Source organism: Solea senegalensis, linkage group LG3 (genome assembly GCF_019176455.1).
Source record: "Solea senegalensis isolate Sse05_10M linkage group LG3, IFAPA_SoseM_1, whole genome shotgun sequence".
In the NCBI taxonomy this organism is placed as follows: Eukaryota; Metazoa; Chordata; class Actinopteri; order Pleuronectiformes; family Soleidae; genus Solea; species Solea senegalensis.
Window position 1 is genome coordinate 17,557,005 of NC_058023.1, and position 72,089 is coordinate 17,629,093.

General features: G+C 40.1%; 1 protein-coding gene and 1 non-coding gene across 2 annotated transcripts; one reads left to right on the forward strand and one right to left on the reverse strand.

Annotated features, from left to right (window-relative positions):
• The first annotated feature begins 28,831 nt into the window (after positions 1 to 28,831).
• Positions 28,832 to 56,765, forward strand: ache (acetylcholinesterase). The gene is made up of 9 exons (XM_044021429.1): positions 28,832 to 29,059; positions 45,024 to 45,548; positions 46,258 to 46,481; positions 47,383 to 47,643; positions 48,419 to 48,641; positions 48,952 to 49,197; positions 51,057 to 51,249; positions 51,448 to 51,626; positions 53,606 to 56,765. Exons 2-9 carry the CDS (start codon positions 45,101 to 45,103, stop codon positions 53,725 to 53,727), a joined length of 1,896 nt encoding a protein of 631 aa, XP_043877364.1. The 5' UTR covers positions 28,832 to 29,059; positions 45,024 to 45,100; the 3' UTR covers positions 53,728 to 56,765.
• Positions 56,766 to 70,407: 13,642 nt separating this feature from the next.
• On the reverse strand, positions 70,408 to 70,480 carry trnav-aac. Its single transcript has one exon. It is a non-coding gene; the product is annotated as a tRNA-Val (tRNA).
• Between the last annotated feature and the right edge of the window lie 1,609 nt (positions 70,481 to 72,089).

Below are 72,089 nucleotides of genomic sequence, written 5' to 3' on the forward strand. Positions count from 1 at the left end.
GTTATATGTGAAATTTCACAAGCTGCTTTGTTATTAAATATGTTTTGTGACAGCAGAGAAATGATATTTGGTGAAAGAGCAAACAAAATGGCTCTTCGGATCATAAAGGTTGCACACCTCCCTGCTGGAAGAAGGCCAACAATGGTTCGTTCTGCAGCAGGTTAATGATAAACCCCACCTCAGTTATACAATATTTTTTTTTTAAATATTCTCCTTAAGTTTGTTTCTTCTTTTATTAACTGGTGTATTTTGAAATGTATACATTTTATTTTAAGTCTATGTATATTCCACCAAAATCATTTACATATATTTATATATACACTTATACGCCCATCCCCCCGCTGATTACTCATAGTTGGTTTGATCCACACGTTGCGAGACTGCCTGGCAGCTACAGCAGATTACTCACCATCACCTGAGGCAGATGACAGCCACAGATAATTAATTAAGTGTCACTGTTGACTTTTGTAGAACATACTGACATCTTTTTAAAAAAATGTTTTGCTAAAGACATTAATTCATCGTGATTTGTATGGTATAGCCTTCTGCCTTGCTAGCTAAAGTTAAACTTGGTAAAATGTGTTGCATGCTGTTCAATACTGAAGTGAGGGCACAGCTGCATGAATTTCATAACAGAGAAAAATAGACAGACATTTTTATCAATATTATGTCAGAGGGAAAGGAGAGCAAAGACCATAGACCACTGACATACAGCGGCAGTTTATTCAGCTCGCCGCGCACTGCTGGCGATCAGCGGTGGCGATCAGTGGTGCTGTTCGTAAGTGTTACAGTTGGGCACTGTTCGGCTTGATCCTTATGTAGGAAGTCTCTTCCTGTGATGGCACTCTCGCTGTTTTCTGCGCACGCTGCCATGTTGATATTGTCAGAGAACTAGTGGAGGGAGGGGGAGACGAATGGAGTGGAGAGAACAGAAGCTGAGCGAGTGAGCGCTGTAAAGAGGACAAATCAGAAACCCCCTGGAAGAAGTGGGTGTGTGTTTGCTTGTGTCTCATTTGCATATAAAGGGACCATGCACGAAAACCGAGCGTTGTTAAAGGGGCGGGTTTAGCAGGGTTATTGAACTGCTATGGTGCTTCATCCATATGGTATTTTGACCAAGGCATGTCACTGACAACAGGGAACTATTTTAATGGGGGAAATGGGGTATAATATGTCTCCTTTAAGAGAAATCTAGGTATATTTACATATGTAAAAAAGTGTTTATCTTAAGTTATTTGGTTTTATTTTGGAGTTACCGCAGTCATTAAACTGGCTTACTTGTTTAATAGAACTTCATTATCACTGCACTCAGTGCCTCACATTGAATATGAAAGTGCAAATGGATATTTGGCCACTTTTGTGATTTTACTGCCCTCTAATGTAAAAAACAAAACAACAAAAGTGACACTGGTTTGGTTTAAATAACAGAACTGTAATTTGTATCAATTGTAATGTCAAGCAGAGACTACTACCAGAGACACCTCCCACCACCTCTAGTGGTGGTGGGTGGTGTTAAGTGTTCTCAAACACTTAAACGAGACATATTATACCCTATTTCCCCAATTAAAATAGTTCCCTGGTGTCAGAATAATCTGTGATTAATTTTGTAGCTGAGCAATAATCAAATAAACTGTTACAGACCTAATCTTAGTAATAGTATAATAGTTTTTCTCTATCCTGTACATCACACATTGATCCTGGGAGTCTCTCTCCCCACATGTTAGTTACAAAAGTGAAAATGTCAATAGTGACTACAACCACAAGAGCAGTGATTCATAGTCCTGGGAATGTAGTCATCATTGTGTGGTGGGATTTTTCAAGGGGTGGGACATGGTGTGATTTCAAAAGGGTAACGAGGAAGAAAAAAAAAACTTTTGCAAACTTCTGTGGTTACAGACACAATGAAAGAGCAATTCTTTTTTACTGTAGATATAAGGTGATGTAAAAGTAGAAGAAGACAAAGAAGAGGCTGGATTTACTTTGTAGCAAACATGCTTCCCCACAGCCTGCCGCAGGGCCGGTTTTTGCTATCGGCAATGTCGGCGACCGCCCAGGGCGCAATCTATGTGAGAAAACAAAAAAAAATTGCCAGTTTTCTAGACTATCGCTCATTTCAATGTAAAGTTAGCGGAGTGGGCGCTGGGGCGCCCTCATTGTCACATCAACTTGCTGCGGGGAGTCATACAGCTTGTGTCTACGTGACTCACGTGACTCCGGTTGATTGACGGGCGAACGGACGGTGTAGACGGTGTTGCACTCAGAATTGATTTGACCCTTCCAGTGACAGTAGCTGAAGCAGAGAGGAGTTTTTCCAAGCTGAAGCTTATTAAAACATACTTGAGGTCTACTATGTCACAGGAGCGTCTCTCTGGACTTGCCATCATCAGCATCAATTATACAGTTGCAAAACAGATTTCGTATGATGATGTAATTGATGATTTTGCATCAATGAAGGCTAAAAAAGTCAGTTTTAGATTGCACTTCACACCTGTTGTTAATGCCAGTTGTAAACAGGGTGAACAACCCAGGTTGCTACAGTGTGCTTCAGATTATGTTAATTATCTGCTGTTTCTCTATCTATGTACAAAACTGTTGTGTTTTCATAACTGGAACTGTTCAGGTGGTATTAGGATGATGCAAAACAAAACTTGTATGTAAAATACCGGCAGGAATCTTTTTTTTTTTTTTTTTTTTTTTTTTTTCTTTCTTCAGGGAATTTTCAAGCATGGTTATTAGATCCTGTGATGAAGGATTTGTGCAATTTACTTTGGTGTTTATATACTGTATTTAATTTATTTATCTAGTTTTTTTTCTCTGTTCTTGTTACCTTTTTGTATTTAAGATTATATATAATAAAATAATACAAATAATATAGGGTTTGGGGGTAAGTCTTTTTTTTGTGGGGGGCAAGGGATGTTTTGCCCAGGGCGTAAATCTAGCCAGATTGCCTCACACACGCAACATAAAAGTTATTTTCTCCCTCCACCATTGACTTTTCTCTTCATGTGAGTGAGCACAGCCATATTGACATCCTCACTGTAGTAACACACACACACGAATGCTACCAAATAAAACAGTAGTTGTACAACATGACAGGTCCGAGCGACGGCCGCTTTCTTTCTCACACACTGAGCTGCTCTCGCAGCTGTGTTTTCATTCCATCTAAAGTCTCAACTTAAATTCACAACATTTTGCTGCTTTTTTCCAAGGACACTGATATATATCATCACTCACACGCAAAAAAACAAAAAAAAAAAGATTTTGCTCTTGGGGGCCCCCTGGTGGTCACCAGGCCCTGTAATTCATACACTGCTCCTCACCTTATGGCTGGATAACATAACACATCATTGCATTATTTAAATCAAGTCTTCTTGATCAATCACCAGTAATAATAATGTTTGCATGACAACTTTGAAAGTAGTATTGCTGCCTTTGTCATGTGACCAGAGAGCAGCCACAAAAAAATGCAGAGGAAAAAAAATTGCAGAGAAAACTAAAAACCAAAGACTGTTGATAAAAATCATGAAAAAATATGCAGTGCATACAGAATCATGGCTGGTGGTGGTGTTACTAATATGTGTTACGATACATTCTTGCATGTTGCAGTAAAAGTATAATGTGCATGCAAATCCTAAAGGCATAGCAGATTGAGAAGATCTGGTTAAAAAAAGACAGATATATAAAATAAATGAGGGGGGAAAAAAAGCTCATACTGCATGTGCATATAAATATTATCTCAGTGATCAGTGAGCAATGGATAGAGGAAAAAACTAATTACACAATAGATATGGGAGGGAAAGAGACAGGAGAGGCATGGAGAGATTGATGTATTATGTCCAGTCTGTTGCTGCAGTAGCAATTAGATAATAGGCCTAGATCAGCAGTACACAGTCAGCTCAACACCATTAGAGATTAGCCTGAGAAAGCTATTTTACTGACTGCTTGATGTAGATCTGTTTTTTTTCCTGATCATGGCTTTTATCTGTACACCAGTACATTATGAACCTATAGATCAGACCTGGGCATTTTATGGCCCGTGAGCCACATATAGCCCTTTGGGCATCTCTGTCCGGCCCGCGGTATGTCAGTCATAAACACAGATGTATGTACAAGTATTTATGCTGCACAGACAATACAACTGTGTTGCTTTTATTTTGAAAAGCCTGATATGGACGCACGTATATGCGTCTGTCTGCACAGCGACAGGTGACGGTAGCCAATTTCCCCTGGCCCCCTAAAAATGTTGGCTCACGTTAAAAAAAAGAAAGGTTGAATCCAAATGTCGCATTTTCAACAAGACATGGATTGCTAAATATTTCTTTACAAAAGTCAGAGGTAAAGCCATGTGCTTAGTTTGTGGTACACAAGTCGCTGTGATTAAGGATAACAATCTGAATCACCACTACGTGACCAAACACAAAGAAAAATACAAGAACTTATCTGATGAAGAGCGTGCAAAAGAGTCAGAAGCAGCCTATATCAAAGACAACGTTAAGAACGATGTCCGTGGTATGTTTCTTCTGCAAGTGTCTTGGTTTAAGTTCAGGAGTTACACTGTAAAAAGGGATTTGGGCTTTTAGTCAGAAGGACTATTGTTGTCAAGCTGAGAGAACTCATTGCCCATTACAACAAAGTAACAAGAGTAACAACAACTTCAACTTGAAAAAAGCGTGGAAACTCATTAAAAACCCATAATAATCCGTTCAGTTATCTTCAGAAAATACAGCAAGATGGGCATTTCAACCAACACACATGCGCCCGCAATGTGACGCCACGCGCAATCTTGAACCCTGAAAATCTGAGCTGACCGCCATCTTTTTTCCTCGGAGCCGAGCAGTCCAACATTTATTTTAGCTTAGTTAGTTCATCTGTTGATAATGTGCATTGGTCTAATGTCTCTCTGTCTCAAATGATCTGTCAACATAACCTGGGATGAGTATTTCATGTTCGTTCGTTTTTGAAAATCATTAGCATGTAGCGCTAGCTGGCTAGGGGGCAGAGAGCAGGGCTCCACCCGGTCCTTAGAACAGAGTCACTTGGGTTTTTCCAGGGGCGAGGGAAAACAGCCCTTGGCGGGGACCAGAGGAGTAGAATTCCATTGTTTTCATCCAAAAATGTGAAACAATTACAGAGATACAGCCCGTTGAACTCGCCCTCACTTAGCCGAAAATAGGCGCTCATTTTGGGGCAGACAGCAGCGCTCTGCCTGGTCCTGAGAACCAGAGTCACTTGGCATCTCAGTTTAAACTTTTGACCTTTCGTTCGAACCCATGTTCAAATATTGAATAAAAACCGACAGCCTGAGATGGCACACACATCACTCATGAGAAGCTCTCTTTTCTTGCTGTTTTGTCAGTGCTGTGCCATGTGGCTTCTGTTTTTACAATGTAATCACTTACCATTCAAATGAGTGACATAGATTAGATTAGATTATACTTTATTCATCCCACAACAGGGAAATTATTTTGTTTCAGCAGCAAGGTTGTAATATACTCTACAGAAGTAAAATAGTAATGAAGTAATGTGCTGTTTGGGGCAACTGCCCCTCAACGATGGGGCCCTGCAAATGTTGCAATTTTTCCTCACCGAACCAACGCACACTAATTGTCCATTATAAATTGAAGCACTGTCATCAGGCAAGGAACTGTCCTCTTCTGTGTCTATGCAGATTGAGTGTGCTCCTTCAGGACAGAATCATCTCTGAAAAAACATTTAACTAGAGACCATAGTCAAGCCTATTCAAAGCAGGTGACTGCAAGGTTAAATTGTGAACTGTGCAATTTTTCAGAGACTTGTAGTGTGATACACGGTATTTTGTACATTTAAAAATACACATACACAATAAGGAAACTGTTAAATGCCCCTTTAAAGACTGTAGTTTTCAGTCCAGTGTGTACAGTACTTTTCGTGCACATAAGAGTAAGAAACATCACCTCTGTACCGTTGACAATTTTCGAGAAAACCTGTATCAAACTTTTATTTAAGGCACTTCAAACTCTGAAAGTACAGACTTAGAGACACATTCAGACGATCTAGACTTAACAGATGATTTCATAGAGGATCAAGACCTGCATGATTTACTTCAACACAAAGTTGCATCACTCTTACTGCGTATGCAAACAAATTTGCATGTGTCTAAAACAACAACTCAGGAAATAATAAATTAGCTTTGTAGTATTAGTTCAGCTCAGTTGTAGAAGAGTGCACACCAAAAATAATTGAACGTGTACTGATCAAGCATAATTGTACAGTAAACAGTGCAGTCACAAGAGCTTCTGGCTAGTGGACATTTTTCAGAAGAGACATTGGCATATTGGAGTGAAAAAGCTCAGATTACAGGTGCCTATTAAAAGAGGTGTTTCCTGATTTCCACCTCCTGCCCAAGCACCACTTCTTGGAACATTATCCCGAACTGATTCGGAGATTTGGTCCCCTGGTTGATTTCTGGACCATTAGATTTGAAGCTAAGCACAGTTTCTTTAAAAGGGTGGTGCATGATTCTCACAATTTTAAAAACATCTTGCTCACTCTATCAACAAAACACCAGCTTACTTTAGCTTACCACCTAGACTTGCCAAGTCTTTTCAGACCTGATCTGGAAGTTGGACACACTGCAGTTGTTTCACCTGATACACTCGAGCACTCCATGTGGCAGGCTGTAGAGCTGAAATATGGAAACATAAGTCTTGTAACCCATGTCTGCCTTTATGGCACCAAGTATTCAGAGGGTATGTTTCTGTCTGTGGGGCACATCTGGGGCCTTCCTGACTTTGGGAAGCTGGTTAAAATTGTAGTTGTGTCCAGCAAAGTGTCTTTCATCATAGAACCATATCATGCATGGTACATGGAGCACCTGCGGAGTTATGAGTTGATGAAAAAACAGTCTTTGTGGAATTACATGAGCTAAATGGATATCAAACCCTGTATCCATAAACCAAAGCAGGCAAACTGATGATGACACCAAAAAATGTTTTTGCTTCATTAAGGTATAGTTGAGCTGTTATTTTACTTTAAATGGTGTGTTCCTCTCCTTCCTCTGAGAAAAAATATGCAGTATGTCCATAAATGTAAAAACAAAAATAAAGAATAAAATGTACATGAATGTTCATGTTTATTAATGTTTCTTTATTGTTCATTTTGCCTTTCTTGTCTTTCTAAGACTTCTGTAACCTCACGTGTGTTGATGAGCTACCAAAGGAGAAAGTGACATTGCAAGTCATTTTCTGCCCTGTCTCTTCAGACTCAAGTTTGGACGCTTTTAGCTCTGCTTTACCATCTTCTCCGACAACATCCTCTTCCAAGGTACTTGTTGAAAAACACCCTTGCCTTACAGAACCTGGCTCCCCATCCCGATGGTATGGATGGAAACACAGCATAAAGTTCAAGATGGGCAATTATAGACAGAAATTGAAAGGTGTGGGCTGCCGAGAACTGGAGGTTAATTCTGAGAAAACAGGTGCTGGGGACACGCGAGGGAAGAGAAACAAAGTAAAGAAACCTAGACAGTCTGAAACAAATTTTCTTCCAGATCTCCCACAGGGAAGAGACAGCAGAGGTCTTGAAGAAGATAGAGAAAAGATGGTCCAGGAGATGAAAAAAACAACCTGGCCTACATCGATGATGCAATGAACGCCACATATTCAATTAAATTTATTTGTATAGCGGTAATTAGCTAAAATATCTGGGTCAAGGGTTGCTTTTTTTGAGAAGGGGTTTAATAACTGCTATTTTAAACATATGCTCTGAGAAGACAGGAGATTGTTGAAGAGGAGCCACCTGTGGCCAAACTGAGAGTCAGATGGCCTGCCCTTTTTACTGAAAGGTAAAATGTGTAAATTTTTTCTTAGTCATAGCAAAGTAGTAATTTTGTATTGTGTATATTGCAGGGCTCTATGCTAACATTCCTCCCATGGAGCACATGTGCTCATAAAGTGAAATATTTGGATGTAAAATTAAAAATTGTTTAAGTAAGACATGTAACGCTTAAATAATGTTAAGGGTCAAACGTGACCCATTTTTACATTTGATAACAGTAAATACACCCTCAGCAATTCACCTTATAGCTGTAATTTGATGACTTCTGATGTGACCCAGAATATATAAACATGGAAATATTTCATATTTTTTAATCAACAGGCGCAAGCAATAACTTACTCTATATTATCACTAACACAATATTTGACATATTAAACATCTTGTTTAATCTTTCCTGTAGGCCACTCCTATATATTATGATATTAAATAATGCTTGAACTGATATGAATTACATATTTCTATTTAACTACTTAAATCATAGTAGGACATACTGATTTGTTAAACTTACAGCCTTGTTACTTAGCATGTATGAATTATCATGACAGCATAACAAAGCACTGACATATCAGTCTGATGTAAACAATAAAACTCAGTAACCTGTCACATGAGCCAACTCCATGTTCCCCCTGTGTGATGGTCAAGGACAGGTCAGGACAGTCTGAAGACACAGATCATTGAGGTTGAAATTTATTTAGTAGTATTAATGAAATATGCACATTGAAACAGGTCTTGCTGTACGTCACATGTCTGACAAAATGTAAGTTGTAGTCTACTGAAATGTGAAAATTTGGGTGATTTTTAACTTGAACTAAAACTGTAATGTTACTTCTCCACATAGATCGTCAAGGAATTCACCAGGCTCATGTCAATGGACATCAATAAGTTCTCTGAGGGTCTGGACAGCCATCTGCATACTTCTTCAGTTATTCCTGTTGAATTGCTTTGAGGAATTTCATTACATTACATTACATGTCATTTATCCAAAGCGACTTACAATAAGTGCATTTAAACATTTGGGTACAAATAAGAGCTAGAAGTAAGTAAGAGCTTCAAGGAGGAGCGTCTTTAAGGGAATAGTGATTGGAATCCTTTTGGTCGTTGAAGATGTCAAGGAGCCCCTTCCATGTTGCCATCGTCATCGAGGAAAAGATTGTCATGCGTCATCTGGACGCACCCAACGCTTTTGTGAACCTGATGGGCTTGCTGTACATGCTGAATCTTGACTGACTTGAAATATACTTTTGAGGTGATTCAGCGCCTGTTCATGGGAATCTGGTCCGAGATGTGCACACCCAGGGTCCACTCTCTAAAGAATAAACTGCTCAGTTAGAGGGATGGCTCAGGAGGATGTTTCTGCATTTGGCCCTTAGGAAGTATTCTCATTTTTTTGGCATTTGTCCATTGCACTATGTAGTAAGAGGAAAAGAAATGTAAATCTGTTCTGTGGGTCACAACAGTTTTTTATGTTATCATGTTCTGACAGATCTCTATTGCTCTCTGTGTAGGAAATGTCTCTTGCAGACACTAATTTGTATTTGCACTAATTTTTTGCACTATTTGGTAAGAGGAGACTTGAGAGTAAGAAGAGTAAGAACCTCTGTGGGTCACACCACCTTGTTTTCATGTTCAGACTTATTTCTATTACTCTGTTTAGAGGAACACTAATCCATGTGATGTTAGAGAGAAATTGGACATTGGAGTGGACATTTCAGTAATGTCAGGAATGTTTTAATTTTCAACATTTTGAACAAGATTCTCAGAGATATGTATTTTTTTATGAATCTCTTTATGCAATTTACGGCAGCAACTCTGAACATTCACTCAGAATGGACTCAGTTGAACTCAGAGAGTTATTGTTTTTCAACAAAGGAAGGGTGCTCTTCTTTTTATGTATTATATTATTATTTATTTGTGGGACAGTGTAATTTCAGTTTGTGAGCAGCCCCAAGCAAAAGTTAGTTAGAGGGTCCCATGGAAGGTCTTTTTTGACGTCTCCACATCCATTGACACTTATTTTGAAGCAATGCTGATTGAAGTTAGACTTGTTGGGGTTTTAATAAAGGCCCTTATTGAATTGTCTTTTCAGCTATTTTTTCATACGTTAATATTTAAGTTTGACTGGCTAATTCTGATGTAGATTCTTTGTAGAAATTAGTTTGCTTAAATTTCTGTAAACTCAAGTAACTTGGCAATAAAGCATGATAAAAAAATAATAATCTTTTTTAGTTATCTTAAGTAATGTTTTCCAGTCCACATTACTTGATACAGAAAGCTGAGTCAGTGAATTGCAAGTTGTATCAGTTATGTATTCCATGTTGAGCCAACTTAATTCACAGTTGTAGGAACTTGATAAAATAAATTCAACCAACATCTCTTAAAGTTATCTCAAATAATATTTTCAAGTCCAAGTTACTTAATACAGGAAGTTGAGTCAACAGACTGCATGTTGCATCAACTCGTGTTTTGAAGTGTAATAAACTTGACACTAGAAGTTGACTCAAATTAACTCAGTCAAAGCAACAAGAGGAGTTGACTCAGTTAAGTTGAGTCAACTAATCTTTTTTTACAGTGTATCATTATCTCCCTCCCTGTTTATTATCTCATCATCCAGCCAGCCAAGCAACGTCACTCATATGTAAACTCGTCCGGTGAGATTGCCGCATTATAGTGTGTGCTTTGTGCAGGGGTCATGGTTGTGTCAGACAATATATTCACTGCACTACACCGCTGTAGTATAGACTTATAGTATTCATTATATAGTGTAGTAATTTGATATTTTCAATAGAGTTAGTTGTAGATGAATAAAATCTGCATTTTCCTTAATGTTGTTTATTGTGTGTGTGTATGCTACCCAATTTACACCAACACAATACAATTTACTTCTTTTTTATAAAGAGATAAAATTAATATTGAGCAGAATGAATTTAGCCCATTGGTCCGGCCCTCAACAATATACAACAAAAAGGCGGCGTCTACGTTCAGATGGGCTGAGATGTGTCCGACCAACCCGCATAGGTTCCTCAGAGGTGGAGGAAACCCCAGACGTAGTGCGTTCAGAGGGCACTGCATGAAGATTCTTATAACGGCGGCTGCAGTCGAGGTGTTGCCACGGAGGAGGAGCAAGGGCGCCTGTACGGTGATCGCTGTCCTGCTCACGGAGGCGATTGTCTAACTTGCTGACCAGAGTGACGAGGGAATCGAAATCCTCAGGAATGTCCAGGGAAATTAGACGATCCCGTAGGTGTGGACTGAGGGCATGCAGGAAGGCGTCGATGAGAGTGGGCTCGTTCCGGCCCAAATTCACCACCAGGGTCCGGAACTGGATGGCAAAGTCACTCGCCTGCTGCGCCCCCTGTCGTAGGTTGGACTAATGACCTGTTCAACTCTCTGCCTGGTGCCAAGTGGTGGAAAATTTTACGTGATGTGTTCATGAAGTTGTTAACTGAGTGGCAAATGCTGTTTTTTCTGTCCCACTCCGCTATGGCCCATGCTTCTGCTCTGTCCTTGAGATGAAATATGGTGTAGGCTGCTCTAGCCCATTCAGACGGAAATGCAGCAGGGTTAAGTTCATATTGTAACTGGCATTTGGTCAGAAAAGCCACCTGTGAAGGGGTGAGCGAGCTGAAGCATGGACGTGGCAGAGGCGGTGACGACAGGAGGCGGTGGAGCAGGAAGGAGAGCGCATGGCGGTGTGCTGTGCACCGATGGCGGTGTGATAGAAATTCTAGAGTCATCAGTGTTGAGTAAATCATGTCTTTACTGCATGCATGGAGGAGAGACTCTGTCACCAATACTATAATATTCTCTGCCTCTCCTCCAGATAGCTCCACCATACAGTAACATCAAAGTACCTTACAAAAACAAACCTCACAGGCAGAGCACAGTATGTCAGGCTAAAGGACATCACGTCTGACACTGTGGTCAGCAACATCGGCGCTCCTCAGGAGTTGTCTCCCATCCTCTTCACTCTGTACACTGCAGACTTCTGCTACAACTCTGAAACGTGTCACATCCAGAAGTACGTAGACGACACGGCCATCATGGGGTGTATCAGAGACAACGAAGAGGAAGAGGAATATCGGAGCCTGGTGAGGAACTTAACAATAATTAACAACCTGCAACTCAACACCTCAAAGACCAAGGAACTGGTCATCGACTCCAGGAGGGACAGACCCTGTCCGAGACCAGTTCTAATAGGAGCAGAGGAGGTGGAGGTCGTGCAGACCTACAAATATCTTGGGCTGTGGCTGGACAACAAGCTGGACTGGACAAGCAACACAAGGCAACTGTACAAGAAGGCTCAGAGCCATTCTGAGGAGGCTACGATCGTTTAACATCTGCAAGAAGCTCCTGTGGATGTTCTACCAGTCTGTGGTCGCCAGTGTTCTCTCCTACGCTGTGGTGTGCTGGGGCGGGAGCAAAACTTTCCACAGACTGGAAAAACTCATCAGACAGGCCAGCTCGGTAGTTGGAATGAGGCTGGACCCTCTGGTGACAGTGGCAGAGAGAAAAACAAACTGCTGAGCATCCTGGACAATGCCAGCCACCTTCTGCACACTGTCATCAGCAGCCAGAGAATTTTCAATCAAAGCAAGATGTAATAACCAAAGGAAGACTAACACTGGAGCAGAAAGGTTTGCTTCAGACTACAGGAAAGAACGTTACCCGTTCTTTTCAGTACGTGGTACGCTTGAAAAAACTGGCTGTGTGGATGTCCTACGAGAAACAGCTTTTTATGCATTCCCTGTCTTCTGTTTTCAACGAGTGACAATGTATGGACTCAAGTTGGATATTGCGACATGAAGAATTTGCCTAGAAGCCTCAGCAAGCATGAGCGATCAGCCAAAGTCAGATAGCTTTGAAAGCTTTTGGGGTTTCAAGGATAGACTTGGCCTTTGATGAACAGCGGAGACTCAACATTAGCCTATACAACGCAAAGGTAAAAGAGAACAGAGAAATTTTATAAGACCTAATTTCTTGCTGTTTCCTCGCTAAGCAGCAGCTAGCAATTTGTGACAATGAGGAGAGCGCAGGCACTGCTAACCATGGAAACTATGTTGAGCTATTATTTGCTTTTGCTGAGAAAGACGAAAGGCAAGCTAAACATTTAGCTACATTCACTGTGTTTTCTGGCTTGTCAAATAGAATACAAAACGAGCAGTCGGTGATGTCATCAGAAAACAAGGGGAAACTTGGCCTATTTAAGGTAATATTAGTGACTGAAAATTCTGATATAAAACTTTTACATTGTCTTTTAGTAGTTATTTTAGTAATTAGCTAATTAGCCAGGGCCGATGGATAGATAGATAGATAGATAATAGTGATGGAAGTTCGACTCTTCTTACTGACTCGTATCTTTTACTCTCGGACAGTAAATTGAACTAATCTTTTTTTGAGTCATTTCGTTCATTTCGTTTATTTTTACAACGGTTGGCGCTGTATCCCTCTTGTGGGCGTTGTAAAAAAAGACCGCGGTTCTCAAACACTTAACATGGTTTGCTTCAGCTGACAAAGTATAATAAACAAAATGCCACAACCTATTCAAACCATATGAAATACACACCACAATAAAGTGACTTGTGTCCTGTATCCTCTCTGCCATTGTTGTTGGCACGACAGCACGACAGTGACTAGGTAGCTGTCACGTGACCTGAGGACGCTTGCTCAGTTGAGTGAATCCTGAACTAATCATTTCTGTTTCCTTTCCTGCTGAGCTTATGCAGCTGCCTGCCATCGTGTGGCGAAGGAAGGTACTGTATAAAAATGAACGAACGAACCACTCAGTTGAGTCACTCCTGAACTAATCATTTCTGTTTCCTGTCCTGCTGAGCTTATGCAGCTGTCTGCCATGTGGCGAAGGAAGGTACTGCATGAAAATGAACAAACGAACCACTCAGTTGAGTCAGTCCTGAACTAATCATTTCTGTTTCCTGTCCTGCTGACTGAACTTATGCAGCTGTCTGACATGTGGCGAAGGAAGGTACTGCATGAAAATGAACAAACGAACCACTCGGTTGAGTCAGTCCTGAACTAATCATTTCTGTTTCCTTTCCTGCTGAGCTTATGCAGCTGCCTGCCATCGCGTGGCAAGGAAGGTACTGCATAAAATGAACGAACGAACCACTCAGTTGAGTCACTCCTGAACTAATCATTCCTGGTTCCTGTCCTGCTGACTGAACTTATGCAGCTGTCTGCCAAGTGGCGAAGGAAGGTACTGCATGAAAATGAAAGAACGAACCACTCAGTTGAGTGAATCCTGAACTAATCATTTCTGTTTCCTGTTCTGCTGACTGAGCTTATGCAGCTGTCTGCCATGTGGCGAAGGAAGGTACTACATGAAAATGAACGAGTCACTCACTGAGATGACTCATTACTCCCGAGTCATATAAAAGATTAGTTCATTTTGAACGAAACGTTCACGAATGACACATCACTAATAGATAGATAGATAGATAGATAGATAGATAGATAGATAGATGCAGTGTGTGGTTGACAGGGAATAGTGTCTGCTCTTTTAGGACAAACCATTATTGATTATGTAATATACAGCCAGTGTTGGTGCAGTGAGTCCTTAATTCTCTTAGAGCAACTTTGCAATTTTGCTGAGACAGACACTGTACGAGAGGGAGAGATAGATGGCTGAGGTGTGTGTGTGTGCGTGGGGGGTGGCTATGTAGAAATGGATATAATTAAAGTAATTTAATCTGGGAGGGGTAAGTGGGTGTGTGTGTGTTTGGTGGGACATTCAGGGATTCTATACATTTATGTCAGTCCTTTCAGTTTTGATTTTAAGATGATGTGTATAAGGTTAGGGTTAGGTTGGATTTAAGGTGTTACTTCACCCCCAGCTCTACCCATAACTCTATGTTTATTCATATTGATGTAAATCGCATCCCATATACTGTACATAAACGATATAAGCTACATATTGAAATATATTACTGAAATTAGTTTCAGTGCCTACTGTACCTGCTTGAGTTAAGACAAATGTTGTCTTGTGCTGTTCAAAACAGATGAGTCTACTGCAGAGAAGAGAAAAAGAGAGAGGAACAGAGACAGTGACCACTGAGACAATAGCTGCCCAGCAGAAAATCCAATAGATTCTAGTGAAGATGAAGAGACTGACTGATATCTGTGAGAGAGGTACCGGTTCAGCAGGCAAAGCATTGTGTATTTATGCAGTTTGCTTGAACCACACATTATGAGGGTCACTTGCCGCAGCCAGTCTCTGATCACTGTGAAGTCAGTCTGTATTGCACTGCGCTTCTCTGCCAGTGGTACATTTCTCTACAGTGCTGGTGATGCTGAGAAGTTAAGCAAGGCAACTGTTTGCAGAGAGGGAACAATTATATGTCCTCTATTCATTTGTGATTATTTCCAGCATCGCCACATATTATGCAAAGGAGTAAAGATTATCACATGGGGGTGTCCAAGATGTCATACTGTCATAGGCCATCACTAATTGGAAACAGAGACAGATGGCAATGAAGTAATATATTTATTTAAATAAAGTAATTTCCATAGTTATCTTTCATATTTATACATTAAACATGACACAGAGCAAACACATTACAGGTAAGAGCACTCTACCTGGTCCTGAAGCAGTTCCTTAACATCTACATCACCTTCCCTGGCCATCATGACCCACAGCGGATCAAGGAGACATTCTATGCAATTGCAGGTTTGTGACATTCAAATGCATTTGATGGAAAGTGGAAAGTGGCTGATGATGTTGTACCTTCATTTTTCCACATAGGCTTCCCCAATGTCCTTGGCTGCATTGATTGCAGCCATGTGAGAATTGTGGCCCCATCCGGACCAGTGGAAAGAGACTATGTGGACCGGAGAAATCACCACAGTCTGAATGTACAGGTATGTAGCCTCCTACTGAAGCCACAATTGTCCCAACAGTAGTCTCAAGCATAACTGATTGTTACCCTACTGTGCTGACAGATGATCTGTGATGCCAATTATCAAATCACAAACATCAAGGCAAAATGGCCTGGGGGGGTACATGATGCCAGAATCTTCAGGGCAAGCTCAGTGGCACAGAGGCTTGCTCAAAGTAAGAGAATATCTCAAAATTAACATTCATTATGTTCCATTCCTTTCTCACCCTGCAGGGGAGTTTGAAGGTATCCTCCTTGGAGACAGGGGTTATCCCTGTCTTCCTTACCTTTTAACGCCATACAGCGATCGAGGGACTGAGGCAGAGGAGGCCTTTAATGGTGCCCTCAATTCCACCAGGCACGAATTGAGATGGTTTTTGGCCAACTAAAGTCCAGGTTCAGCCTCATATTCAGATAATAGCCTTCAAACTACAATAGGGGGTTGCTCCAGAACGTGCCTGCGATATCACGGTGGCCTGTGCCATCGTCCATAATATCGCAACTGTCCGCAAGGAGAGGCTCCTGGACGTCACACTGGAGGAGAGATGGGAGGACCCCAATCCCATGCCAGAGGACATGGATGGGAGGGCTGTGAGGGACCTCTATAAGGACGCACATTTTGGTTAATTTGAAGAGCTCCATTCTTAAATCAATTTTTAGAATATTTCTTTTTTTCTACAATATACTACAGGTGATATCAATCAAAACCAAAGTTCAGTGTCTCTGACCAAGGATATATGACATAACAAAATAGGTAGATGTTCGTCTGTGTCTGAAAGTAACCGGCCTCTTCCACCCAACACCAGCATTTGGTTGGTGGTGGGTGGTTGGCATTTGCTATTTAGGCATGAACTGAAGTGCTTTGAGTGCTAAATAGAGCCACAAGTGTTAATGTCACTAAATGAAATTAATATTTTTCCACACAACTGAGACAGGACATAGTAGACATCTTGAAACATTTGAATGCTATGTTGGTGGGTCACGCAGGTCAGGCTGTGGAGACCGAAAGGAACATTAAATACAGTAAGAACAATGACCTTTTGCTGTGCACTTGGATTCATACTTACATCCTTTTCCATCTTCCTGATCTCAAGTTTTATCTTCTTAATCTGTAGCCTCTTATACTCCGTTGCATGGAGGAGATACCGCTTATAAATTGCACGGATGTCCTATGATGACTTAATGTGTCAGTGCAACCAACTATGCAGTTTATGGTGGGTAAAAGGGAACGGCTACTCACTTCACTTCGTCCACCTTGCCAGCTGGGGAAGGCCTAGGTTCCTGCAGGAGGGTGTGGTACATTATTAAGGTATGATTTTAACATTTCAGACACAACCAGTATATTAATGATTAGGCTTACATCTTGGAGCTCGGAGTAGTCTCGACCGGTGAGTGTTTCCTCATTGTCATAGTCATCATCATCCTCATCATCATCATGTGGCTGTTGGCTTGGGCCTTCTCGATTTGCATAACAATCAGTTGATAAATGTGATGAATATCACTTTCTAACATTACTACTAGCGCTGCCAAATGATAAAATATGGAGAATTTCACATAAATTGCAGTGAAACAATAATGCTATTTTAATTATGTTCATATGAATGTTACTTATTAGGGCTGTCTTTTTGTTCTTTGGGGATTTTCCTTTTAATTTTAGGGATTTAGTTGCATTAATAGGTCCACATAATTGATTAGTTTAAAACAAAAACCATCAAGAAATCAATTGGTAGATTATTGTCTACATATATGTTGTCCCTTTGATGGGGGATTTATATAACATGATGATGCTGAAATACTTAATTTTCTTTGTCAATTATGCATTCAGCCTGTCGGCAATATTCTGCCAAGCCCCATCCCTCGTTTTATTGATTGCCGCGGTATTGCCCTTCTTTCGGATTATGTGGCTGTAATCCTCATATAGTACCTCCATGAGGAGGGTTTGCTCTGCTGCGGAGAACATCTCTGCAGGCTCTTTTCCCTTGCTTTTCGGCAATTTTGACAGTTTTCGCTCTCAACTAGAATGGGCTTTTTATTTTCCCTGTGGGCGTGCACAAGTTGAGGCTTAACAGGTGAGGCTTGACTAAGCGTCAGGTGGAGCCATCTGATTTCACTTGACTGAACAACTTGGAGCTAGATTGGGAAGTGGAGCTTAGTCAAGCTTCAAGCTTACACCCAAGTCTGGCAATTTTTAGCTGGATTACTATTGCAACAACACGCAAAGCAGAAATTACTATTGCAACAACACATCATCAGTACGGTAAAACTAACACTAACCTGTCTCACGACAGTCTAAACCCAGCTCACGTTCCCTATTAATGGGTGAACAATCCAACGCTTAGTGAATTCACACAATGATAGGGTTAGGGTTACGGTACAATGCTGTAATATATTGTAACGGCGACACAAACAGCCTGGAGTCGCATACTCTTTGGTTAAGCCTTTATTGGCGTTTTGGTGCAGCGTAGCCGTTAGCCACAGTAACACAGTCAGAATGTCAACAAAAACACGGCCCATTCATAGCAACATGGCTGCCGCGCACCCACCAATCAGCCCGGGTCTTCTCGCTGCAAGGCGAGAGTGATAACCACTACCCCACCGTGTGGCCCATTTTCCACATTGTACTGTATAAATATATATATAATATAATATAATAAATTAATAAATGAAGTCAAATATTAAAAATGTGAAAATAATAACTATATATATATGCATTTATTAAAAGTATTTCATATATTAATCAACACTGTAGGTGGCGGTAATGAGGCTGCAGCACTTCAAACAGCACCATTCAAACAGTTAAAGGCGACATAGATCGGAAGCTCCAATTAACGCTGCGTTTGTGTGTGTATCTGTGTCATGACCTCGTTTATGAAACCCTAAAGTTTCAGAACAAACAGTTCAGCCACTGCTGAGAAAATAGTGTTGTATTCTTTTCCTGGGCTCTGCGAAGCGGATCGGCACTTCCGTAGATTGATGATGTCATCAGAAATCCTCACCACCGTAGCGCCTCCTGGTGCGGGCACTAGTCTGGGCACATACGGTTGCGTACATTCAATCGCAGAAGAAGAAGAACTACTCTCGTTGTAGCTGCTGAGATGTAGAGCATCCACTGTGCTAGAGGGGGAGCTGTGTATCTGAGAGCTGGCCTATCTATTACGTCACTTCCAGGTACCTGGCCAATCACAGGACAGTGGGAAAGCTCTCGTTGGCTGGCCAATCACAACACAGTCCACGTTCTGGGGGTGTGATTTTGGTCTGAAACAGCACGGCTGACAAGAGCGTTAGTGAGGAGATATTTTGATCGGCTCGTTTGTGGCGACAAGGAGGTTTTTAACCATGAAAACAAGTTAATATATGTAAGTAGACCTCCATAACTAACATATATGTGCTATACCAGCATTCGATGTCACCTTTAAACAATACATACATACTTGCTTACTTAGTATTGAGAAACGGCCACATACTTGTGTACTCACATACTTGTTAATTTCCCCGAGGGAACCTCCCAAAGGGATCAATAAAGTCGTCTGTCTGTCTGTCTGACAAGTATGTACTTCCCAAGTAAACGGCCTCTGTATCCGATCAAGGACGTCTCCATGGACGTCATACACAATTGTACAAAGCAGTGCAATTGTTCTCCAGTTCTTTAATAAAAAGATATCTCCCTCCTTGGGAAGCAGGGAGAGTATGGCCAGGAGTTAGCAACAGAAAATTGAAAAGATGAAAAAGTCACCCAAAGAAGATTTTTTTCACATTTGATAACTATAATAACTTTTGATTTTGGACTTTGTCACAAATGAACACAGGCAGCAACCTTAATAAATTCCAGTTCTGGATAGCTTGACCTGAAAGCTTGGACCCCTCAGAGCTGACAGCAGATGGCTTTGTGAGAGCATCAGATCCCTTGTACTTGAACTGCTTGATGCGTCTGTTCAACACTGAATATGTAAACCATTTCTTTTTCTTGATTAAATACTTCAAGTACAGTGCAACATCATAAGATAAGACACCCTCAAATATGTCATGGCCTAAACAAGGTGGGAGACCAGGCTGGCAAACATGAAAAGACTTGAGATCATTGAAAACAGAGTTTACCTTTATGCCTCTACTGCCTTGCCTGTCTTCAGCTTGTAGAACTGCAGAATCATAACTGTCAGGCGTGCGCTGTGGACCACAAACATTTGGATCATTCTCAAACACGGTTCTTGTGATTTCACAATATCTGCAAAAGTACACAGAATGGTTAAAGCTTTCAGTGAACCCACCATGCTATGTGACCCCAAATTATCTCCTGCAATACAATACAGAGCGCCTTTGACTGTTTCATCACCAACAGTTATCTCAAGATTTTTAAACTCCTCTAGCATCTCTGAGAAAACTTTAGCACTTCCAAACTGTTCTAGGTCATTCTCTCGCCACAATAAGATAAGGGACATGTGATATGTATTGGACCGCACATGTGCAGGCAAATATGCCACAGAAAGATAGACGGCAAGAACTTTGTGTTTTTTCTTAGCTGAGCCTTGGGGATTCACAATTTTAAAGGCATCCTGGTAGAGTATTAGCTTCAGGCATCCTGGATTTTCAATGAAAAACTGGTTGGACTTAAAGTGTTGCCCATCACTTATGTCACAAAAGTTTCACAAGACTGTTGTGACACTGAATTCTTCCATATATCTGATTCTAGTAAACTGTTTAAAGTTTGTGTTACAGGTCCGCAAACCTTTCTGTCATATTTTCATCATTTCCTAATTTTTCTTTTTTAGGCTCTATGTATTTGAACATTTTATGGAAAGTCTGAGCCCTCGAGTATGTTGTTCTCAGCGGCTCCTGATGACAGGCAGAGAACAGGTCTGAATCCTTCACACAATCACAGATTTTAACAATAGCATCATCAGTTAGACATATGTCATTTTTTAAAAGTGAACGCAGTTTAGGTAGAATAAACAGACATTCCTAAGAAAAGTCTCATTGAAATCCTGTGGCAATTCACTGCTTTCATTTGTTGTAGCATCATTTGAGCTCTGGGGAACATCTTCACATGCACTGACAGCAGAGGGCTGAGAAACATTTTCCCTGTACTTGTCACTTATACTATCCACTGAACATGCTCTGTGTTTTCGTGACACATGAGCAGTAAATGACAATTTAACAGTGAGTGTATTTTCACCACTTGTGAACCTCCGCTATATGTTTTTAGGTGGGAAATAAGCTCTTTGACTGAGTGAAATTGGCACTCACACAGCAAAATAGCACACTTAAAATCTGTAAAAACGGCCCCAGCAGTAACAGAGGGTGCAGGTGCATTGTGAACTCGATAGAAATTACCTTTGAAAGTGGTATAAGTACAAAAAGTCGATTGAAAAATCGATAGTTTATAATGTTTTGCTGCAGAAATTGCAAGTTAACATTTTTGCCAAACTTCCAAAACCACCGCTTCACAACAGAAGGAAATGAGCGTGAACTAAATGTAAAGTAGTTAACTGTGACCAAGTAATTACATGTAAAACCACGCCTTTACAACACATTATAGTAACATTACCATACTCGCCAAATTTCAGGTCCCACATGGCAAAAAGGAAAATCGATCTGCAAAACTGATAGTACTACAACTGACGATTTCTCTCACAGACAGAAGCTATCTCTTTTTTCTTATCGCACACATTATGCATTTAAAGTTTAAGAATCAGCTTACCTGAACAACAGAAGCTTTCACAGACTGGGCGTGCAGTCAGCAGTCTTCAGCCATTAGCTTAGTGGTCGTCACGGTAACAGCTACGTATTGCTCAGTGACTGGATGAGGACTGAGCACAGCTAGTATGAAATTCAAACACAGCCGTTTGTTTCGCGGGAAAAGCGCAACTATCTATAAATCGTCTAAAAGTGCCTGTTGTCAGTCTTACATCTTTGTCGTGAATGTCTGTACTCTCAAACAACTTGTGGGTGGAACAGTCTGAGGCATTTGTTCTTGCCGAACGGCTCAAGAGCAGTGTGGAGACCGCTGTTGGCTTGTTAGTGGTTAGCTGTTAGCTGAGCAGGCTTGCTAGTAGCGAACAACATCAGCACCGCAAGTAAGGCAGACGTAGTAGACCTGAATTGAACACACTCCTGTAACCAATCATGCTGTTGACATAACAAATTAGTAAAGTGTAATATGGTTTATTTTGGCATAAACAAAACATATAACATATTGAAGCCCACATAGACCGGAAGCTCCAATTAATGCTGCGTTTGTGTGTGTATCTGCGTCATTACCTCGTTTATGAAACCCTAAAGTTTCAGAACAAACAGTTCAGCCACTGCTGAGAAAATAGTGTTGTATTGTTTTCCTGGGCTCTGCGAAGCGGATCGGCACTTCCTTAATTTGATGTCGTCATCAGAAATCCTCACCACTCCTCTCACCACCGTAGTGCCTCCTGGTGCGGGCACTGGTGCGGGCACATCTGGTTGTGTACATTCAACCGCAGAAGAAGAAGAACTACTCTCGTTGTAGCTGCTGAGATGCAGAGCATACACCGTGCCAGAGGGGGAGCTGTGTATCTGAGAGCTGGCCTATCTATTACGTCACTTCCAGGTACCTGGCCAATCACAGGACAGTGGGAAAGCTCTCGTTGGCTGGCCAATCACAACACAGTCCACATTCTAGGGGTGTGGTTTTGGTCTGAAACAGCGCGGCTGACGAGAGCGTCAGTGAGGAGATATTTTGATCGGCTCATTTGCAGCGATTAGGAGGTTTTTAATCATGAAAACAAGTTAATATATGTAAGTAGACCTCCATAACTAACATATATGTGTGATACAAGCATTCTATGTCACCTTTAATGTAAATGGCTTCATTGTTTTTGTATTTACAGTTTTTTATGTCATGATTTTACAGGAATTCACTGTTAATTCTACAGACATTTCTTACAGTGTACCATTAGAACTGGCTATGTATTTTACAGCAATACAACATTTAATCCTAAAAGAGGTGTTCTAATGAATGACCAAGCATTGTGTTTTAAAATGTTTCATACGAACATTAAAGACCACAGACCATCTGCTGTGGAAACGTGTGTGCAGTTTTTGTATATTGATTTAAATATTCTTTACTATATTGTGATAAAAAAAAAAAGTTACAGGACCAAATGCAGTTCAAATAAAATGAAGTTAATTGCCTAACAACTTTGTTGTTGAATTAATTCTTTTCATAACAGCTTCATGAACAACAATATTTTAAAAAAGTTAAAGTAGTGAAGAAAACATAACTGACCAATTCATTTTTTTTTTTTAAACCATTGTCAACTTAAAACTTGTGTTCATAATTATAATTTCATAACTTAAAAAAGATTGATGCAAATGTTGCGTTGCATTCATTTTTTGTTGAGCCAAAGCAATTGTTTTTAGAGTGCTCAAAGAAACATTAAATTTGTATTATTAAAAGCAAAACAAAAAATGATCATCAATATCACGAGGGATTATGAATTGTCCTGCCTAACTTGATTAAACCCACTTTCTACATACTAACTATCTCCTTTATATTTTCAATAACTGAATTGTCACCTTATACAATATGTGTCAAACTATATTAAAATTAAAATATTAAAATGTATAAAACTATTCAATAACCTTGCGAAGTAAATAGAATACAATTTTGGAAACACATACTGTAAAATCTTTATCTAAAAATGTAATTATACCGACTTAAATAAAATAACAAAATAACAAAAAGCGCAAAGTTACTTTAATCCCATACTCACCATAAATACCAACACATGGGATAAATTTGAACTCATAAATAGACCAGAATTAATGTCAATATTTAGAACAACAATAATAATAATAATAATAATAATTATTATTATGATTATTGTTGTTGTTATTTTAAACCAACTCTAATAGATTTCTTCAGGACACATGTTCAGTGCAGTGCAACTCATCAAGTGACATAAAGTCAGTCTAATAGAGAGAAACATCAGATTGAGCTTCTTTCAAAATGTTAACAGAAACCGTAGAACTCAAACTTCCATTCATATGCATATAACGACATGGCATCGACATGAACGTGTGTGTGTCTTCAGTTTTGAATTCATGCATTTTCTGACAACACCACCATCAGGTGTGGAAACAGAAATATATTCCAAGATTGACCATCAGGTCGTCCATAACAAATCTACTGGGCACATGTGATATAACAGAAAGGCATGTTTAAAAGTTGTATCTTCACATTTGAGTTACAGTTACTTTCATTTGTCTTTTGACCAGATGAACCTATGAAGTGACCTTATGTCCACTCATTTTTGGGGTTTCAGTAAATTCTGCTTTAATTCCACTGTCTGCAAGAAATGTATGTATGTGTGCATGGGGGTGCTGTTTCATGAATGATGTACATATTGGCTTGTGCAATAAGAGTGTGCAACTCTGTATTGTTTTCTGCATTAGCAAGTGTTTCTTCTTTGCCAATGCAAGCATGGCTTCATTGTAGTGTGTGTGTGTGTGTGTTACCTTCCTCCTTTTGTATCAGGCACTTTTGTGTCAGGCACGTTCACTGAGTCACCTCCCCTTCCTCCTGCACTTCTTTCTGATACATGGTTATTGGCACCGTAAGTTCTTTTGCATCATTTCATCTTTGTCTTCCATTCTTGACCATGGGTGTGGTTAGCATGTCTGCATAGTTTTTGCAGAGAATCAGAGCAGAAAATCATCACTTGCTCACACTGGCCTCTTTGACCATTGACCACTGGCAAGGTGTGTTCTTCATCATCATCATCATCATCATCATCATCAGATAACACAGTTGTCATGTGTTGGATTTGTTGTAGAGGCTTTGAAGTGTTATCTCAGAGTCACCTTCTCCTCCTGCCTCAGCATGTGTGCAGGTGTTGCCGTCCCCTGAGAGGCCCATTTCTCCTGAAGATGTAGATGTCGGGGGCTCTGGGGGTTAAAGGAGGAGTCTCTATCTGAAAGGAGGGAGGGTCCTGGTGGTTGGTGTCTCGATGGCGGGCAGGAGTCAATGTCAGGTCAGTTTCAGTGCAGTGCTCTGTGGACAGAGAGAGGAACTGTGTGCTCGAAAACTATGAAACTTTTTTTTTTCTTTTTAATGTCTGTGTGTGTGTGTATGTGTGTATTTCTGCAATCATTTTTTACTCTTCCTAATTTTCTTTTTATCATTGTTATTTTATTTTTCGCTTTACACCACTCAGGAAACATTTGGATGTTAAGATGAACTGAGTTTGTTGAGATTCAGTGGTGACGATCTGAGACAACATATCAGCCCTCCCATCTCTACAAAAATGGAGGGTGGAGGCTGGAGTGATTTTGTCTCCAGCTTGCCAGCTCAGCCAGACACCAAATTGTCGTGGCAAATTCCAAATAAGATCATAGGAGGTGGATAGATAAGGACATAAAAGCAGTAGCTGTTTTGTGAGTTTTAGTCTTTCTTCTAAGAGACTAAAGAGACTTTAGTCTTTTTGCTATATATATATGTATATATCTATATATATATATAGATATTGAAAATCTGATTTATTTTTGCTCTAAACTGACACTTAAACACTTTAAACACTAAAAACATGAAACAAAACAAATTCAACTCAGCCTTTCAACAACATCAAATACTCCAAACTTTTTCTTTTGTTTCTGGGAGCCCAGGTTATGAGTGTTCCTTTTTTATTATTATTATTTTATTTTTATTTTTATTTAGGACACAGGGAGGATTCTCGCTCTTGATACCAAACGAGGCAGTCTTTTTCAACCCCCCAAAAATGTATTTTCCAAGGTTTGGCTCTCACGAGGTACAGAAAATGTTTAAAAGATTGTTTAAATACTGTTTGGTTGTTGCATTCACCCATGTATTATCTACTTTAATTTGTCTTTCCCCGTAGATACATAGTCTATGTAGGTGTATCATTCACATGTTCTGGTTTTATTGTTATATATTATTATTGTTGTTATCAGATATGTATGCATGTATATGTAGGTATGTACTGTATGTGTTTATATGTAAATAATCCTTTGTTCTTGAAATTGAAATTGCTTTTAGGTGGAGGCTTCAAATATGCCCATTGTTTGTTTGTTTTTTGCCTTTCTGCACTGTATGTTATTTGTTAATTTGGTCATTTTTGTGTATTTTTAAATTGTGCAAAATAAATGTAGGTATTTCATTTATTTTTAAATAAATTGCTTGATTTTAGATTTTTAGATATTGACAAATTATACCAATTTAAAAACAAATCTTACCAGAAAACAAAATTATTAAATGTGAAAATCTGTGCATCTATAGGTTTAAAGAGACTTTAATGGCACTGACGCCCAGGATGGTGCCACTTGAATTTATGACTCATGAAGTCGAGACAAAATATTTGTCCTTCTCTAGTCTTGAGATTTAATGTGTGTGCGTGCATGTGTTTGTGTGTGTGTGTGTGTGTGTGTGTTTTAATATACCCTGAGGAGAGGAGAGAGGTGGGAGAGTTTTAGATTCCAGGCACTTAAGATGATTAAATCTCTCATCTGCAGTACCTCCTGGTCTCATTGCAGAAAATGCTGCAATACACCAGCCCTGTAAACAGTAGACAGGAGGAAAAGAAACAGTTTCCTTTACAAGGCAGAAACATCACTGAAACCTTCCTTACATCCTGCATAAATGAAATAAAAAAATGAATGAATGAATAAGCATCTTCATCAAGCATGCAGTTTGCATCTCTATAATCCCACCAGTGGCAGCCCCACCAGTCTCACATGAAAAAGAAGAAGATAGGAATCATCTAAAATAATGGAAACATGAAAAATGTAAATTAACAAGCTACACATTATACAATCTGTGACTGCCATGTGTAATCTGCATTCAAATGTTGTTTAAAATTGTTCTCTCTCACTTGTTTACAGGGAGTGGCAGTCAAGTGACGTATTATCTGTTCCTTTGTGGCGCACAAATCTTTACCATAGACTCTTGCTATAGTGGCGCATGCACACAGAACGCCCTTCCAATACAGAAGATAGGAAAACTCCAGAGCCAAGCAGACTGGCCCAGATAACTGGCATATTACTCCTGTAACTACCGGAACATGCTTTTGTGCACAGCGATAAATAATAACAATAATAATAATACTAATAATAATAATTCTATGTTGTATTTTCAATTTATTCTATTTCATTGCTTATTCTATTCTATTCTATTCTTATTCTGTATTTGTCACTTTTCCTTTTAGTTGAAGGACTACAGCTGAGTTGCTCAAGTCTAATCCTGTTCATCCTGGTCACTCTCAATGAAAATATCAGCATCTTCAGTTCTGCCTCAACCTTTCATACTCTTGTATGCCTTTCCTGGTTCTCCCAATGCTAGACCTGAATAGTATCAGATGAATAAATTTTACTTTGTATGTGCTATCATACACAACATGGTTTCTCAATCCTGGTCCCATGCAGGGGACCCACTCCCCTGCATGTTTTGGAACACAAGTGATTCAAATAAGATAGTCCTGTATTACTCCTGCTGTGGGGAAATTTACATTGTCACAGCAGCAAAGACAGTAAAGATAAAGATGATAAATAATAAACATGCATTCCCAAATAAGTACAATATAGAACGATATTAACAATAAGACTATAATAAGTTAAAACAGAATGTACATTATAGACAGTTTCCAGAATATATACAGTATGGGTTTGATATTTGCAGTATAAACAAAGATTGAACATGGGATAATATATATATATATATATATATATATAAATATATATATGTATATATATTCATATATAGTAACATATATATATATATATATATATATATATATATATATATATATATATATATATATATATATATATATATATATATATATATATATATAGCAATGTATAAATTACATTGCATTTGTGATGAGTAGCCTGATTATGTGTGATCTACTGAGAGCAGTGCTTGTTGTACAGTCTTAACATCTGCAGGGAGGAACGTTTACGATGATTCAGTCTGTTACTGAAGGAGCTGCCCAGTGCTGTGATGGTGTCCTGTTGGGGGTGGGAGAGATTGCCCATCAGAGATAATAGCTAGGTAGTCATTCTCCTCTATCCCACAACCTTCACTGGGTGAAGGGGACATCTAAAGACAGTGTGTCAGTGTAATTATGATCAAATGTGTGGTAAAACTGTCGCAAAGCAAAATGTCAACTGACGTATCAATTAAATTTATTGCCTTTGTATCTCAACAAGCTCCCCCCAGTCCCCTGCTGATCCTTACTGAGAAGACAGGTAGCAAGGATATATATATTCCATTTAAAGCATATTATGTTATGACAGACAGACAGATAAACAGATTATTCTATATTATTAATAGTGATGTAGTCAAATTACTTTTATTTGTCCCATATACATAAACTTAATGTGCTGCCTATTAAAATATATTAAACTGAAATTATTAATAAAATAATATAATATATACATAATAATTTAATTGCTGCTGAGAGAAGGGAAAATGAGAGAGGCACAGAGAGGCCAGTGAGACAACAGCAGTCTCGCCCATTTATTAATTTTCCCCAACCACAAAAAAGTGGTCTTTAGCATGAAACTCCTGGGCTGAAAATTGGCTCCACTCCGGGCCTTTTGTAATACATTGAATGCATATGCAAACTCTGCAGGATGTACCCCGCCTAACGCCCTGTGTCAGCTGAGATTGACACAGCACCCCCACCCCCTTTTTATATGACCACAAAACATAATGTATGTTTATTTTATTTTTTTAATTTTTTTTTTATTTTATATTTTATGATTATATATAATGTTAAAATGAATTAATGAATAAAAGCTTTTGCGTGTTTTTGTTATATATAATGGCAGTGTCATATGTATAGTGTTATAGTGTTATATGTATAAGCATGTTATTATTCGTAAGATGCTTTTTTTATGATGTACTTGATTTGCTACTGTTTTTTCATGATCTGTGTTTAACTGTCAAAAATTAAATTAATTAGAGAAATAAAATTCACTATGAACAACGGAACTGATGACACCATAAAATGGTTTCTTTTCGTCTTTCTTCACACTCAGTGAAACAGGAAGTGCAATGGTTTCTATTTGACAGGAACGTCAAATAGCCTATGGGAGTTCTCGCGAGAACAACTGTCAGTACTATGTTTACAAGCAGTACTTATATTAGCAGCAGTATCCCCCTACCGCCTCTGCCTTCATGGTCACACTGAGTGAACGTTGATCTCAGACGCTGCCGCCGCCGCCGCCGCTGCTGCTGCTGCTGCTGGGTGGAGGCTTTACCGACATTTCGCCTATTGACTGTCGGTCTTGACACATTTTCTTCGGGAAACATTTTCATTCGGCCGCAAACCTCTGTCCAGTGTCGCTGTGTGGTGTCCTAGCAGTGCGAGGTAAGCAAGAATAAAAGTCAAAATTACAATTTTACATTTGTTGTGCATTGCTGTTTGGAATGACACAGGCAGCGGTGCCGGTATGGAGTTCTGAAACGTTGCCCTTCAATCTTTGCGACATCAACAGTAGTCATGGTTACTGTACATTTATCCGCTTCCACATAATCGGTGCCAGGTCAGCCTGTCAGTCTGCCGTACGTGCGGGTCTCAAACATGGGGAGAGTAGCGCTTCGGCCAAACTCCCTTTAAAATGCGGAGTATTTCAGCTCTCCTCACTCGTCAGCAAGTCTCTGCTGCTCATAGAATGATTTGAATGGCTACTACGATTATACATAAGTATTGTGTTCATTCGGCAGACATATAATCGCTGTATTCATTTTGTTTATGCATCGACGCGATGCACTTATAAACGTGTAAACGCAGCGTGTTTTCTCTCTGATTTAAAACAACAACATAATAATTACATTATCGAAGATTATTAGTTTCACTGTGCAACACAGTGTTTTCTATTATTGGTGACTGAGAATTTTATAAATGGAGAAGAGGTAACCGATCTATGACGCTGTTCAGTGACGATACTCAATGGTGCTGTGTTGTTGGTGTCTTCTTTCGTTACACCCCACTGTCATGGGCGTTTCAAGGGACATTGGGGCCCCAGGCAAAAAGGAGCTGGGAGGAGTAAATGAGGATAAACAAACTAAACGTTTTAATGATGGTTGCTGACAGCAACATTTATTATTCCCAAAAATAAAATAAAAATACATGCATTTCCATACTGTTCCCATAAGAAATGATGAACACTTAATAGTACAGAACATCCGACCACAAGATGGCAGCAGAAGCAGACTTTTGGTTGGCGAAAATTCTAGGAATTGATGAGTTACATGGTTTCTAGAATACATCTCTGCTCTGTTCCCTTAACACTAGAGCTACCGGAAATCATGTATACCTACTAGAAAGACTGACTGCTATGGTCATACTTAATTTGCATATAATTTCAAAGTATAAAATATTTTTCATTTATAACTCAATAGAAATAAGTTTTTTCTTTAACCTTAAAACTGTTTATTTCATTAATTCATTAACATATGCATATCAAAGCATCTAAATATATATATAGTTTAGCAAGATGCAAGATGCGAGCTACAAATTCAATGGTCACATGACCACATGATGATATGGGAAACTCTAAAAGAGATAAAGAAAACAATAAATAAATAAAAAATTATTTTATAGTTAGGTTTGCTTGTTAACACATCTCATAGGTATCTGAATATTTAATAGGCCACATCTACAAGGAAAGCCGTTTTCAAAAATGTCCCCATAAATATCCCCCTAAAGACGACTCAAAACCCTGTACATATGCCAGCACTGTAACATTATACCAAAAAACAAAGATGTTGTAAACGATAGATATAATAACAGATACGGAGACACAATTAACCGAGCCAGAGGAAAGAAAGGCAAATGGTGTTTGTTTGATTACATTTACATTTCCTGCCCTTTCCTGGCGACCTTTAAATTTTCTAAAATAGTGACGAGCGACAAATCTACCGACTTGCTGTCATAAACCTAAACACTTCACGAGAATGCACAATTCTGCCACACGAGTGAGATCCATCTGACTGTATTTACTGCGGGCGGAGACACACACACAAAGTCACATACACACAGAGACACGCACATAAATGGAGTCAAAGACGTATTCATATTTTTTTTTGCATATTCACCTAAATCCATTTCCGTGTTGACGGCCTCTTAATCATTGTTTTAATTGTTTGTCATTTTTTCCATCTGACATTTTGGCCGTTGGCATTTTTGGCACATACTGGTTAACGTAAACCCTGGTCCGGTTACATTTAGCTAAAGTGTGTTACATACAAATGACATCCTAGCTCGTAGCACATAGCACATTTCTGTGTCACCCTCCAGAGCATGTTATGCTAGCAGGAACCCATGGTGAGTCAGTTAAGTTATGCAATGAGTGAGTTAATAGTAACCATTTGTCAGTTAAAAAGATATGTTCATGAATTATGTCTGAGATGGCTCAATCAACTGTTTTTCAACTGTCCAAATGCAACTGTATTGAGAATATAGATAAATATGTATTTAATTAATTAATTTATATATATATATATATATATATATATTGAATTTATTGTAAATAAAATGAATTGTCAAACTGAATATATGACCACCCATCATCTACATAATATCATTTTTTTGCAACATTGTGGTTAAATTGTAGCAGCTACAGCGAATCATCTTATGCCTCCCTTTACGTCCGCTGTAATTTTTATGTTTTTCATGTATTTAGATTCAGGCTAGACACGAAAACCACTGTGATAGGTGTCAGTTTTATGTCATATTGTTGGCACAATGTCAGTATCATGATCAACAGATCTTCTCTGTCTATTTTTGCTGGGAACTGTGCACATCACACTTTCATTTGATGCCTGAGTTAAAAATTAAAATCTCACACGTGCAGTGTGAACACTGTCATTTGTTAAGATGGGTGCCAATGTGAACCAGGCCGAAATGGTGATGGTGCTTTGTTGAATACATGGTTAACAAAGATGGAGATAATATTATTATTGTGCCATGCCTGAGTTTACTGGTAAGCTAATGACCACGCATTAACATTTTTAAGTTAATATAGATATTGTCGACTGTCTTATCTGTGCCGAATATCCCGCTTCTTCATGTTATCATTTAATATTGGCTACATGCACTTTGTGTGGAGAGGCGGACCAGACATGGTCTCGTGGGGGAGAGAAAGCTGCACAGTGTAACAGTGGCTGTAAAGTGTTTATGTTGTTCACTTTAATCATATTTTACTTTTCGATAAGCCTGTAACGATGTGCATATCGAAACCAAAATCGCCACACTCTAACCCAGAAACCTGTGTCATGGTTGGAAAAGGCCTATGAGCTGTCAGTGCTACCAAACGTTTTTTAAATGACTATTTAGTTAATATTTAAAGCTTAAATAAGTTTAAGATACATTTTCTCATCAAGTTGCCCATTTATTAAGTGTTTTAATAAATAGTCCAGATTTTGTTACTGTTTTTAATTATAATTGTATTCATATTTTTGCAGTGATCAATGTGTGTGATAATCTTGTCTAATTATTGTCTAAGTTAGTCCCCCTGCTTCTTCTAGAGTTCTACTTTATATGCTGTAATATGTGTAAGTCTTTAACAGCCTTGGATGGGACAAAGACTGCAAAGACGCTAGAGCTAAAGCTTCTATATACATATTGTTGGTGCTAATTAGTGACTTTTCAAAACTCATTAATGAGGGTATTATTAGGCTGAATATCTTGTAGTGTCAACAAAAAGAGCTTAAAAGTGACATGGACAACAAAAGCAATACAATACAGGTCAGTATTTGCAGAAAGTTTCACAGATGGGGACACTGCAGCAATGTATTTGTGCTGTATGAATGTGTGAGTGCAAAACTGTAGTGTAAAGCAGCTTTGGCTGGTCTTCAAGGCATAAGTAAAGTTATCAGATGTGTGACTGTGTTTTGTAATATAAAATACTGATACTCTGCTGCTTCAGCTCAAGGTTGCTTGAATTTAATACTTTTGCGAAAGTCAATTTAAAGTTAAAAAATGTTGTAAAATTGTAAAATTCAGCAACATTATTTGCTCTGGTGTGGGGGTGTGTTCACTGGAGGAGCTGAACACAACCTTTCACACACACAAATGAGTAATGACCAAATGCCATGAAAATCGCTGTTTGTCAGTGGTGTACAGAATATAAATGGAAACGCACCTATAAATTTCCTGTTCAACCAACATGTTGGGAAACAACTTCGCCCGGCTTTGGCAGTGCCGCAGAATAACTCTTTGCATTGGTTGCGCTGGTGCACCAGGAGAAAACTTAGGTGCACCCACTTTTTCAAAGCGCTGCCTTTAGTGACACAATTTTAAGGGCCTTTGAGTCATTTACCATATACATTCATACTTATGTGGTTGTAAACAAGAATAAGGTGAAATATTTGGTTGAATTACAAGCACAAACATAATGTGTACACACAAACACACACATGCACATAAATGGTGACATTGCTTAGGTGGTAAGATCAACAGTGAAAATCCTGTGGTTTTGAAGTGGTTGTATGGTGTAAAATGGCAGCATACAAACACAATAAACTAAATTAATGGCGAGGCAGCGTCAATTAATTACTAACTAACGCTATTGAAATAAAATAAACAGTGTTATTTTTCTCAGTAACAGGGTAATCTCGCTAATCTAATGACATTACTGCTTCTGATAATCGCTTTTAGTGCAGTTTCATTCCACTCAGTGCTGGTCACTGCAGCATCAATGGCAGGTTCTTTCTCATGAAAACAATCGTTTCTGCTCTCTCGCTCTGACGTCTCTCTCTGTTTCTTTACTCTTCCACAATGTTGGAGACTGTGCTAAAAGTCTCTCACTTTCTACACCAATGTTGCTTTCATGCTGTCAGCTCAAAGTTTTTCCCATCTTTATATTGCATCACTAAAGCTTTGTTGTTTTATGTCATTTGTTTTTTTTTCCACAAACTCTGCATGCCTTTAAGCATTAAGCTTTTGGAGTAGCTTTATTAAATTTGTATTGTTGTATTTTATGGCGTTACCGTCACCTCTTCTAACATCTACCTTGCAGATATTGCAAGTACCTGGACAAAGTAAAATACTTCCATAACCGCTCGGTACAGGACGTTCAGGACAATTAAACGTGTAGGAGGGACACGTCCTTTGTGATTTTCAGTTATCTTATGTCAAATATATGAAGACCTACATTTAAAGTGAATCAGAGTAATATAAACTGTATGGGTTTAAATCAAATGTTAAATAAGAATTGCCTTTTCATTAAAAGAGTTCTTGTTTTCTTCATTGTCTATTTGTATATTGAATATCTGACATAGAAGTGAGTGGTGAAGTGATTAGTAAGCATATGAGAGATGCATAATGATGTGTTATCAGCCAAAATGACAAACCAAAAAATATTGGTGTGCTTGTGCGCACGCTGCACCACCTCCATATTTAAGAATGTAAAAATACATCCCTTGTAAGTTGCTACTCAAAAAATCAAAAGCATCTGGGCATGTGGGTTGGAGTGGTGCTGTTTTTGCAGCAGCACCAGCTATTGCATTTCCTGGAGAGACAGTCTGAGTTGTTAGTATAAGCAAGGCATTTACATAAAGAGTGCCAAAATCATGCACAACACCAAATGCATATCTGGAGTCAGTGTAGATAGTTACAGTTTTGTTGCTTGCCACAGGGCTTGACTGGGACCAAAAAATGACCCTGGCATTTTGGGCCATGCTGGCCCACTATGATGATTTAATAAACAACACACACACACACACTATGTGACCACCTCCAAACCAGTAAGGACGAGGTTGTGTACAAAACTCTATAGGCTACTATTATTATATTATTTTATTATTATGTTTTAAGTCTGATTTCTGGTGGCCGACAGGGGCACACACTGCAATGACCCAAAACACATGCAGGAAGAGAAGCAAGCTGTGCATTCACAAACGCTGCACATTCAAAAGCACAGACAAAAACAAAAACAAATTCAACGTGAGAAACGCGCATCAAAAGAAATTCGATGCTATTAGCAACTCTGAGATGTAATATAAGCATACTTTTCTACGCCTAGAGCAAACTACTGCTAAATTGGAACACTGATAATAAAAACTGCTTTGTTACAGGAGGATAACCTCTTAATAAAGGTATTTTAATAAAGTATGGTGAGCGTTCCCACAGACCCGAGCACTTCTGTTATTGAATATGCTGGTGTTTTCGCTTCTGCTTGTGTTTTGGGATTTGTGTGTTTTTAACGCCAGCCTCAAATTGTGGTTGGAGATTGAACATCCACAGATGACCTGTGACTTCGTTTATGTGTGTGTGTGTCGGTGACTTTGTGTGTGCGCTTCGCTTCGCTGCTCTGTGCTCATAACGCTTGTGTGTGTGTGTCCGCCCGCAGTAAATACAGTTAGATGGATCTCACTCGTACGGCAGAATTCTGCATTTTCGTAGTATTTATGTTTATGACAGAAAGTCTCTACTTTTGTCACTAGTCACTGTTTTTAAAAATATATATATTTTATCTTGTTGAGTGCTTCCTGTGTCATCATGTGGTCATGTGACCGATGAATGCGCAGGGAGATGCCCAGGAGGGACGGGAGGGCTGATAGATTTCATTGAACCAGCCTAATGTCCTTCAAGAAAATCAACCAATGGGCTGTGTTTCATGTCTCAAATACTGTCGTGGTCGATAAAAATGTATTTATAATATAATTTTTGGATTAAATTATGACAGCCCCGGCCCAAAGCCAGCCACCAGCCAGAGCCTATGACTACTGAGAGGACAGACAGAGAGATAGATAGAAATTCAAGTATATCTTTATTTCATAGAGGAACTAAACCCCTGGGGCCACATGGTGGTGTAGTGGTTAGCACTCTCGCCTTGCAGCGAGAAGACCCGAGTTCGAGCCACGGTTGGAACAAGGGCCTTTCTGCATGGAGTTTGCATGTTCTCCCCGTGTGTGCGTGGCTTCTCTCCGGGTTCTCCGGCTTCCTCCCACAGTCCAAAAACATGCAATGTGGGGATAGGTAAATTGGACACTCTAAATTGACCATAGGAGCGAGTGTGAGAGCGAATGGTTGTTTGTCTCTATCTGTGTGGCCCTGCGATGGACTGGCGAACTGTCCAGGGTGTACCCCGCCTATCGCCCGATGTAGCTGAGATTGGCACGGCACCCCCCGTGACCCTCTGGTTGAGGATAAAGCGGTAGATGATGACTGACTGACTGACTAAACCCCTGTTCTGAAGCTGACTCCGCCCAATGCCTGATTTTGAAAATCTACAAAAAGTGGGCAGGGAGTTATCGGTGAGTGTGTGTGTGTGGGGGTTGAGTGAGCCCTGCAGGGGGCGTGACGATCGCGTGACAGCAAGCGCAAATCACAGCAGCAGCAACTTACTGTGGTATTTCCAGTAGCAGCTGCATTTAGCATGAGACACACGCATTTCAATAAGTTTACACACTCACACGCCACACATGACATTTCCTACGCTGATAAGTGATAAAAGTCACCGCAAATAAATTAATAATCTATAAATCGATGATTGGAATGCAGATTGCTCTGCATAGTTCATTCATACAGCTGTCTTGAATTAGCGACCTATCAGCCAATCAGAAAATAGTATTCACTGTTGCTGGGCAGAATGGACGCGCTCCACTCTGGTCCGCACAGCTCAGCCAAGTTACACTTCACTGCTGCCGTTGCCCGCTTCGACACAGCTGCACAGCTGGAGTTGTGAGCCGAGGTTTTTTGGGGGGTTTACTCGCACGGAAATACACTTTAAATGTTGTAAACACAAAAACAGAGCAGTATTTCTACCGAGCGAATAATCAGGAGCACACAATGTAATGGGAGGTGTTTAGCCAGAGAAGGCAGTACATACACCCATTTTGAACACAACATATGTAATTCAAATACTTTACACAAAACTACCAAGAGTTGGACCTGGATCACTAGATAAACTTATATTTTAAGTTTTTTATAGTTTTAACCTGAAAAAAGTGGTTTAGGGGTTAATTACTCATATAACATTTACATAATCAATTGTCAGTTTCTTTTAGTGCAGTCAAATGAAAACAGCTCTGAAAGGGATATCAAAATGATATTAATTTCAGCAGTGGCGGATTGGAGTTACCGGACGCCCGTGCCAATCAAATCAATCCATCTAGTTACATAATGACGCCGCTCGCCGACCTGTTGGCGTCACACAACAATCAATTAGCTCCACTTTATTCACTCCAGTAGTCAAGAGAAATGGAGGGACAGAAGAAAAGGAAAGGTGGAGCAGAGAAAGAGAGAGGGACACAAAACGGAAAGCCTTGCCACAGACACAGCGAAATGTTGCAAAATAAGTGACATGTTCACCAGGAGGGAAGGTCAATCAAAAACGCTATAGCTTTCATTCTGTTTATCGTTCAATCACCGTCACCACGGCAGACTGTGTCTCACGGAGGGTTAATTCCATCACCTCTTAAGCAACAATAGTGGAAGTCACATGCGCTGCCCAAGCCCCCTCCACACACACACATACAGGCACACGGCCTGACAATCAATCTAGAATACCTAGAGATGAATGAAAAATATGATTTTGTTGCATGTTTGAGCCACTACAGGATAGTTTATACATGCTGAAATAATAAATCATAATTAAATACAGCTAGCTTTTTTGTTTACTCTTAATCTATTAGGCTGCAGTATAATATAATATAATATAATATAATATTATAATTCTGCACCATAAATGATAGTTTGACCATCATTATAATATATATACAAGCTCTATATAGTACGACTATAAACTTTATAGGCTGTGTTCACAGACACCTGTCTTTCTGGGTTGTGTGTGCAATCATTAATAATATAAAATAAATCAATGAATATATATATGTATACACAGAAAAGTGTGTGTGTCTGTGGTGACCATTGAGCCAAATTACACACATTTCTTTTCAACTATCAAATAGGGTTAGAATACACAACTAGAGGTATGGTGGTCTGCATGAGAAAGGTGGCCTGGAATGTCATCAAATTCCCAGCCTGAATTATTGTCCCAGTCCGCCACTGAATTTCAGCCATACATTTTCTACCACTTTATCCTCCACAGGAGTGTCGTGGTTGGTGCTGTGCCAATTTCAACTGACATAGGGCGATAGGCAGTGGTTGTGTTAGACAATATATTACATGACATGACATGTCATTTAGCAGACGCTTTTATCCAAAGTGACTTACAATAAGTGCATTTAAACATTTGGGTACAAATAAGAGTTAGAAAGTAAGTGCAGAGCCTGAGACACCTAGTTCTTGAAGGGAGGAAGTAAGGATCTGGTGGTTAACTGTGTTAAACGCTGCAGAAAGGTCCAAGAGGATGAGCACAGAGGAGAGAGAGGCAGCCCTGGCAGTGTGGAGTTGCTCAGTGACAGCAAGAAGTGCAGTTTCGGTCGAGTGACCTGCTTTAAAACCAGACTGAAGAGGATCAAGAAGGTTGTTCCGGTGAAGGTAGGAGGAGAGTTGATTAAAGATAGCACGCTCCAGAGTTTTGGAGAGAAAAGGAAGAAGAGAGACATGTCTGTAGTTATTTACTTCAGGCAGGACAAGGGTTGGTCACTCTGGCCTCTTTAAGAAAGTCCAGAAAGCAACCAGATGATAGAGATGTGTTAATGTGGTGGGTGAGGAAAGGAAGAAGATCAGAAGCAATTGACTGAAGAAGGTGAGAGGGGATAGGGTCAAGGGGGCAGGAGGTGGGGCGGGCAGAGGTTATGAGGAAAGAACTTGATCCTGAGATAGAGGGGTGAAAGAGGATAGAGAAGGAGCTGAATTTGTGGTTGGTAGAGTGGTGAGATCAGGAGGTGGGGTTGAGAAAGAAGAGCGAATGTCATCTACTTTTTTTGTGAAGTAGTTGACAAAGTGAATTGGTAGAAGGGAGGAGGGGGAGTGGGAGAGGCCAAGGTGGTTGCCAGCTTTGTGAGTTGGTGGAGAAGGAGCAAGTGAGAGAGAAAGAGACGAAAGTAGAAGAAGTAGATCGGATGACTTCTCTGACTGGATGTTGAAGTCACCAAGAAGAACAAGTGGTGGGCCATTTTCTGGGATGTTTGAGAGGAGGACATCTAGTTCTTCCAAGAAGTGTCCCAATGGGCCTGGTGGACGGTAGATCACAACAATGATTAGTTTTACTGGGTGAGTTACAGTTACAGCATGAAATTCAAACGACTGTGAAGAGAAGTGCGGCAGTGAGTTGATGAGCAGACCTGTCCTGCCACCTCTTCCAGTGGATCTGGGTGTGTGGGAGAAGGAGTGGGCGGAGGAGAGAGCTGCAGGGGTGGCTGTTTTGGAGGGTGTTATCCAAGTCTCAGTGAGAGCAAGGAAGTCCAGGCATTGCTGAGTAGCAAAGCCAGAGATGAACTCAGTCTTGCGGGTAGCTGACTGGCAGTTCCACAGGTCCCCTGCAACAAGGTGTTGGATGTGTGTGGAGCAGGTGGGATAGATAGATTACGGTGATGCTGTGAGTGAATGTGAGGTTTGTAATATCTATGAGAAGAAAAATGAACAGGAATGGAAAAAGTGCACATATGTGAAAGGTAGAAAATACTTGCAGACAGGTACTTAGCCTCATTAGCCTCCTTGTTTCTTTAAAATAATTGCCCACCACTGATTTAGTGTGAGCAACTTACCTAATCCACATGTTGAGGGAAAACCCGGCGAAAACCCAGATGCACTTGGGTAGAACATGCAAACATCATACAGAAAGGCCTGTGTTCCAACCGCGTGGCCCTTTATTTATACAGTACATCCCAAATACATAATTATGATATTCATATTTCTCTTGTCTAGTGTATCCAAACTTTTGACTGGTAGTGGAAATACAAACCATTTACCATTACTGACCCTTGGGATTCCACTGAATGCATATGCGCGTCTCCGTTGCGGCATCCACTTTAGTCAATGTGTCAGTTTCTACTGACTAACTTTCCGTCGTGTACAGGCTGCGTCGTTGCTCCGGCAGTCTGTCACTTATGCAGAATTTTAAAAATACTTAATTTCAGCAGAATTTTGCACGAGTGGGACCAGAAGTCAAACACCGATACCACATTAAAGCATCTAGTTTATTTTCAGAGTAAAAGGCCCCTTGTTAACACCATATGACTACATCAACAACACTTGCAAATCCAGTGCTCCCTTCTCGAAACATCTGTTTCTTTGTGTTTACAGTACATATGCAGTTTTTGAATTACTGCGAGAAATCCCTGTCTTGTGGCTCCAGCTTTCCTGCTGTGCTGCACAGTGGACAGGCACTGTGAACACAGCAGTACAGACACAGAAGGGTTATTTTGGTACCCTTCTCAACACTTGACAATGGACACAAAAATAACTGTGACATACCAAACTGAACTTTACTTGGTGGAAACGGAGCTAAAGACATGCACATTTTTAATTATTTTCAAATGATACCAATACCTGAGGATTTTGTACTAATAAAAGATATATATGTATAACTATGTGTATATATATCTATATCCTGAAATGAAATAGTGTTTTTATTTGTGTATGTGTACAAATGAAAATTTGCTAATGAAAGTTTGTCGCATTTGTCCAGTTACTGTCAAGCTTTTCTCACAGTGGGAAAAAAGAATAATGATGTGTTGTCCCATAGAGAACAGTGGAAGCTGAGCTTCGTAAGACGATTTTTCATCCCTGATAAACAGCTGATTCTGAACGAACTAGGGACATCGGTTCTAGCGCATGTTTAGTGTTGTAATGTAAATACAACGCAGTACATATTTGATGACATTTTAGAGGAAGCTGAGCTTCCATTGTTGTGGCTAAAATGGTACCCAAATGGCACCCAATCCTATAGATGAGCTGCAACATTCAAACTGATAACCTGTTTTGATAATGTTACTGAGTGGTGTATATTCTCTACACTAATTTGGACTTTTCTGTTTCCATTCTGTTTTATCCCATGACTTGCACCTCTAGTGAAACTAATCCTCTTCTGAACTTCATACACAAATTCCTTCCTCATTCTAATTTGAGCAGTGACAGGCTCTCTCCCCTCTCAGTCATGCCTCCACCACTCAGGGTCTTACTCTGTCCTAAATCTAACCCACCTTCACCCCCTCTGCTTTGTAATAATGTGATTCTCTTCCTTTCATTTGAATCACCGTCAATTCCTAGAGTATGGTACTGAAATGCTAGTCTTATAAGGGACTACTTATTCACCAATGCTTTTGAGTTGCAAATGAGTTTGTGTTACCATGAGGGGTGCCCCTTTCCCCTGACTACAGCCATGTGCTCTACCCACATAAGTATGAAAAATAATCCATCACAGATTTTCTGTATTCTCTGGCCTCATTGTCGGTAATAGTACCAATCCAAATGTGAACAGTACCCTTCAGTAAAGTAAGTAAGTAAATTTAATTTATAAAGCACATTTACACACAGCATAAGCTGACCAAAGTGCTGTACAGTGAAAGACTAAAAAAAGACACAAAATAATACAAAGTAATAAAAAGCATTTGACCAATAGTCATCATTAAATAAGATAAAACATGAATAGTTAAATAAGTAACATTCAAGACAGGGCACACAACACAGACAATATAGAGAAAAGCAATACAGGATTAGGGAACAAGAAAGGCCAGGGAGTACAGGTGGCTTTTTAGCCTGGATTTGAAGGCAGAAATGGAGGGGGCGGATCTAATATCCAGGGGGAGCTGGTTCCACAGACGTGGAGCAGCAACAGCAAAAGCTCTGTCACCCCGCTGTTTGAGCCGTGAGCGCGGCACACGTAGGAGCCCTTTGTTGGTGGATCGAAGGGACCTTTGGGTAGAGTGAAGCTGGACAAGGTTGGTGATGTATGCTGGAGCCAGCCCATTACGTGCCTTAAAAACAAATAGTAAAACTTTAAACTGGACCCTAAAATGAACGGGGAGCCAGTGTAAGGAGACTAGAATGGGCATGATGTGCTCACGCCTCCTGGTGCCAGTTAGAAGGTGCGCAGCTGAATATTGGACCAACTGCAGGCGTCTGAGTGAGGATTGGGGGGGGCCAAGGTAAAGGGAGTTGCAGTAATCTAGCAGTGCTGTAATAAAGGCGTGGATAACTTTCTCAAGGTCATTATGAGATAGGAAGGATTTTAGGCTAAAAGTAAACACATTACGGGGTTTTTCACATCTCTCAAGCTTCATGCATCCTTAAAAATGTCAGTATTTCAGTTCTTGTATAACGCCATTCAGTCAAAATTCCAGGGATTGATTTTAAGTCCGTATCGCGCAATATTCTCATTGTCTTCTTATTTCGGTAATATGTAGCTGGCTAACACCAGACACCCCGGGACCAATGCTGTTTAAGGGGACAATTTGGGGCAGTGTAATTTGTTCTTTATTATATTAACATATTATCTTTTTGCAGAATTTATGTATAATAACCTGAAATGAGCTTCCCAATTCCCCATATTCCTCAGGTAAATATGATGTGGTGCCTTTTATGTGTCCTCAAATGCCCAATAATGAAAGCTTATTGTATCTTTTTCAGTGAGTATTATCAGTTGCCCTACTTACAGCTTATGCCTCCGAGTCTTCAACACAGCACTTCACAAATGAAACTGTGCTATAGCATGAAAAATTTGCTTGTGTCGCCCTGTTGTTAATGAGTGAATCTCTCACTCTCTCTCTTTGATGACACAAATGTATCTGTGATACACAAATAGGGCTTACTTGGAGAAACGTGGTGTGTTTGCTTTTCACCAGTTAAAAGGGTTTCCGTCAAGAGGAGAGAGTTTGTCATAGAGGATTTTTTTAACTTATGTTTGAGTGCTTTTGGATGCAAGTAGTGATCCACAAAAACCATGGCTGTAGCTGCCTGAGCTTTGTGCTAGGTCGCATTTGTGGCTTCATATTGCCATGCGCTTTAACATCTCCTTCTACTTATGATAGTGCGTTGGTTTCTTCACACTCCGGTCACATTATATACAGTAGAATAGTATTTCTGGTTTACCTCCAAGTCCCACCAGAGGAAGCTTGCTGTGGCACATGTACTCCAGTTTGCGAACATGGATCTATAGCACATGGTCTGAAGTGCATGGTGCAAGTCCATTAATTTTGGCCTCCCTGTGTTCCGGTACTTATTTGAGCAGATCCGGGAACCTCTCATAAAAAAAATAATAATAATTTAAAAAAGAAACATATATAGAACTTGGAGGACCGTATGTTATCTCAAAGAGGCCGAATGCCAGATAAAACTGGATATAACAAGTTTATTGAGGAGTTGAATGTGCTTTACACACAGTACTGGCCCGAGGACGCAGGTGCACTGTATGGAGAGACTGAGGTTGAGTCACTGTGTCAGCATTTCAACATTGCCAACCCATGCGGGTATTACTGCACGCAGATTTCTGTAGGAAAGTACAGCGACTCAGATGGAAAAGACACCCCCGATGAGCTGATGGAGTTACTTGTTGCATTCCCATTGCAAGTGCTGAATGTGAACACGGATTTTCTCAAATGAACTTGATTTCCTCCTAAATGTGAATATATGTTTTCCCTTAGCCCAGGATTCCACTGAATGTGCATGTGTCTCAGTTGCATCGGAAGTGATTTGCAACCAATTTAGTCAATGTGTCAGCTTCCACTGACTACATTTGCATCATGTACTGGCTGCATTGTTGCTTCTGCAGTCCGTCACTTATGCAGAGAATAGGCCAGAGTTCTGTTTTTGCCGGACAACGGACCACAGTGTTTCAATTCAGCAGAATTTAGCACGAGCGAGACCGGAAGTCAAACAACATTAAAGCTTCTGGTTTATTTTTAGATAAAACCATGGTATTTCACTTAACTAAATCTATCAACACTCTTGCAAATCCATTGCTCCCTTCTCATTCTCCAGTCGGTTGGTGAAACATCTGTTTCTTTGTGTTTACAGGACATACTGTATATAGTTTTAGAAACAGAAATCCCTGTCTCACAGTTCCAGTTATCCAGCCGTGCCGCACAGTGGAAAGAGCTGTGAACGCATCCGGTGGGTGTTGATGGATCAAGCACGAGCATCTGCGCAGGAACAGTGCAACGCAGATGCAATGCTGATGCAACGCAATACACATTCAGTGGAATCTCTGGGTTAACCTTACAACATTATTTTTTGGTTTTGTCAAGAGATAGTTTTAGTAAATGTTTAAATCCATCAATATAATTGTGTTTTAATTGCATTCAGTTTGAGACAATGATCCCGGTTCTCCATATCAAAATTCTTCAAAACTTCATACTTAAATTTTGTATCTTTTACTTGAATACCTTGTTTTTTGACTTGGATCATTACAAAGGTCAGTAGGTATAGGTACGACAAATAAAATAAGATGCCCTTTTAAAATAAGCCATCAACATTATTTTATTTTTAGTTTATGACAGCTCTATTAAACATATCATGTTTGCCATAATATGTTTCCACTACAGCCAAAACATGAAGCATACTCCACATGTTTTAATCTGTGCAAGGTTCCTGTCATTTTGTGTTACATGTATAGTATACAATGTTTGGAGACAGTTGTCTCCCACCTGTCATTTTAAAGGTTGCTGTGTATGTTTTGTAATATATGGTTGTCATAGTGACAGGATTAGCTTGAATGTACTGTAATGGATAGGGGGCAGCGCTCTCTCACTCTCTCTCTGTTTGTGAGTGTGTGTGTGTGTGTGTGTGTGGCACAAGTGAATGTGTGTGTTTTCTATTTCTAAATAGCTCCCTTCCAATTGTACATAAATAATGTTGGCTATGTCACCTTCTTTTGTCCCTCATGCATGCACTTCATTCTCACACACAATCACTATGAAAATGATAATAAAAAACAAAAAAAAAGAACAGTTGATTGATTCTCTTGCCTGTTGTGAGTTCTACAGAGATCTTGTGCATGAAATAATGGTGGTCATGCATTAGAATTACAGTAAACATGGACCTAAAACACTTATTCACAGACCTAAAATGTTGGATTTGCTATACTAATATTGGATATTCATTAGAGATCATACCATGTACAAACCATATAAACTTTATATATAAGTATATAATTATCAGCATTACCTATCACAAACAACAACATGAGTTATTTAATTTATATTAGTTAAGAGGACTGTGACACAGTGGTGGGTTATGCAGTTGGAGAGACAAATTAGGAGTAGAGGTAGTGAAAGTAGATGAGTTTAAATACCTGAGGTCAACCATTCAAAGCAATGGACAGTAGGACAGTGTTTGGGGTGATATGTGACAGAAGGATAGCAGAAAAGTGAAATCTAAGGTCTACAATTTGGAAGTGAGGCCAGCCATGATATATGGCTTGGAGACAGTGGTATTGTCTATCACTCCCCTCTCCATCTCTCTCGCTGATTGTCTGTAGGTCTGAGGGGGAAGCCAAGCAGATCCTGCCCTTCCTCACCGGAGTGAGAACCATAACCATCTCTAGCCACAGAGATCATGACTTCCTCGACCATGCAGACATCTGCTCTACTCTACCTCTCCTCAGTCTTCCTCCTGTCTCTACTTATACCTGCCTGCTCTACCCAAAGTGAAGCAGACGTCATTGTTCAAACACATACTGGTCGAATCCGTGGAATCCACATGCCAGTGCCAGACCGAAGCATTGTCACAGCCTTCCTGGGCATCCCTTTTGCTGAGCCACCTGTAGGGAAGCGCCGTTTCCGTCAAGCTGAGCCTAAGCGTCCATGGACAGGGGTGTATGAGGCAAATTCCTACCCCAATGCCTGCTATCAGTTTGTGGACACAACATTCCCTGGCTTTCACGGCAGTGAGATGTGGAACCCCAACAGGGATATGAGTGAAGACTGTCTTTATCTAAATATCTGGGTGCCCTCTTCACCTAGACCACACAACCTCACAGTCATGGTGTGGATCTATGGAGGAGGTACGTGGTAAAAAATATTTAAAATGTGTTTTCCAGGATTAACCTGTTCAGAGCTATTTTTTCATCACACGTACAATGGAAGTGTGTTAGCCAAAGACAACATCACTGACAGCAACTTTAAGGCTCAGGTTCAAACAGCATTGCCTTCACATTAGACGCAAAGTAAAAGTCAACAAATGCATTCTTGTCTATGACTATGGACATCTGGAAAAATCAACAATACAAATTTATAAAGGACGAAAAAACATTGCAGTATTATTAATATTTGTTAAATTTATAACATGTCAATACTAATGTCCCTCTATTTATCTAATCCTAAAATTGTCATCTGTACAGTGATACTGCCATTTAGTGTAATAGATGACACTGGTGTCACAGAAGTTGCTTAACACAGATTGACAAAAACATAACATTGAATCACAAGATTACTACTAAAGATTCCCACCCCTAGCAACAAATGTGATGACAATTTTTCACACGATAAAATCTTTTAAAAATGTGCTGCTGAATATCAAAAACACTTTTCATGACCAGGTTTTTGGGAAATTAAAGTAGATTTTGTTAAAATGTTTTATTAACTATGTTGTCTATATGTTGGAGTATAGATAGATCTTAATACACTGGATTGTTTCAGTAAAACCACAAAGGGTCTTTCTGTTGCACATTATGATACAATTAATTACCATTCTGTGATATGTAACATTTCTAGGATTCTACAGTGGCTCTTCTTCACTGGATGTATATGATGGCCGTTACCTAGCTCACAGTGAGACAGTCATTGTGGTATCTATGAACTACCGTATCGGAGCCTTTGGATTCCTGGCTTTGCCTGGTTCAACTGAGGCTCCTGGCAATGTGGGTTTGCTGGACCAAAGGATGGCACTGCAGTGGGTACAAGACAATATCCATTTTTTTGGTGGAAACCCAAAACAGGTTTGTGTCCAGTCTTGTACATGATATCCATGATTTATATATGGCAAAAACCTTCAGAAGTTAGCTGTAGGCAAGTGTCTTGCTTTAGTTTGAGTTGAAGGCGTTTCTTCACCTTCAGACCTATGGCCAGCACAATGATGCCACCTATGGATTAGTTTAGTTTCCTGCATAAAAGTAGAACTCAATTGTTGCGTTTCCATTAGCACAGCTTGACCGTTTCCACTAGCGATGTACCTGGTACTTTTCTTAGTACCTGCTCTGGCAAGGTTCCAAGTGAGCCAAACGTCCAATACAAGAATCAAGCCACACAATGCCGAACTGCAGATCAGTTAAAAAGACGTAATAATCCTAAAACAATGTGGGTTAATCTCCAACAAATACCAGGAACATGTCTGAAACCTCAATATTTAACAGAGGAGTCTGGTGTGGACTGAGTCTGTGCTCTGGTCATGGAGGAAGTACTGAACAAATAGTTTTAATTAACTGGTTCTAATGATTAACTTACACTGAAAACAACTGCTTTAAAAGTCACTTGTCATTAATTTAAACGTGTGCTTGTAAAAAAAAGTAACGGCAGTTTCATGCAGACGTACGATGATGACTCAACCCACATTGAGTAGGTACTATTTTTGTAGTGGAAAATCAAACTAAACCGTGCCGTGCAGAGGCGAGGCTAGGCGAAGCGAGTCGAGCTGGGAAAAGGGGCTAAAGAAACTCTTATACTTGTTCCCATAACGAAAGGTTTACATGTCAGGTTTAGATCCTTCTTTTGGTAACAGCTCAGCTAGCAAGTAAAAACATTTCATGTTGCTAATTCATTTCAATATTTAATAGAAAAGTTATTTGAAAAATAATTCTTATCCTGTTTTCTCTATTTGCATTATTTTTACCTGTTGAACAGGTGACTATCTTTGGGGAAAGTGCAGGTGGCGCTTCTGTAGGATTCCATCTCTTGTCTCCAGACAGCCGGTCTACCTTCACCCGTGCCATCCTTCAGAGTGGTGTGCCTAACTCTCCCTGGGCATCAGTCAGCCCGACAGAGGCCCGCAGACGAGCAACGCTTTTGGCAAAACTGGTTGGCTGTAATGGAGGCAATGACACTGAGTTGGTGGACTGTCTGCGGAGTAAAACCCCACAGGACCTGATAGATCAGGAGTGGCAGGTACTGTTAATTGATTCAGACTAATTTTAATAGACTATAATAGGCGATAGTTCTCAGCTAGGTCGTTGTGATCTTGCATGCTGTGGAGCTGAACTGAGTCATCACAGTTTCTGCCCGTCTTCACTGAGAATTACACACAGAGGCTGTTTCTCAATACCCAAGTATGACTGGAGTACATACTAGTTAAGTACAGGAGTGCATGAGTATGATCGTTGCAATTGGAACAGCAGCTACTTCCTTGAATGGCAGGTGGCGCCAAGCACTTCAGCCTCATTACCGCCACAGAGTGTTGATAAATGAACATGTAAAATACTTTAAATAAATGCATATATATTTATTGTTATTATTTTCACATTTTAAATGTTTGTTTAATTAATTAATGAATGCATTCATTCATTCATTTAGGTAATGTATTTATTTATTTTTATTAAAATATACAGTACTATGTGGAAAATAGATATAGTAGTGTATATATGTATGTATGTATATATATATATATACATATACACACATATATGTGGTGAATTGCGACTTCATCTATTGCACTTCTGTGCACAGTATATATTAAACACACACAAATGCATACTGTATAAGGAATATGTAGTGTTTGTATGCAGCAGTCCTGTTATTTCATGTGCTTTCTTATGCTGAATATTACATTGATATTTATTCTCCCATTTTCGGTTGTGGCATTTGGTCTGTTGTGTGTTAGCTGAACATTTCATAGACTATCCATTCTGTCGTACATCATGATGTTTTATCTCCCTCTAAACAGGTTTTACCATGGTCCGCCCTCTTCCGGTTTTCTTTTGTGCCTCTTGTGGATGGCGATATTCTGCCTGATTCTCCAGAGGCTATGCTCAACTCAGGCAACTTTAAAGACACTCAAATCCTTCTCGGGGTCAACCAGGATGAAGGCACCTACTTCCTGCTATATGGAGCACCAGGCTTCAGCAAGGACAATGACAGTCTCATATCTAGAGAGGACTTCCTGGAAGGTAAATCTCACTCACTAAGCTACAAAGAATGGACACGGACAAAAAGAGAAAGTGCATTTCAGACTATTCAGTTATACAGTAAATAGTAAATAGTTTAATGGGGATCATTATACATATTTTAAATGTGTGTAATAATTTGTAAATTTCTTAAATGATTGTATTAAGTCTCTATAATCATTGTGTTAATGTGGGTAACCAGAGAGAAACTTTTTCACGACCACTTTCAAATTCTTTCAGAATCATTTCAGCCATTCTGCATTGCCATATCACAGCCACAGATTTGCAACAAATAATGTTTTTTTTCTGCCAGGTGTCAAGCTCAGCGTGCCACATGCTAATGATATTGGCCTGGAGGCAGTGGTGTTGCAGTATACTGACTGGATGGATGAGAATAACGGGGTTAAGAACCGTGATGCGATGGATGACATCGTGGGAGACCACAACGTCATTTGCCCACTAGCCCACTTTGCTCGCTCCTATGCCCAGTACAATGCACATAAGGCTAACTTAGGTGGAGCTGGGCCTGGGTTGGTGAACAGTGGAGGAAATTCACAGGGTAAGAGAGCTGATATCTAACTGATATCTCTTGTGTTTTTAATCCAAACAATGTCATAGTTATGGTAATTTTGGTGAAAGCAATGAAAGGTTTACCTGACAAACAGTTCTGTTTTTCTAGTGTGAAGTGAGCATGACAAAGTCACTTGAGTTTTAGTTAGCACTTCAAACTGTAAAATGTAGTGCTAAGATTTGAATTGTGGTTAGGTTAAGTTTAGGGTAGGTATTACATTTGATGTTTATGTGTTTCTGTGTGTAATCTTAACACAGTTTTGTCATATAGGGATAGGCTGATTCAACACCTACTAACACCAGTTCAGTTGTGTATGCTTTTCGTCATACCAGCCTACATCTATAGTTTTCAGAGATACATTCCTTTTGTTTTTTTATGTTTGATGGTTTTAACTTATTGGTGTGTCTTTTCTCTTCTAATTGCTTCTTTCTTTTAATGGAAAGTTTCTTTTGAGTTCATGAAAAGGACTATATATGGGACTATATATATGTATGTATAATATATATGTATATGTGTATATATATATATATATATATATATATATATATATATACTGTATGTACTTATATACATATATATGTATATTTTTATGTACAGTGGAGGAAGTATTTGATCCCTCACTGTTTTTGTAAGTTCACCCACTGACAAACAAATTAACAGTCTATACTTTTAATTGTAGGGTTTTTTTTAACAGGGAGGGACCGAATATCAAAAAGAAAATCCAGAAAATCGCATAAAAAAAAGATTTAAATTATTTTGCAATTCATTGAGTGAAATAAGTATTTGACCCTCTATCAAAACCTTACTATAGAGGTCAGACGTTTCTTGTTGTTGATCACCAGGTTTGCAAAGTTTGAGTTTTGGACCACTCCTCTTTGCAGATCCTCTCCAAATGCTTGGCAACTCGAAGCTTCAGCTCCCTCCACAGATTATCTATATAACTTAGGTCCGGATACCGGCTAGGCCTCTCCATGACCTTAATGTGCTTCATCTTAAGCCACCTCTTCGTTGTGCCGTGGCTGTATGTTTTGCTGGAAGACCCATTCACGACCCATTTTAAGTTTCTTGGCTGAGAGAAGGAGTTTGTCACCCAGGATTTCACGATACAAGGCCCCATCTATCTTTCCCTCGAAGCGGTGACGTTGACATGTCCCCTAGCAGAGAAACACCCCCAAAACATAATGCTTCCACCTCCATGCTTGACAGTGGGGATGATGTTTCTGGGTCATAGTCTGAATTCCTCTTCCGCCAAACACATTGAGTCGAATTGATTCCAAAGAGCTCGATTTTGGTCTCACTTGACCACATCACCTTCTACCAATCATTCTCCAAATCATTCAGGTGTTCATTAGCAAACTTCAGACGGGCCTGTACATGTGCCTTCATGAGCAGTTGCACCTTACGGGCGCTGCTGGATTTTAATCCATAACGGCGTAGTGTGTTACCAATTGTTTTCTTGGTGACTGTGGTCCCAGCTGCCTTGAGATCATTAACAAGCTCCTCCCGTGTAGTTCTGGCCTGATCTCTCACCTTTCTCATGATCATTGATGCCCCATGAGGTGAAATCTTGTGTGGAGCCCCAGACCAATGGAGACGGAAAAAAGAATAGGATTAAAATTCGGACAAAGTGGGTGAAGGGGTTACTGTCTTTTAGTTAGTGTGTATATATACTGTATATACAAACATATATGTACAGTGATGATAGTTTCAACTTCATAAAATACAATACAAATACAAAGGTGCTGTAATATTTAAATGTCTGTTTGCTGCAGGGAATGGATCCACTCCATATCTAAGCATTACTGAGACCAAAAAATAAACACTCCTTTCTTTACCATCTCCCCAAGGAGGGGTCTTCCTTTATCTGTTTGACCACCGAGCATCTAACCTGGCATGGCCAGAGTGGATGGGTGTGATCCACGGCTATGAGATTGAGTTTGTCTTTGGCCTGCCACTGGAGAAGAGACTAAACTACACCCTAGAGGAGGAGAAACTGAGTCGGCGCATGATGAGATACTGGGCCAACTTTGCACGAACTGGGTGAGACCTTTTCTTTCCTTTTTTTCTGATTTGTGATAGCAGCAAACCAAGTCAGATAGCATAGTTTTGTTGTTTAAACCTAGGTTAAACGATGTGTGGGGAACTAAAAAGCATTTTTCAATCAGTTTGAATAATTGTATTATTTCTTCTTGTTCAGACTGTGTCTCTTTTACCTCCCTCTTGTCCTTATTGTGTCAGAAATCCCAATGTGAACCATGAGGGGCTCGTAGACAGCAGGAAGCGTTGGCCTCTGTTCACTGTCAGCGAGCAAAAACATGTTGTACTCAATGCTGAACCACTGAAGATCCATAAAGGTTTGAGGAACCAGATGTGTGCCTTCTGGAACCGCTTTCTGCCACGCCTCCTAAATATAACTGGTAAAAACCCACTGGTCGAACTTAACATGTGATGTTTATACATGTCCTTTTTTTTGACCAAATTCCATTAGTTTTTCTTGTATTCATATTTTTCATTGTAGCTTTTCTAAACTTTGCGCTATTTTATTTTGTGATTTAAGTCTAAAATACATACCTTCAGACAAATATTTTATTCCCGAATTTGTAAGTAACAGTAATTGCTTTGAAGCATATCATCTTCAACACAACATACTTTAGATAGTGAGTTTGTTGGAGGCTACTCTCATGTTCAGGCCACTCCCCCTAAATGTTTGCAAGAGTTCACTTTAAACGGCCGTAGCTTCTTTAGCTTTTCTAGAGGAATGTCTCACTCGGCACACACAGCCACAAAGTCCTGGACAAATTCTGGTTTTGATTTAGCCGACGTGTTTGTAGCTGAAATTATGCTTCGTGGAGGCTCCTGTTTGCATGCTGTTGTTCTTTGTTCTTCTTATGAGATTTAGAATCTAAGTGATCATCACTTACAGGTCCAGTTGACCAGTGTGTGCTGGCAGAATTCACAGAACATATCACCTTTGAGTTTTATAACATTGGAACCCTTGGAATATTGTCTCTGCAAAACGTTCCAACATCTCAGAAAAAAAACACAATTTCACATAGGGCTGCCCTAAGGATTTGTGCTCAACCATTGATCATCATTTGAGACCATTTATCAACTATTCGTCTGAATATTGAAGCTTTTAGTGTAAGATTTTGAGTTCTAGGGGCCTCATTTATAAAACTGTATGCCTGAAAAGTTGGCGTACATACAAAATACAGAAAGTCCTCATGCACAGAAATATTCAGCTTTGGTTCATGCAATGGTTCTGCTCCACAACAAAGCACATTTAAGTGCCACTCCTCTACGCCTTGGTGGTTGTGGAATTAATAGCAAATAGCCACTGCTTATGCTGGTAGTCACTGTCACCTGCAAGTGAATGGTTTGAAGGGTGAGACATTGTAAGCTGTTTTTTTTTTGTCAAATGGGATTTGTACGTACAGTAATCACTGTTATGTATCCAATGTAGCACAGAGATCCAAAAGGACACCCCATGTTAGTCAGAACCGACTCACAATCCATTCTCTCCCTCTGAAGCTTCCATTTGTCTCTCAACTAACTTAAAAACAAAATGATTGTAATTCTGTGTTCAACAGCTGATTCAATTTTTATTGCGATTATGTCTGTTTTCAGGAATCATAGGGCCCTAGCTCTTCACTAGTCATTTGTCCTTCAAAATAAAGCACAGTCACACAACCACAAAACATACTTGATAATAAGAGCTAAACTAGAACATTACTGGGGAAATGTTGAAATGTGTCGTCGTCTTGTGACATGTTTTACCTTGGGGTACCAGAGTAATGGTACAGTATGGGTGGAGCTAGACCCACGACAGTCAGCTACTTGCATGACAGAAAAGTGTCACTCCCTTGCGACCGGTGTTTCTCCAACACCAGCAGTGTATTATAAAACAAAAAGGAATTGCTCTGTCGTTTGTTGTATTGTTGTCTGTTGCACCGGGACGACATCACACTATGTTTCTCACTGACACAGCATCAGGATGGTTCAACATGATAGAAAGTAACCTTAGTTCAAATAAACACTTTTACAACAAAGGTTGTGAACACACCAGGTAGTTCAGTGCCACTCCTGCCACATTAGGTGTGCTGTGTACCTGATAAGGCAGGCAATGAGTGTGTGTCAACACAGTCGACTCAAAAGAACCTTCCATTCATTTTTTTTCTTTTTTTTTTACTGTTTTTCCAGATTTCTGTAGCCATGCTAGATATGCTAAATAACTAAGAAAACTCATAACACACCATTCATGATTTGGAGTTATAGGTTGTTTGGGTTTCTTAAAACTGTGGAAATAGTTGCCATATTTCTGCTTTCCCTAAATGCTTTGCAGCAAAGATGTAACTGCTAACATGTCTTTTTACTGTGACTCCTTTTCTTTCATAAGACAACATTGATGAAGCGGAGCGTCAGTGGAAAGTGGAATTCCATCGCTGGTCCTCCTATATGATGCACTGGAAGAGCCAGTTTGACCACTACAGCAAACAGGAGCGTTGCACTGACTTCTGAGGGATGAGAGAATAACTGTGAGGGGGGAGTTCAAACAAATTATGTTCAGTTTTCTCCATAGCCCCTTATTACATGTTAATTCCTTTATTTTATTTTGAATATTCTGTGTTTTACTCACAAATACAGGCATTACAGAATGTTATTTATATTATTTATACTATTTATGTTTGTATATTTCTCTGAATTTGTGTGTCTTAGAAAGTAATGGGCTATGGAGGAAATGTTTTATCTGCATGAAGGAATATTAACTGTATCAAAGGGTTTTCATTACCTCGGCTGTGTGTGTGTGTGTGTGTGTGTGGGTGTCTGTTTGTCAGGTTGAACTTATCTTAACTTCTCAACAGGCCTGTGACACTGCTCTACTGCTGTTTTACAATCATGTGCTGTAAACGCAGTTTTCTCTTTTGAAGATTCCTTTTTTTTCTTTCTAGAATTTTTAACATCATTTTTGTCTCATGCATCTGTTACGGTACCTTTAATCTTATTATTATATGACCACCATTTCCATATTCAAGTCAGTGTGTTTAAAAGTATGTAAAAGTTTAGAGAATACAGGGTTAACTAAGCTAGGTCTTCAGAAAATCTGAAAATTGTGTAAAATGTCAATCACTATCCATTAGTATTAATAATTTATAATCTGATGCTACCATAAGTACAATTTTGCAGTTTGGTGATTAATACCACTCACATTGTATATTCTTCTATAATGATCCTTTTCTTACTGAATTGGGAAGCATATTATTTCACAGATGAGTTTCTTCAATGCTGGGCTGTTGCCAACGATGATGTTATGTTGGATTGTGAAACCAGGGCAGAGATGATATTGTTAAATGAAATTTAAAAAAGAACCACAGTGTGACTTCAATTAAATAAATATCTTCTTTAGGCCTTAATATATAACTATTACTAATTTGAAGTCAACAAATCAACAACTCACTAAAGAACCCAGTTCAAAACAAACTCATTTAGGTGAGTAACTGAATAAATAATAATAACATTATTTTTGTTATTAATATCACTATCTAACTCTACTTTTAAGTCAAATCATGTTTGGGAGCAACACTGAATAGCTGTATGTCTGTGTCATGTACTCTGTCTGTTCATTCTGGTCCCACAGCTACACATGTTGTTATCTGTCTTTTTTTGCTACCATCTTGCAGTAATTCATTCTCACATATTGTGAAGAGGAATTAACCTTCCTTTTTCTTCACTTCCTCCATCTTTTACCACTAACTACCACTACTGTCCTCTTTTCCTTCACCTTTTTAATCCTCATCTCCACTTTATCTTCATCTCTAACCCACTCTCTTGTCTTCTCTACAGTCTTCCATTCATCCATTTGTCTTCTCATTTTTTTCTTTTTCTTTTTACCTCATATCTTATTCCTTACCCCCTCTCCCATGTTTTTCTCTTTACACTTGACCAAACCTCTCCTCCTCCTTGTGTCTCATTTCCTTGCTCATCCGTCTTTCAGCTGCATCAATTTCCCCCTTCCTCCCACCTCCTCCTGTGCCATGTCCTTACCCCCCTCTCCCATCTCGGTCTGTACTCTGGCTTTCTCGTTAGTCTAATGGAGGCAAAGTAATTCACTCAGCAGCAGGATAATGTGACAGTGCACTGGCTCAGCCTCTGGCCTGCCAACCAGTGCACAATGGATGGATGAAAAATAGAATGGAAAGTGCAGAGTAACAAGCAAGGAGAAGCAAGGAGACAGAAAATGAAAGGGGGGACAGGGGAAGTGGATGAGGCAGAGAGATGGGTGGTGACATGAAGGAACGACAAAAGGATAGAAATCCGGCATTATATAACATTTTGACCTTGGAAGCTTTCTGGTAACAAAAACGAACATGCACATGTGTAGATACAACCCCAAACAAAAAATGTGGTGAAGAAAACACTGACCTTGTCAATCAAAAAAAATCCATTTATTGGGGGTCCAATGTGGCCAAACTGACTGCAAATTATGACAAAACATCCACTTCCTAAGATAAAATATTTACAACAGATACACACTGTGTTGATACATGCTATTGTCATATTTACGCAAAATCTGTTCTCCCCTGTTGTGTTTCAAGAATGAGATACTTAACTTATTATCTAGTGAGACATTGAGGCACATGTTGCAGGCACTGTAAAGCTATGCGTTGAAGTTGAAGAACAATAGACTGTCAGGACTGTAGTAGCTCTCTATCCATACATTAACAATGGAATGTGTATCATTTGTCTTGTCTGTGTCCATCACCTTTAATATCACTGTATGTGTTTGTGTGTGTGCATGTGCTGTCAAACTCTTATTTTTATTTGAACTCTGGAAGGGATATTGATCAATGGCTAATGGCTAACCCAGCAAAGTGTCTCTTTTGGCATGTAACTCCCATTTATGGACTGGAGTATTGTAGTCTAGCTTTAAAAATAACTAAATATGAATTAAGGCTTGTACCTGATATATAAATAAGTGAAGAGTGCATGTGTGACAGGCTGTATGAGCTGCAGCTCCTCTTATCCAATGGGAGACCCTGCTTCAATGTCCCATACCTTTCCTTACCTCATCAAATCCTTGTGCATGTCCCAGAGCTGACTGTCCCTTGTATATCCAGCCAAACGTGGACTGTTATTTCCTGTGAAAATTTGTACTTTTTAATGAAACTGTTATAAGTTATATATCTTTAATGTTAGGTACGTTCAGTGTTAGCAATAACGTAAATGCATCGTTAAAGGAATATATTTGATATTTAAATGCAGAGAAAATACAACATGATAAAACAACTACAGTGGGTAGAGGCTGTCTTTTTTAAAAGCAATATTATTGACATCATAAATCAAACATGCGTGCCATAAATCTTTGTTTTCTGTCCTCTGCCTCATTGTTGTTTCTTTCAGTTATTAGTACTGTAAGTGATGAAGTATGGCTCTGTATCATGAATGCTGATCTGGTTAAGGCAACAGAAATAAAGACAATTTGCTGCTTAGTAGTTTTCTGTGTAATTGTACTAAGAAAAGAAGGATGGTAAATAAAATGTGCTAATTATTACACTATGGATGGTTGTAATAAATGTTTTCTAATGGTCTTTAATAAAAATATTAACTAAATTTCCACATTACATATTTAAAATGTACACACAGTATTATTTTTTTTGATAAGATAAATTAAAAACAAGGACTGTCCAAGGACTCAGTAAATTTAATTCTGAGGAAATTTCAAATGAGCTACTTTTTAATTTTACTTCCAAATATTTTTGAACCACTAATTTTATTTAAGTGAAATTCAATCAAAACAATGTCGATACTTTTTATCTCTGTAATCGGTAAACTGTTACAGAGCCCAAGGGACACAGGAAAATGGAAAATAAAATCAACCCATGTGTTCTTTCATTCACTGACAGTGAGTTCATGCTGCCACCTAGTGCCTTTTTTTGTACTTGGCTTGTTATCGATCTGCTACAGTAGCGATTTTGGTCTGGAAATTCTGGTGGGGCCAAGCAGGAAAATCTTATAATGCAATCCAGAAATACCACATATTACTCTTATACCCTCACAACAAAAACACAGTAGCAAGTGAGAGAGGGGACCACAGCACCTTTGACAGAATTGCAGCTGAATAATGCCATCACACAAACAATGCCAATCTGATGACATGTATTATCATATCAATGGCACCAACAAATGGTTCAAAAACTCACAATATGGGGGCGCTCGTGAGCAGTGATGGAGTAAGACGTGCTGTATGAGCACCACAAATCTTTAAACTGAAACTCTGCACCTCAGCGCTTTTGCAACATTTTGATGTGTGAGTTGTCTATCTAATTTGCAAAAAGATCACCGGGAGGTGCGACAGCGTTTGGGCGACATTGACGAAGGCTTAAAATCCGCTGACGCTCGCATCACGGCCCTGGAAGGTAAAATCTAAGCTGGTCGATCTGAATTTGTCAGTGGGCTAATTCCGAAGATATTCGGCAAGGAAAACTTCACCAAGCCGCTAAAAGTGGACCGGGCACATTGACCCCGGGTCATCATCGCGAAACTTCACAACTACGCTGATTTGGGGAAGATCTTTCGACTTGGCCGACAATTTGGACTGCTGAGTTTTCAGGAGAAGCGAGTGCACATCTTTCCCGATTATCCACCCGAGGTCTCCGCCCAGCGCCTCTCTTACAACGACGTGAAGAAGAAGCTGAAAGATGTCGGGGCAGAGAGCTCATTCCGCTTCCCAGCAAAGCTGCAAGTTACCTACAACGGCTCTGTCAGCACATTCAACTCAGCGGCTGATGCTGAACGGTTTGCTAGTTCGCTGCCTGCTAAAACTTAATCTATTAACATATGTCCCATGTTTGGCTGTCAGTATGGTCCACGTTTATGTTTACTGATTAATATTTTTGAAATTGTTCACTGTCATGTTTACATATTTTTCCATGTTGGTGCAGTGCCTTTTTTGTTATCTTCTACAGTTGTGTATTATGATGGCAGGTTAGTCGTACATGTACAAGTTCTGTTTATATTAGTATTTCCGCATAATTATTAATATTTTTATTTATTTTTTTACCTTTTATAAATTCCTTGGTTCTTTGTACACACTTAAGACACCTTTACTCTTTTCGTTGCTATTACCTCACACTTTAATAATCACTTTTTTACTAATTGGTGCGTTATGCATATCTACTATATCATTTGTGGAGATCACGGGGTTGAGGAGGAGAATTCTTTTCTCTTCTGTTAGGGCTCTATTGCCCAGCAGCCTTCCAGAAGTTTTTGGGTTGTACCACTTATCGGTTGGTAAGCGGCACTAGTGGGGAATTATGTGTATGTCTTTGTATCTTTTTGTATTTTCCTTGTCTTGTCTTGCCAGACAACAGCTTATTTCATGTCTGATTCCATTTGTATTCTTTACTCAGTTAGATGCAGGCTGATAGCACTTCTAGGTCAGATTTGAGTGCCATCAACTTCACGTCCTGGAATTGCAGAGGTATGGGTAAAGCTTTAAAAAGGGGGAAGGTCTTCTCACAACTAAAATCCATTTCTTCTGACATTGTTTTTTTGCAGGAGACCCATGTTTGTCCTTCCGATCAGAGACGATTAAGATCACAGTGGATATCGAATGTTTATCAATCTACATTCTCTTCTAAGGCTAGAGGGGTTGCCATCCTCATTCGCAAAACTGTTCCATTTGTGTTTACATCCATGACGGCTGACCCAGGTGGGAGATTTGTTCTCGTAGTAGGCTCTATTCATTTGTTTCCATTAGCACTACTTAATATTTATGCCCCAAACTTCGATTGCCCAGACTTCTTCCAAAAAATGTTTTATCTTGTTGCCAATTATACCAATTGCAATATAATAATTGGGGGGGACTTCAATTGATCTCAAAACACTCCGTTCACACTCCTATATGTCATAATCCATCTTTCCGACCAGGACGGATGGACCCTGTATTTGGGGAGTGGGCTTGGAAAGTGAGTCCAGGCGCCATTGCGACTGCTCCCCTGAGACTGTGCTTCTTTTTTCTTATTTATGCGACTTTCATCTTTTCTCTTGTGACGTCTCCCGCAACGATAGTCTATGACCACAGTTTACTTCTGAGTGTCGCAGGGACATCTCCACTCACGATTTTAGGATTTAAACACTCCCAAACAATGAGTGTTTAAATCCCCAAACAATCACCTCCACGGAAACGCAGGAAAAAACATTGGGGATAAAGGGACGAGATCAGGGCTCGTGTACGGTACCAAAGGGACATAAGGGACTGCAATGTTCTTTGTTTCACGTCATGGCTGACCCCCACTGTGCCAGACTATGCCATTGTTCCTGCAGATACTTTCTCCGTGTTTCGCATGGACAGGACCAAAGAATCTGGTAAAAGCAAGGGGGGAGGCATGACAAACAACAACTGGTGTGATCCGAGGAATATCTCAGTCCTTTCACGTTCCTACTCGCCATATCTGGAACATTTAGCGATTCTTTGCCGACCCTTTTACCTGCCCAGGGAACTCACGTCGGTCACCATTGTTGTTGTTTACATCCCACCACATGCGGATACAGACATTGCTTTGCCTTCACTTCACGACACAATAAACAAATACCACAACAAGCACTCGGACACTGCCCTCATCGCGACAGGTGATTTCAACAAAGCCTATCTCACAAAAGTTATGCCAAACCTTACCTTTTCCAGCAAGTGACATTCCCAACCAGAGGAGGTAACACGCTGGCCAACTGCTATACCTTTTTTTAAGGACAGCTACAAAGCCACAGTACTGCCGGCTTTCGGTAAGGCAGAGCCATCTTCCTCATGCCGGAGTATAAACAGAAGCTAAGGGTGGTTGCCCCGGCAACGAGGCAGGTCAGACGATGGTCTGCCCAATCAGAGGCCACGTTGCAGGACACACTGTGCAACGTGGACTGGGACATGTTCCAGGAGTCCTCCGGCGATGATGTCAGTCTGTTACAGAAGTGGTGACGGACTTCATTGCTAAGCTTATAGATGATATCGTCCCCGTGCTGACTGTAAAGGTTTTCCCAAACCAGAAACCGTGGGTCCATGGAACTATTTGCGAGACTCTGAAGGCCCGAACAACATCCTACAATGACGGACTAATCTCCGGTGACAGGCGTCCTATGAGCTCCGGAGGAAGGTGAGGGCTGCTAAACGGCAGTACAAAGACAAAGTGTAGGCATCGCTGGGTGATCGGGACAGCAGGCGTATGTGGCAGGGACTTCGAAATATCATGAAATAACCAGCAGAGGAGGATCATAAAAGACTATTTAACAGACTGTTCCAGTGGCTGGTGTCTGGCAAACATCTGCGCTCCTGCATGGCCAAAACAGAGAGGCTGAGGACGAGCTTCTTTCCTCAGGCCATCAGGATGCTGAACTTTCAACCACCCACATGAATACCTCCACACACATCACACATACACGTTTACCAGGCAAACAGGGGACTGTCATTCTATACTCACTAACAGGGGACTTGTGTTTCTGGTCATTTTTAAACAAAAACAAAAGCATAGAAAATTTACTTTAAAGGTCTTTAACCATATTATTACTTAAAATGTGCTTTTTAAATTTTTTTGAAGAACTTGCAAAGAGGGGACTTGAGTCTTGAGCGACGTCTACCTATCAAACAGGGGAACTGGTTTTCCGGTTGGGCGATCGATGGAGTAGGACGTAACTTTCGGAGCTCCTGCTAAGCATTCTAAAAAAACTATTTCAGAGGCACATTTTGTATTTTTTTGCTTTCAGTTATATTTAACATTTGTACTTCAACTTTTTGCTGACCAACATGCCTTCTAAATCCAAAAGTGGCATTAATTCGTCGGCGCCATCACTGCGGCCTGCTGCACATGCTACATCCTCTCCCTGTAGTGATCCCCCATCCCCAAGCGCCAGTGCTAAAATATCCACAGTTTCCCCCGAATTTAAGGAGGAGCTGCTCTCTTCATTCCGGTGGGAGATGACGGCTATCTTCAAGTCTGAGCTCCAGACAGCCTTGAGTGAAAACTTGACGTCCATCAAAACAGAGCTACACACGGTAAAATCCAAATTGACTGTGAGTATTGCCACATCCAAACCGACGTGTGCACCCTGAAGAATATAGTAGGTGAAGTCGAGACTTCGCTCTCTACTTGCTGTGATGACATGCTACACTTCAAGCTAAAGTAGAACACCTGACGACTGAACTGGCAAGAGTGGATAATAAGTGTGAGGATCTGGAGGCCAGATCGAGACGCAACAATATTCGGATCGTGGGTGTACCTGAGGACTCCACCTGCTCTTCCACCACGGCTGCTGTCTCCACTCTGCTCAAAAACGCTCTCAAGCTGGAGAAAGAGCCCATTCTGGACCGCGCTCATCGCACCCTCCAGCTGAAACTGAAGCCCGGAGAGCGCCCGTGTCCCATTATCGCCCGACTGCATTACTATGCGGACTGTTTTGATATCTTGCAGCGCGCCAGAGCTCAACAACGGATCAAAGTTGGTGAAATGTCTATATCCATCTTTCCCGATCATACTGCAAAGACGGCCCGGTTTGGTCTGCTCTACCCGGCGCGTTACGCATGATGGCTCCACGGAGGAGTTTAAATTGCTGGAGGACGCCACTGCATTCGTTAAGACTCTGATCAAGTGCAGTGCCGGCCCTGAGTAATTTGGTGCCCTAGGCAAGATTTTAGCTGGCGCCCCCTTGCATAGCAGCAGTCAATTTCACAATCAACTTTCATGATACAATCACACAAAAACTACATGTGTGTATTCAAGATTTTATTTCTTTGAGTAAAAAATATCACACCAAATAAAAACTAAAGAAAGAAAAGGCGGAAAGTTTTGCATTTCCACACAAAGTTCCCTGTCATTAATGTCTTGCTGCCCGTCATGGGTCAGAGCAGTGCTCAGGGTCTGACATTGTTGTAGCAGCTCTTCTTTTGCTGAGTTGGGGAAGTTGAGGAGCACTCCAAACTTGTCCTTTACCGCTCCAAGGTTCTGAAATCTCTAATCGAGTGAAGAGACAACTGTATCCACGACCACATTAAAAAATGTGGTTTCCATTTTCTTAAGTGCGTCATTGATAGGCTCATCTGGAGACTCATATGCAAAGTGTTTTTGTGGTTCTTAACCGCTGTTGTTTCAGTACAGTCTCCACGTTCATCTCTTCACACATCTCCTTTGCAGTTGTCTGTGCATCAGAAAACCCAGTGGTTCTGTAGCAGGCCATGGAATCTCTGGTTTTCTTCAGCAAGTCTACAGCCACATCTAGCTGCATGGAGGGTGACTGCAACAGTTTACTCACATGCTGGATTTGGTTGAGGATGTCATACCATATGGCTGTACAAATGGAAAATCTGTAAGATCCTATCTCCTCAGCCAAGGACTGGGCTTCAACTCTCACCACAGGGTCTGAGGTAGTTTCCCTCACCTCCAGAAGAGCCCCTCTGACTTGCCTAGCCTGGTACCTTACTGCCTCAATGCTTTTTATCCTGCTTTCCCATCTCGTCTCTGACCATGACTTCAAAGTGGTTTTAACATGATTCAGCAGGGTATCCCATCTCCCATCTGTGGGTGAAGGCTGAGAAGAGCTTGAATAGCTTTGTTAAATGTCCAAAGTAGCTGATGGCTTCTGTTGTGCTCTTTGCAGCATCAGCTATCACCAGATTTAAAGTGTGGGCACCACATGCAACAAAAAAAGCTCCTGAACACCTTTATTCTTTCCCTTCATGTTGGCACCGTTGTCATAGAATTGTCCTCTGCAGTTCTCAAAGGGGATGTTCAGCTCCTCCAGCCTGTTTAGGATGAGAGATGACAAACTTTCCCCTGTTGTCTCCTCTGCCACAAGAAAGCCCAAGAAATGTTCTTTAACTTGTGGTAAGTCTTCTAGCTGCTCCTTATGACTCAGATCAGGGGTGCAATCTAGAATAATAGAGAAATATTTCATTGTTTTGATCTCATCTACAATGCTTTCCAGTATTTTGGAGCTGATGGAGTCTATCAGTTCATTTTGGATTGTTTTACCCAGATAATGTGTGTGACTGCTAGCTTCACTTTCCACCCTCCCAACATGCTGCTTCATTACTGGATCAAATTTGCCCATGAGTTCCACCTCTTTCAGAAAGTTGCCATTGTCTGGTTTATTTAATGTATCTGTGGACCCCCTTAAAGCTATGTTTCTTTCAGCTAAGGACTGAATTATTGCCACCAATCGAGAGAGAACATCACACCACCTGTTTCTCTCAGCCTCAGCGAGTGCCATCTCTTGCCTATCTATTGTTAACCCCTTTGCAAAACGGACCTCCAACTCCTTCCATGTTGCCATGTGGGTATTGTGCTCCCGGCTATTCTCATGAGCTTTCAGCAACTGGCTTGCATTTTTCCAGTCCTTCAGTCCCTCTTTATTAAGTTTGTAATCTTTTGTAGAGAACATTTTGCAGCAGAAGCAGTGCAAGCTATCATTCTTTTTGGAGTACATCAGCCAGCTCCTTTAGATTTTTTCCCCATTAACTAAGACTCTTTTAAAAAATTCATGTTGACACCTTCTCCCATCGTTGTTTTGTTGAAATGTGTAACTGTTTTTTGTTTGAAATGGTCCTCTGTGAACTAACTCTCTTCTTACTTTGTCTGTAAGAAGAGATGGCCAGTCAGCAGGGTCTATAGGTGCAGCCTTTAGTCCTGATGCCGTGTCACCGGGCTGTGCAGAGGTAGATGGGACAGGAGCACCTGATGCTGTGTCACTGGGGGTGGTGCTGAAATATTTTAAAAGTGCATCTGAAGAGAGAAGAGAAGTATATTTGACAACTGCATGTTACATTTTAATAAAAAACAGATGCTTGGTGTGACATACATGAGACTAATATAGACTAATAATGAAAATGTGATGAGATTCATTCAACTTTATTGTCATTGTAATGCAATTCAGTCTAACCAGAGTGCAAAAAACAGTATATGTATATATAGCCTATGAATGATATGGGAAAGCTAAGGTATGAAATATTATCAGTAATACACTTAAACTGCACTTTAACACTGATGTAAACAAACATAAACTGTGACACATAAAACCAAAGGCTTACAACCACCCTATTAAAAAGGGGATGGACAACTAAAAGCATTTTAACTGACATACAAGCAGGAAAGACACGTGTAAAATAACACCTGAACAGGCCTAACGTTAAGTTTCCAAACGTCCCTGATGAATTTAAGGTGGAGTAACATTAACACGCGTCGACTCAGCTATTTATTGATTATTAAACAATGTTGCTATCATCCGAAGTAAGCTAGTAAGCTAACACTCTGCTCCAACAACGGTAACTACGATGCATTAAACTATTAATTTCATGCACTTCATCACATTGACATTACTGTAGCTCTATCATTTCATGTTTCTCTTCCTCTTCTTTTCTTCTCTTCCTTCCTTGGGCACCAGATGGCTTCAATCTTTTGGACATAATTCCAATACGATGTCAATCTTTTTCTTCGTCTCTGGGTCACAGTCCGGTCAGATTCAGGCAGCTGGCCTCTTGACCCCGCCCCCCTCACAGAGGGCAGGTACAGAGCAACGGCTCGTTTCACCCAGAAAAAAGGCTTCTGCATTATTTACTAGTCTTTGCTATGACTTTATGTAGTTGTGGGCTTATATAATATTTCGAAATAATAGTAATAATGGCACTGGTAAAAAAAAAAGAAGTAGTATTTATATATGTATATATATAATATATGTTTTTTGGTTTTTTTTTTTCCCGTTTTCGGCGCCCCCTGCGGATGACGGCGCCCCTAGCATTTGCCTATACTGCCTATGCCCAGGGCCGGCTCTGATCAAGTGAACTGTCATTTGTGAGTAATACGGTCATTTAGTGATTTTGTGTTCTATGACTGAGGTTGGAATTAATGTTGATGTATGCCTCTCTTTATATTGTTAGGTTTGCAGGAGCCCGACTGGGTTAGCTCTATGAGGTCAATAGCCGCTAGTGTCTCTGTTAGGGATTTGACTTCCTGTGGAGTCAGCACTGGGTTCTTCATCGTTTGGGGATGGTGTCGTTGTAAGTGCCTAGGGGGTTTGGGGTGGTGTGTCTGTTGTTCTTCACTTTTTTTTTTTCTTTTCTTTTCTTTTTTTTCTCTCAGGGGTGGTCCGTCATGTTCATCTTTATCCGATACCAAGCATTAGTGTATGTCTAACAGTACAAATAATTCTGGAATCACTTGTACTGGTTCATCTGTGAAGCTTGTGAGCTGGAATATTAAAGGTATGAGGAGCCCCATTAAGCGGTCTCAGGTACTTGCCCATCTGAAACAACTTAATGCGGATATAGTGTTTCTACAAGAAACCCACATGCGTACTAAAGATCAAGTTAGGCTTAAATGTCCGTGGGTATCAGAGATATTTCATTCAAACTTCAATTCTAAGGCCAGGGGGGTTGCAATTTTAATTGGTAAGTCTATTCCATTTTCACCTTTTAAATGCATATCTGATACTAATGGCAGATACTTAATACTCTCAGGCAAATTGTTTCAGCTCCAGGTATTATTGGTCAATATTTATGCTCCAAATTTCGATGACCCTCACTTTATGCATAAGCTATTTGAAAATCTTCCTCCTTTACACAATTCTCTCCTCATATTTGATGGGGACATGAACTGTGTTATTGATCCTAAATTAGATCGTTCCTCCCCCAAAACTTTGAATCCATCACTAATGTCGAAGGCGCTTTCTGATTTTATGTTTAAGAATGGCTGTGTAGATCCCTGGAGATTTAACTACCCCGATTCTAGGGAATATTCTTTTTTCTCACAGATGCACAAGTCTTTTTCTCAAATTGATTATTTCTTCATCGATGCCAAAATAATCTCTAAAGTCTCAGAAGTTAAGTATCACCCTATTGTGATCTCAGATCATGCCCTTCTTTCTTTGAATATACAATTTATACAATACCCCACAACCCCGGTACCGAACACCATGGAGGCTTAACACTTTGTTATTGTCTGATGCCGGATTCAATAAGTTTATTGCAACCTCAATTGACGATTTTATGGTCACCAACCGCAATGAGGTTGAACCTGTTTCTTATTCTCTATTGTGGGAATCACTGAAAGCATTCTTACGGGGCCAAATTATTTCTTATTCTGCACACTTAAATAAAGCTTGTGCTGCCAAACTTAAGGGGCTCTTGATTAAAATTGGTGACATTGATAAACAACTTTCTATTAGCCCCTCTCCTGTCTTACTTAAAGATCGTGTTGAATTACAAACTGACTTTGATGTCATATCAACCAGTGAAGCAGAGCGCCTTTTATTACGCTCTCGTGCTACATATTATGAACATGGCGACAAAGCGAGCCGTCTCCTAGCCCACCAATTGCGTCGCCAAACCGTCTCTCGCATGATTCCTCAGATTAAAGTCTCATCGGGCTTGCTACATTGAGACCCTAATGCTATTAATTCAGTGTTCTGTTCATTCTATTCTTCATTATACGAGTCTGAATCTCCACCTGACACCTCAGAAATGGGTGATTTCTTAGATAGTCTTAATTTTCCCAACGTAAGCCAAGACTATGCGGAAAAACTTGATGCACCATTAACCTTGGAGGAAATTAATTTTGCCATAAGTACTATGCAGAATAATAAGGATCCTGGCCCAGATGGTTATCCTGTAGAATTTTTTAAAAGATTTAAATCTAAATTGGCCCCACTGTTGCACTCTGTATATATGGAATCATTGGAAAATGGCTTTCTCCCTCCTACTTTAAAACAATCTTCCATAAGTCTGCTTTTGAAAAAAGGTAAAAAGATAAAGATCCATATCTCTGCAGTTCTTACAGACCTATCTCTCTGATAAACGTTGATGCTAAGATCCTTGCTAAGGCTCTTGGCCGCCGTCTAGAAAATGTTCTCCCATACATAATTTCAGAGGAGCAAACTGGATTTATAAAGGGACGCCAGCTTTTTTACAATGTGCGCACTTTGTTAAACATCATCTATTCCAAAACTACTGCTTCAACCCCTGAAGTAGCTATTTCTATTGATGCTGAGGAGGCATTCGATAGGGTTGAATGGGATTACCTGCTTGCTGTACTGCGTAAATTCTCATGGATACGGCTTCTTTACACATCCCCACAGGCCAGTATTTTCATCAATGGCATTCAGTCCAGATTTACTCTGTCTCGTGTCACTCGGCAAGGGTGTCCTTTATCTCCCTTACTTTTTGCTCTCGCTATAGAGCCTTTGTCATTACATTTGAGGTCTTCCTCTATTTTTACTGGGATATCCAGATTAGGAATGGAATTCAAATTATCCCTTTATGCTGATGATTTGCTGTTATATGTCTCTGACCCTGGCCGATCATTACCAGCAATTTTATCCTTTCTACATAAATTTGGGTCTTTTTCTGCCTATAAGGTCAATACTGCTAAAGTGACTGTTATCCTGTTAATGCCTCAGCACTACTACTGGATCAAGCTGACGTCCCTTTCAGATTGAGCCCCTCTGGCTTTAGGTATTTATGGATCAATGTAACTAGATCATTAACCACTCTTTCGTCTGCTAACTTCAGCCCATTAATGGCTGAAATTAAATCTGACCTGCAAAGATGGAAAAGTTTGCCTTTATTGCTTGTAGGAAGAATTAATACAGTTAAGATGAATATCCTGCCCAAATTTCTGTTCTTTTTTCAATGTCTTCCTCTTTTTCTACGCTTTTTTAAGACCATTGATCAGGATATTTCTAGTTTTTTATGGTGTGGTCCCAAGAATACGCAAGTCCATCCTTCAGAGATGTAAGCTAGACGCTGGACTTTCCCTCCCTAATTTTCAATTATATTATTGGGCTTCACATATACATAAAATCTCATTCTGGACAGGATAATCACACCCCCTCTGGTGTAAGTTTGAGGTAAAGTCTTTCAACACACCCTCTTTATTGGCTTTTCTTACCTCTTCTGTTTCTACTACCCTCCCTGGCCTCCCCGATAACCCATTGGTGAATTCCACCCTTAAAATCTGGTACCAATTCAGAAAACATTTTCAGTTCGTGTCCGCTTCCACCTCGGCTCCGTTACTGAGGAATCACTTATTTAAACCTGCTCTAGCTGATCCCACTTTTTCAATATGGTTTCACAAAGGCCTGGACAATTTTAAAGCTCTCTATAAGAATGGTATTTTTCGTAGTTTCTCAGATTTAGCATTGGAGTTGGAACTCCCACCTTCTCATCTTTTCCGATATTTTCAAATTAGACATTGTGTAAAATCTCTGTTTCCAGCTTTTCCGTTTCTACCCCCAGCTCAACCATGGGACAAGCTCTTTTGCTCTGATTCCATTCAGAAGGGTTTAATTTCCAGAATTTATACTAACCTTCTATCTTACGACAGCTCGCCTATCACTAAAATCAGCGCTGCCTGGGAAACTAAGCTGGGGCTGGTCTTTGGTGACAATTGGTGGGACGCAGCTCTGAAAAAGATCCACACAAGCTCATCCTCTGCCCGTCTCTCACTCATACAGTTCAAGGTTGTGTACAGAGTTCATTTTTCCAAGGCTCGTCTGTCACAAGTTTATCATACTGTCAATGACATTTGTGACAAATGTCATACCTCTCCTTGCAATCTGACTCACATGTTCTGTTCTTGCCCATTAGTGTTATCTTTCTGGCAAAAGTTGTGCAACACCATTTCCAAAATACTTTTAATAACTGTAAAGGCTTATTGCCATATTTGGATGTACAGAGGATTATAGTAGATACAACTCTGTGCAATTAGATATTATTGCTTTCACTTCTCTACGGGCAAGGCGACATCTTCTTTTCTACTGGAAATCTACTACAGCTCCTTCCAGTACCCAATGGCTCCAGGACGTTATGTCCTTTCTGAAGCTTGAAAAAATAAAATATTCACTGAGATCTGATTCTCCTAAATTTTATTCTGAATGGCAGTCTCTCTTGGATTTTTCCAGGTCTCTTCCATCCTTATCTCTCGATTGACTGATCCCCCTGTAGTTAGTTTGATTATGTTTTGTGTTACTTTATTTATTTATAATTTTATCCTTTTGTTTTTTATAAAAAAATATATAAGCTTTATGAGTATTTGTTTGGATTTTGTTCACCTTGAAAGAGGAAAAAAACAAGAAAGTAATATTTTAGTAATATTTTTTTTTTCTCTGTGTTTTCACAACTGTGGCTTACAGTGATATACAGTGTTGTTGTTTTTTCCAAATGTGCCATATTTCTCAATAAAAATATTTAAAAAAAACAAAAAAAAACAGGGGACCTCCCACTACTACAGTGAAACTGTCTGCAGCCATTCTCACCTCATGAGTGTCTGTTTACTGCCAAGCCTGTCTTTGATTCTTTGTATGTGAAATGATAATTTAACTTTAATGTTATCAACATTTAAACCTTTCTCTGTGATAGAAATATTAAATAATAATGGCCACTGGAATTATAAGAATAAAACAATGTTTATTTTCAAATTAGAAGTAACTTGGCTGCATGCAATAATCTCAAGTACTGCAGTATTAGCAGCAACATTACCTTTTATCTGGGATTTATAAAAATTAAAAATAATTCTCAGTTACATTTTAAAACTTGATTAAAATGTAATTGGTTGTTGGATTGTTGGTGGTATAAGATAGGGCCGTAAATGTCTTTTTCTTTACTATAGGAGTGTGAATGTCGCTCTATACTCAATACAGGGGACTCATTGTGAAGTGCAGCATTTCAATCTGTACAATGTCCAACTCCACTTTTAAACTGTGCATAAACCCAGTGTAAAGAAAGGTGCAGCATGTTCTGCATGGGGAATATAACAGTGGAGAAACGTATCCGAGTGTTCCCCAATCAGAAGCCCTGGATGCCATGTCAAGACACTCCTCAAAGACGGAAACACTGCCTTCAGGTCTGGAAACAGAGAAATTAATGCTGCAAGAGCTGACCTGAAGAGAGGAATCAGGAAAGCAAAAGCAGAGCACAGACAGAAGATTGAAAACCACCTCTCTAACAGCAACCCCCGACAGATGTTGCAGGAAATCCAGCAGATTATAAACTTCAGAGGACAGACCAACACAGAAGTGAGCTGGAGCATCGCACTAGCGGAGGAGCTAAACTCCTTCTTCGCATGCTTCGAGACCTCTGCCCAACAGTCTGCAGCCACACCACCCCAGCCGAACCCCCCATGTATAGAAGGGATGCAAATTGTTTTCACTGTAGGAAAGTAAACATAATGTTTCCGCCCGGTCTCGAACCGGGGACCTTTCGCGTGTTAGGCGAACGTGATAACCACTACACTACGGAAACTGCTAACCACTTTGAAAACTGATGACAGTACAGAAACTGATTTGCATAGAGGTGTAACTATAAAAATAGGTAAGCATTAATACGGGTTTATGTAAACCCATTCTTAATGTTTCTGAGTAGACACAGTAAAGTTTAAATTCTACCAATCTGATGAGGACATCAGAGAGAGAGAGAGAGAGAGACGTGAGGGCACAACGGAGATGCATGGTGCAAATGTGACCTTTTATAGATTTAATAATTTAAGTGTGTAGTTTTCAGTGTCTAAGAGACTGTCTGCTCGACACTCGGAACCCGGACATTGGAGCTACTGTTGTTGGTTCAGAAGTACAGTTCGAGAAGTTTCAATGCGGGACTTCTGGCGAAGCTGCACAGTTTTAGCTTAGCCCAGCTACTGAGCTACTGAGCGTGTTGTTAGCATTCGCTATCAGAGCGAACGTATTTAGCCGCGAGAAGCTAAACCAGCTCCTGATATCGGCGGTGCCTTGTGGTCTCAACGCGGGAGCATAAGGATTCGGCATCGGACGCTGGCAGTGTGTGTGCGTGTGTGTGAGTGAGTGAGTGAGTGAGAGAGAGACTCGTCATCGTTGGACAACGTCCCGGGCTGTGAGGGTGGCTCCATCTCTGTTCAGCTGTTTGTCTTCAGTCTACCTGTAGTGTCGTCTGCTAGACTCCGACCGCGGCCGTTGTTTGGATTGGAGGTAACACTTTCCCTTTGCTTTTCCTGGATCATTCGGAGTAGTTGGATTTCCGCGCACTCAGAAGTCACCATATCAGGCCTGTAACGAGGTTATTTTGTTTGCCGGCTGTGTGTGTGAGTGTGGGCCCACTGAGTTGTGTTTGAGTTTATTAATGAAAGTTAATGCTGTTATGGGAATTATGTACCTCATGTAATACATGAAGACATATGTTCAATGCAACCGTTTGATGTGACCTGCGACCATTGACCCTTTGTATTGTTAATGTAACTGTTCGATGTAACTTGGGACCAGTGACCATATGTATTGTTTTAGGAACTGTTTGAGGTAACTTGTGAATAGAGACAATTGGTCTGCGACTCAGGGCAAGGTGATAACAAACCCACAGAGGCGGGGGTCTGCACCTTATGGCAGGGTGATAGCTGACCCATTGAGACAGATAAATACCTTGTGTTTCCTCGAAGACAGGGAGTCTTCACTTTGTAACTGGCCTGTGTGTTGCTTTGTTAATGCTCCTCTTGTACAAGATTAAACCCTTGTTTGGACACTGAGCTGACTCCGATCTCCTTCCTATGGATCTCAACAATTCTTATGACACATGCACTGAAGCCTATGAGAAGTTAAAAGACTGTCTGACAAACGCTCCAGTTTTAGCCTTTGCTGATCCTGGCAAACCACATACGCTGCACGTGGATGCTAGCCTCTTGGGGCTTGGAGCTGTTTTGTATCAAGAACACCTGAAAGGGCTGAGGCCGGTGCGTACTGACAACAACCCTCTAACTTATGTCCTTTCATCAGCAAAGCTCAACGCTACAGGGCATCGGTGGTTGTCAGATTTGTCAGTGTATGATTTTGACATCATCTATAGACCTGGCAAAAATAACATTGATTCTGATTTGTTGTCCCGCATGGAG

Excerpts from the sequence above, each read along its gene's own strand:
- ache (XM_044021429.1), top strand. The coding sequence starts at position 45,101 with ATGACTTCCTCGACCATGCAGACATCTGCTCTACTCTACCTCTCCTCA. Across the intron at positions 45,549-46,257 it reads GGTGTGGATCTATGGAGGAG|GATTCTACAGTGGCTCTTCT; the intron begins GTACGTGGTAAA and ends TAACATTTCTAG. Across the intron at positions 49,198-51,056 it reads CAGTGGAGGAAATTCACAGG|GAGGGGTCTTCCTTTATCTG; the intron begins GTAAGAGAGCTG and ends CATCTCCCCAAG.